The 72,089-nt window shown below is 42.2% G+C and overlaps 1 protein-coding gene across 2 annotated transcripts; it reads left to right on the forward strand.

Annotated features, from left to right (window-relative positions):
• The first annotated feature begins 10,986 nt into the window (after positions 1-10,986).
• LOC126295496 (mucin-7-like) lies at positions 10,987-54,903 on the forward strand. Of its 2 annotated transcripts, none has more exons than XM_049988058.1 (3): positions 10,987-11,143; positions 24,856-25,254; positions 52,836-54,903. In XM_049988058.1, exons 1-3 carry the CDS (start codon positions 11,071-11,073, stop codon positions 52,922-52,924), a joined length of 561 nt encoding a protein of 186 aa, XP_049844015.1. In that variant the 5' UTR covers positions 10,987-11,070; the 3' UTR covers positions 52,925-54,903. The 2 variants fall into 2 exon arrangements, with proteins under 2 accessions (XP_049844015.1, XP_049844016.1); XM_049988059.1 differs by having other exon boundaries at positions 11,038-11,143; positions 24,856-25,234.
• Positions 54,904-72,089: the final 17,186 nt, after the last annotated feature.

Raw genomic sequence — 72,089 nt, forward strand, 5'->3', positions numbered from 1 at the left:
CGTCAGTTTGATAAGTACGTTTTGAGGCTGCCAGCGGTATGAGTCATTGCCTATTGTGTCTTTGTTGGCGCGCGTCGTTATTGGGATTTGGAGACCTAACTTCTACAAATTCACCTTGTCGAGAGGGCCCTGCTCTGTTTGATTCCCGCCAGTTCTGCTGCAATTCAGGTCTGTCGTTACGATCAGATCGTCTGTTGTCATGTCGGTAATTTGAGTAATTAATTTGTTGTCGGTCACGTGGTGGAGAATTTCTCCCTGAATCGTAACTGCGCGCTGGACCGTTGCGTCTTAAGTTATTCCGTCTCCCTTGATAATAATTATTTTGGTTCCCATATTGTCTGTTTCTCTGATTGTCTCTGTGATAGTCATTACCGCGGAGAGGTGACCTTTCCCTGTAATTATTACTACTCTGCCAACTGTTGTCATGTGGGTGGTGTTTGTTTTGGTCACGATTTGTATTGTGAGAATAGCCTTGTCGTGTCCAGTTATTATTTCTTTCATCGCGGAATTGCGATGGATGTGACCTGTAATTGTTGTGTTCCTGTTTTCGCGTTCCGCGATTGTCAGTGTCAATTTCCAATTCTTGCAACAGTCCATGAAAAGATTCAATGTCATCTTTGCAACGTCCTGCCAAAATAATATGCCGTAAATGTTCAGTTAATTTGATTAAGCAAATGCGGATGAGTTCTGAGGGGCTGTATGGGTTTGACAGGTAATGATTCTTGTGCAACATGTCTTCAAAATATTTCACAAGACTGGAAAATTCAGATTGTTCGAAATGTTTCATCATTATGATGCTATGTTTTACTCGGTCTTGTGTAGCTTGAGATCAATATGCTGAGAGGAAGGCATGATAAAATTCTCCTTCACTGTGACAATCGTGAATGACCGATCGCATTCTTTCAGCTGGTTCATTCTCTAAGTAGCCACACATAAATTCTAATCTGTGCTCTAATGACCACTTGGGAGGAAAACTATGAGAGAATTGATGGAGCCACGCTTGTGGATGAATGTCGTTGACAGAATTCTTAAATGTTTTGAATTTACGTGCAGTAATGAACAGCTTATAGTCAAAATCATCGTGTCGGCGAGTATCATATCGGTCATTGTTACGTCGTGTCGGCGGTTCCATCTCAAAATTCGGTGCACCTTGCCAATTTCTTTTATGATTTCCGAAATGCGCTGTGTTATTATTTTGTGGCTTTTCCGTATTTCTAAGTCCCTTTTCCCGTGTTGGAGCGCGAGTGTCCTCTGAAATTTGTTATTTTTGTATTACTTGTGCCAACTGATCCTGTACTTCCCGGTTTTCTCTTTTGTATTGCGTATTAATTTGATTCTGATTTTGTTTGAATTTCTTAATTTGTTCATACTCTTCTGTGTCAGTGGTGGCTACAGGTCTTGTGTCATTCAGATCACCATCTACTTTTGCAGATAAATTAGTGAAGTGATTCGAAAGTTCGGCTACTTTCTTCGATAGTGTACTTATCTCCTCAGTGTGTTTTTCTGAACCAAGTTTCAGAGTGTCCATTTGTGTTGAAATCGTATTTACTGTGTTCTTTAAGTTTTCCTGAGTTTTTGAAACTAGCTTAACCGAATCGGTAGATGCAACTGTGTCAATTTTAGTCCACAAGGTCTCATGATTTTCATGAAGAATGGTTCGCAGTTCTTTTATGGCTGCTTCATGATTCTGTAATGCATTTTTATGCCGCAAAAAAATTTGTTGAAAATGTTCACAAATTTGTGTTTTTACGTCATTACTGATTCTTGACATTTCGATTCAATGTTATGTAACTCAGTAGTTAAATCTTCACGTGTCTGTTCCAGTGTGGTGTCTAACTTTTGAAGCTTTTGCTGTGTTTGTCTCTGATTTTCTTCCATTGTGTCTAACGTTTGAAGCTTTTGTCCCATTTGTTGCGTTAATTGTAATAACAATGCACTGGTGTCTGAAACATGTTCCTCAGTGCTTTTCGGCAGTGGATTTGCACCGGCAACATTCACATTTTGACAAGCAGAAAATGTGTCTTGACTCATTTGAGAAAACGTTGAGAACCCAGAACCTGATTGTACAGTATTTGCAATATTGTGTTCTGTCATTCCCGATTCCTGAGGCGAGCTGTTGCCGACCGATAGATGGATAATGGTTCTTTGTTCACAACTTGTTTCATTGTCTACGCCATTGTTTGCCGCCCGCTCCATTCCCCTATGTACAATTACCAGATTACTGCTTCGAATGTCTTTTAATCCATCACACAGTGGTGCTGGTAAGCTACGCTCGTCGTCGCGGTTATTTCTCAGTTTACTTTGGAGCCTAGTGTTACGTTTTTCACACGCCATTATTGTCACAATATTTCACACGACAACACAGAAAATCACAATTTGAAGAGCAAAACAAGAAAACAAATTAACATAACATTGAAAATAATATCTCGTTAATTGCAATCGCAGCTGCCAAATACTTGGTGCAAATCTACACGCATGCCCCAACTGTTTTACTGTACAACAATGAAAGAGTGCAACTACAAAGGAAATTCTCTCTATGGCGCTAGCAATAAACAATAGCTACACTAATTACACAAACTACAAGAACAAAATCAGAAGATTCCAGTGCGGTATCCTGGGCTAAGGATCGACATATGAAACGTCCCCTTAGAACAATTTTTGGAAGACTGTGCTTAAACTGACTCACAATATTTTTAGCGCAATGCAATCTGACTTTCAAAAATCCCTACAAAAGAGTGGCCCTGATTAATATTAACCTATACCTTTCACAAATCACTTACCTCACAAACAATCTTCGTTACTCGAACTACTGCAATACAGCGAGCGCCACTACTGCCAGCTAAATAAAAGATTCAAACTACTGAAGGCACTAACTACTGATAGGCATAGTTAGCAAATGAAAGATTTTAATAGAGAACAAACAATGTATTTACCTTAATAGTCATAATATATATAGCAGTTCATGACATCTATTCTTACAAATGTACTGTTTCTGATGGACACACCTCCAGATTATCCATTCTCAAAAATCCGCCATCTCACTTCCCCACATCCACCACTGCTGGCGGCTCACCTCCAACTGTACAACGCTACGCGCTGCCCAACACCACAATGGCAGACAACGATGCAAACTAGCCACAGACGGCACACAGCACAGCCAGTGATTTTCATACAGAGCGCTACGTGGCTTCACCAATAAGAAAACCTAAACAGCCTACTCACACATACTTAACAATCATGTACTGTCGTTCGCTAGACAAAAGATCCGTACCCAAACAGTGGAAAGATGCACAGGTCACACCACAAAGGTAGTAGGAGTAACCCACTAAATTACAGGCCCATATCGTTAACGTCGATATGCAGCAGGATTTTAGAACATATATTGTGTTCGAACATTATGGATTACCTCGAAGGAAACGGTCTATTGACACACAGTCCACATGGGTTTACAAAACATCGTTCCTGTGAAACACAACCGGCTCTTTATTCGCATGAAGTGCTGAGTGCTATTGACAAGGGATTTCGCATCGATTCCTTACTGGCCCTCCGGTGTGGCCGTGCGGTTCTAGGCGCTTCAGTCTGGAAACGCGTGACCGCTACGGTCTCAGGTTCGAATCCTGCCTCGGGCATAGATGTGTGTGATATCCTTAGGTTAGTTAGGTTTAAGTAGTTCTAAGTTCTAGGGGAATGATGACCACAGATGTTAAGTCCCATTGTGCTCAGAGCCATTTCTGGATTTCTGGAAGCTTTTGACACTGTACCGCACAAGCGCCTTGTAAAGAAATTGCCTGCTTATGGCATATCGTCTCAGTTATGTGATTGGATTTCCTGAAAGAGAAGTCAGAGCTTGAAGTAACTGACGGAAAGTCATCCCCAAGCTAGTGTTATAGGCCCTCTGCTGTTTCTTACCTATGTCAACGATTTGGGAGACAATCTGAGCAGGTCTTAGGTTGTTTAGAGACTACTAAATTTATCAGAAGATCAAAACAAATTGCAAAATGATTTAGAAAAGATATCCGTATGGTGTAAAAATTCGCAGTTGACCCTGAATAACGAACAGTGTGAGATCATCCACATGAGTTGTAAAAGAAATCCCTTAAACTTTGGTTACACGATAAATCAGTCAAATGTAAAGGCCGTAAAATCAAGTAAATACCTAGGAGTTACAATTACGAACAACTTAAATGGGAAGGAACACATGGAAAATGTTGTGGGGAAGACTAACTAGTGACTGCGTTTTATTGGCGGGACACTTAGAAAATGTAACAGATCTACTAAGGAGATTGCCTACACTACGCTTGTCCGCCCTTTTTTATAATACTGCTGCACGGTGTGGGATCCTTACCACATAGGACTGACGGTGTACATCAAAAAAGTTAAAAGGAAGGTAGCATGTTTTGTATTATCGCGAAATAGGGGAGGAAGATGTAGATGAAATGAAACGGGATTTGGCACCGACATTATGGCGTTTTTCGTTGCGACGGAATCTTCTCACGAAATTCCAGTCACCAGCCTTCTCCTCCGAATGCGTAAATATTTTTTGAGACCGACCTACATAGGGAGAAACGATCAGCACTATAAAATAAGGGAAATAAAAGCTCGCACGGAAAGATATAGGTGATCGTTCTTTCCGTGCGCTTTTGGAGACTGAACAATAGAGAATTGTGAAGGTATGTCGATGAACCCTCTGCCAGGCATTTAAATGTGATTTGCAGAGCATGCATGTAGATGTAGCCTATTAAGTGGCTAAGTGTATAAATTGGCCCGAGCTCTTTGGCTGGATTTGAGCAAGTTAGCAGATATTTCAAGGTTGCTTCAAACACTCAGCTTACGGCCTTTAATATACCAGCAGCAGGCTAATTCTTTGACTTGTTAGGTAGTGTTGTCGATGGGTGCAAACTCACTGGGGTGACAATATTTTGTACCAGTGAGAGAGGAATTTCAGTGAACACTAAAGGCCACGCGAGAATTTGTGTTCGGGGAGCGCGTATGCAAAAACCGCCTTGAATTATTCCAGTGTCCAGGAAAACTCTGAAGTAAGCGAAAACATAAAGCTTCAACAGGATCGAAAGTAGCTTAGAGGAGCAGAGGTTGAAAACACCGCTTCAGTTGTAAATTGCTTTACTTCCACACTGCCGGTTTCGGACTGTTATAAGTACATCCTCAGGTATCGTAGCTGTGCTGTGCTGTGAACCACAGCACGGTTACGACACCTGAGGATGTGCTTATAACAGTTCGAAACCGTGGACTACAGCACAGCTACGACACCTGAAGATGGACTTACAACAGTCCGAAACCGGTCGTGTGAAAATAAAGTAATTTACGACTGAAGCGGTATTTTCAACTTCTGCTATAATCATCTTGGTACTGAAGCTCTTTTTTCCGTGTTTGCTTTAACAATACATATGTTTTTGGATAGGGTCCGCCTTTAGCAAAACACAGTTGCGGATGTTCTGCCAACAGAATTGTTTCTACCTAAGAGGAGGTTATCCGTGTATTCAGTTCATGAGAAACACAAGGACCGTTTAGGGTATATGTCAGCCACTTACGACTAACATCTTTATAACTACTTGTTGTCCTGTCTCTCTCAGTTGCGTGTAAAATCATGTTAACACTTATTACGTTGTACTCATCTACACACAAAAATGACCGAAACAATTTTTTTTGCCATGCGATTTTTGCGTTTATTATTTGCAAGGCATCCTCAGTGTCCTGTAATAGATACATATTTGCGTTTACACTATTTTGCTTTACATTTCGAATGTACTGATGTTATAAAGGAGTCTGGTATTTCTGCTTATCTATGATGTGCTCAAAACACGAAATTCTACTTACAGACGCATGTCTAGATGAGTTCTTTTTCCTGTTTTACTCCCAGTCTTTCTCTGATTTTGCCATACGAAATTCCCTTTTCACAGCACTACGGTGTGAACATTTGTTTACTTGATGTTATGTCCTGGATGGTGTAAACTATGGATGGTGCTGCCAACTGTTGAATGTTGTTACCAACAGTTAAACGTGCGTTTGTGATATCAGTGATCTGTTCCTCTGTGTGTGTGTGTGTGTGTGTGTGTTTGTGTGTGTGTGTGTGTGTGTGTGTGAGAGAGAGAGAGAGAGAGAGAGAGAGAGAGAGAGAGTGACTTGTTGAAACTTCCTGACAGATTAAAATTGTGTGCCGGACCGAGGCTCGAACTTCGGTAGAGCACTTGCCCGCGAAAGGCAAGGTCCCGAGTTCGAGTCTCGGTCCGGCACACAGTTTTAATCTGCCAGGAAGTTTCATATCAGCACACACTCCGCTGCAGAGTGAAAATCTCATTCTGCAGATTGACTTGCTATTTGTTCGAGTACGATCAGATTTGTGTTTGCAATCTATATCATGTGCGTGTGCGACTGCGAATGATACAGTAGTAAATATTTATGTACTATATCATGTCTTTGTCTTCCGCAGTGCGTTTCTGGATACGACAGTCTTCCTGCACTGGTGTGAGGGATTTGTTGTGCTTCTTTGTCTTAATGATTTTCATATCTTGTTTTAAGTTGTTGGGACGGTGGTTGTGCTGTTTGCTTTACAAACGTGGAGTGATGTAATTCAACACGTGCTGTGTCCTTTGTATCATGTCACAAGGTTCCTGTTTGTCTTGCCTATGTACGACTTTGACAGTCCTGATCCCTGAAATTTATGCCCCTGGATTGTTGGTTGGCTTAACTGCGTCTGGATGGTTTCCACAGCGTTAGCGGTTACATGGAGGCCCTGTTTGTTTATCATGTTTGCCGCTCTGTGATTTAATTTTTGCGTGTATGTCACAGTATACAGTGTAAGTTGTTGCTATGTAGATTTGCTATTGTGTATCTGTGTTGCGCCTGTTTGTGGGCTTGGGGTTTCTGAGTTATCACGCGTTCTGGATCTGTTGGTTGTGTTGTGCTCATTTCGCATTTGTGTCTTTTTACGACTAATTTTTGTGAGTGAAATATTATTCCCCGTTTCGTTTCAGCAGTATTGTGCTCCTTTCCCCATAACGTCGCAGTGCTGGACTTCGTGCGTCCCAAAAACCCATAAGCATCAGTTTTCCTGCGGACGGTCGGGTCTTGAATTTTCTCTTGCACGGCGAATTTGGACGTTTCCATTCCTTACTCTGCCGTTTACTCTCCGGCTCGTAATGGTGGATCCGTGTTTCGTCACCAGTATTGATCCTGTCTAAGACGTTGCCCCCTTCGTTACCACAGCGATCCAAATGTTTTGTGCACATGTACGAGCGAGTTTGTTTATGCAAGTGTGTGCGTTGTTTTGGGACCTATCTTGCACAAACTTTATGAAACCCAAGCCTGTTGTGGATCATTTCGTAGGCAGAACCGTGACTAATTCGCAGACGATGTGCCACTTCGTCAGTAGTTAATCGTCTGTGTAAGAGAATCATTTCGCGTGAACGCCCAATGATTTGTTCATTTGTGGCGGTAGGCGGTCGTCCGGCTCCTTCATCGTTCGTAACACTTGTGCGACCATTTCGGAATTTTTAAATCCATTCGTAGGCACTCCGTTGTGGCAAAACAGTATTCCCGTACTGTACATAATGTTTTCGTTGAATTTCGGCACGTGATACGCCTTCCGACCACAATAAACGGATCACTGAATGTTGCTCTTCTTTGGTGCAAATAGACAGCGGAGCCGCCACGATTAACAGCACGACAGCGAGAAAGAAACTAACCTAGCAGGTTGAAAATTGCAAAGGGATAACAACAAATAAATAAAGCGCGTGTCATCAACCTAAAACGAAAGTACTACCGAAAGATACAAAAATATAACTAAACTGCGCATAACAATTGACTTACGCTCGTATTTTTATGGCTCAAAGAAACTCTCGAAAACTAGGCATTTCGTTCTGCCGCAGGCTCGACAGCATGTTGGGGTACTACCCGTCTTCCGTATAGCTTTCGAATGCTTTGCAATGCCAAACGGTTTTTCCGGCTCGACAAATCCCACGGATCTCTTTCGATTTTCCCTGAGCCGCGCACCTGCTATCACTCGCAACGCCGGAGCTGCGAGACGGGCGTTTCCCCAAAGATTTTACGTACTACGGAGCGGTGTAGTGTACCCCTTCCGTTCTATTTGCTCGTGAGACAGTGAGACGAAAGGCACACAGATTAAGGCAATTGGAAATGAGCGTTTGGCGTCATTGGCCAGGAGGTCCGGCCGCCTTGGTGCTGGTCTTATTACATTCGACGCCTCATCGGGCGACATGCGCGCCGGAAGCGGATGAAATGATGATGGAGGCAACAAGACACCCAGTCCCTGAGGGGAGAAAGTCCTCGACCCAGCCGGGAATCGAACCCGGGCCCGTAGGACGGCAATCCGTAACGCTGACCACTCAGCTATCGCGACGGACACAGCTTAAGGTGATGTGTAGAGTGTACTGCTGGATGCATCTACATCTACATCTACATTTATACTCCGCAAGCCACCCACGGAGTGCGGCGGAGGGCACTTTAGGTGTCACTGTCATTATCTCGCTTTTCTGTTCCAGTAGCGTACGGTTCACGGGAAGAACGATTGCCGGAAAGTCTCCGTGCGCGCTCGAATCTCTCTAATTTTACATTCGTGATCTCCTCGGATATAAGTACGGGGAAGCGATATATTCGATATCTCACCCAGAAACGCACCCTCTCGAAACCCGGACATCAAGCTACACCGCGATGCAGAGCGCCTCTCTTGCAGAGTCTGCAACTCGAGTTTGCTAAACATCTCCGTAACGCTACCACGCTTACCAAATAACCATGTGACGAAATGCGCCTCTCTTCTTTGGATCTTCTCTATCTCCTTCGTCAACCCGACCTGGTACGGATCCCACACTGATGAGCAATACTCAAGTATAAGTCGAACGAGTGTTTTGTAAGCCACCTCCTTTGTTGATGGACTACATTTTCTAAGGACTCTCCCAATGAATGTCAACCTGATGCCCGCCTTACCAACAATTAATTTAATATGATCATCCCACTTCAAATCGTTCCGTACGCATACTCCCAGATATTTTACAGAAGTAACTGCTACCAGTGTTTGTTCCGCTATCACATAATAATACAATAAAGGATCCTTCTTTGTATGTATTCGCAATGCATTACATTTGTCTGTGTTAAGGGTCAGTTGCTACTCCCTGCACCGAGTGCCTATCCGCTGCAGATCTTCCTGCATTTCGCTGCAATTTTCTAATGCTGCAACTTCTCTGTATACTACAGCATCATCCGCGAAGAGCCGCACGGAACTTCCGACACTATCTACTAGGACATTTATATATATTGTGAAAAGTAATGGTCCCATAACATTCCCCTGTGGCACGCCAGAGGCTACTTTAACGTCTGTAGACGTCTCTCCATTGAGAACAACATGCTGTGTTCTGTTTGCTAAAAACTCTTCAATCCAGCCACACAGCTGGTCTGATATTCCGTAGGCTCTTACTTTATCAGGCGACAGTGCGGAACTGTATCGAACGTCTTCCGGAAGTCAAGGAAAATGGCATCTACCTCGGAGCCTGTATCTAATATTTTCTGCGTCTCACGAAGAAATAAAGGGAGTTGGGTCTCACACGATCGATGTTTCCGGAATCCATGTTGATTCCTACAGAGTAGGTTCTGGGTTTCCAGAAATGACATGATACGCGAGCAAGAAAACATGTTCTAAAATTCTACAACAGATCGACGTCAGAGATATAGGTCTATAGTTTTGCGCTTCTGCCCTACGACCCTTCTTGAAGACTGGGACTACCTGTGCTCTTTTCCAATCATTTGGAACCTTCCGTTCCTCTAGAGACTTGCGGTACACTGCTGTTAGAAGGGGGGCAAGTTCTTTCGCGTACTCTGTGTAGAATCGAATTGCTATCCCGCCAGGTCCAGTGGACTTTCCTCTGTTGAGTGATTCCAGTTGCTTTTCTATTCTTTGGACACTTATTTCAATGTCCGCCATTTTTTCGTTTGTGCGAGAATTTAGAGAAGGAACTGCAGTACGGTCTGCCTCTGTGAAACAGCTTTGGGAAAAGGTGTTTAGTATTTCAGCTTTACGAGTGTCATCCTCTGTTTCAATGCCATCATCATCCCAGAGTGACTGGATATGCTGTTTCGATCCCCTTACTGATTTAACCTGAGACCAGAACTTCCTAGAATTTACTGTCAAGTCGGTATATAGAACTTGACTTTCGAATTCACTGAACGCTTCACGCATAGCCGTCCATACGCTAACTTCGACATTGTTTACCTTCTGTTTGTCTGAGAGGTTTTGGCTGCGTTTAAATTTGCAGTGAAGCTCTCTTTGCTTTCGCAGTAGTTTCCTAACCTTGTTGTTGAACCATGTGACAAATTCTACCGTCGAAACGAAAATCAGTAAACGGGTTTTTTAGTGCTGTACTTCTTCTTCTTTAACTATAAGGTAATCGAAAGAAAGAACAAAAGTAAACATGAATTGCACGCTTGGTATCGCCACCAGCACGGCGTCCTTCTGACACTGGATCGCAGGAATGCTGTCATTCCTGACGGCGACTGGCAGGCGTTCTGCACGAACTGTCACTCCTCGTGGAGCTGCAGCACTGCTGGAAGCGTTTCCACTGTCACTTGTCAGTGGCGGCCCAGGTAGTTGAAACAGTGACTCACAAACTGGGGCCGCTGGAAGTGTGTGCAGTAAGCCTCCAAAGTGGGAGGTATTTTTAGCTACAGGCCGTGCCGTACACAAAGGAACGCGTGAAACAATCGGTTTGGTGCCCCTTTGCGAAGTGCACCGTACAAAGCCGTTCTAGAGAGGAAACACATACGAGCAGTTAAATATGCACATTGTTCGTGAATACAGCGTACCTCGTTTACGACTCGTACAAACTTGGAGAATTTGTGGCAGTCATTTTAATGCGATTTTGTGGCAGGAAGCTGGAGGGCAGTTGCAAGTGTAAGCACAGGGGATGTGAAGCACAATACACGATAAAAGGCGGAAAACCGTGAGTAGTAAAAGCCGCTTACGGCGTGGCTGAGTATAAAGGGGCGACGACGCGCTGTGCAGCTGAGAGCGGACGCAGTCCGTCAGGTCGAGCTAAATCCGACATGGCGGCGGCGGGGGCGGCGGCGAGGGCGGCGCACGGGGGCGGCGCGTTGCGGCGACTTCTGCTGGCGGCGGGTGAGTCTGAACTCCACCCGCACCGCCTCCGGCAGCGGCTGTCGCAGGCGGTGCTGGCGACTTCCCGAGGGACCAAACTGCTGACGCCGTCGCTCCCCGGACTTCGACACTACTTACTTACTTACTTACTTACTCTTACTTACTCACTCACTGGTCATACCGGACTCGAGAGTCCATTACCGCAGCAGCGTATTTTCGCCGTCTGTCCCTGTCTTGGGCTATTTCCTTCCATTTGCCCTAATATCTTAATATTTCCATTTAACGCCACACCCTCTGACTTATCTGCTGCCATTCGTACAATATATTCTAGAACTAGATTAAAAAGTAGCGGAGACAGGGCGTCTCCCTGCTCAAGTCCGTTCTTTATTACAAATTCTTCTGACTCCAATTTCACCACGCGTGCTCTACCTTTTGCGTTTTTCAAACTCGCTTCTATAAGTCTAACATACTGGGTTCTGTCAGTATTCCCCCGGCACCCCCTCCAAATGCACTTGTCCTAGCCTTGAAGCCCTTCCTATACCCATTTATGTCTAGGTAAAGTTCGCAAATGTTTTTTGTTTTACTGTTTGCTTCCATTTTTGTACTTTGATTGTTCAAATAATCCCTCTTCTTTGCCCGTAGCTTACGACCAACTTCCCTTCTCAAGTTCAAGAACTCCTCTCGTTTTCTGTCTCCCATTCTATCCCAATCTAATCGCGCTTTTCTCCTTTCCTCTATCAATTTCTTGCATTCCTCATCAATCCACGGTTTTCTCCTGTTCTTCTTAATTGTACCTATTGTGGCCTTTGCTGCCTCTTTGATATTATTCCTCACAGCGATCCACTGTTTATTTACATCCTCGTCTTGATCTTCGTGTGTCCTGAGAGCGTCAAACCTATTTGAAATTTTTATCATGTACCTTCTAAAGTTTTCATCATTTAGCTTGTCAGTGTCGAACCTAAAAAGTTCTGCATTGTGACACCTTGATGTTGCTGTAGATAGCTGTTGGTGAACTTTGGCAACTACAAGAAAATGATCAGAATCGCAGTCTGCTCCCCTGAAAGTCCTAACATTTTCTATACTAGTGTGCCATCGCCGATCTATAAGAACACGATCAATTTGGTTTCGGGTGTGTCCATCCCGACAAGTTGCTTTATGAATGTCCTTCCTTTTGAAATATGTGCTCACAACAATCACTTCTTCTGAAACAGCAAAATTAACCACCCTTGTGCCATTATCATTCGAAATGTTATTCAAACTTTCTTTCCCATTTGTAGGCCGGAACGCTGCCTCCTTCCCTATCTTCGCTTTGAAATCACCTACGATTAATTTTGTATCGTACGAGGAGAACTCATCGCACAGTTGATCTAGTTCTTCATAAAAGCCGTCTTTAACATCCTCTCCAGTGTCCTAGTTGGCGTGTGTACATTAATTATTACTAGTCTATTCCACCTGCCGGACAACACTATAACTGATAGTCGGTCACTAATAAACCATATATCTCTGATTGCGTGAAGCACTTTTCTCTGTACTGCGAAACCTGTTCCGAAGCTGTGAGCTTCCTCACCTCCACAGAAAAATGTATAGTTACCCCTATTTATGCTACTCTCCCTCTGCCACCGAGGTTCCTGAATATCTGTAATGTCTACATTGTATCCATCTAATTTGTCTAATAATGTCTGAAACGTTCCTGGCCTGTACAAACTTTTAACGTTCCATGTTCCCAACCTGAAAGTTCCTTTCGGCCTGAATCTCTTCGAAGTAAGTTCCGCCCGGAGATCCGAATGGGAACCTACGGAATATTTTACTTCAAAATGACCCTTGCCCATTACTGTTACTGATTCTTGATGAATAGACTTGATAGTAAGAGAAGAAGAAGCAGGGATGGCTCATCACGCCATCGTCAGCTCCCCACCAGCCGTTTGCGACCGCTCATTTTCTGAAGGCCGTATCCCCTAACCACAACCTGGGGTCGCGCTGTGCCGTGGTGGTAGGGGCCACGAGACAGTGCACACTACTTAATCTAATATGATTGCGCGGGCTTCCGCGGCCACAGTCGGTGGACATAAAGGTTTTCTGGGTGTAGTACCGCGTCATAATGTATGAACTACTGCTGCTGGAGGAAAACCACGGCTACAGCGGCCTTCTTCTAACCTAACTTAAGGGAGGACTCGAGCCACCGGCGGGTGGCGGGGGGGGAGACGAGGGGAGCCGTCGAACCGCGGCAAGGTGGCCAGACCGCGCGGTTACCCCGCTCGGCACGTGTTCAGCCGGCGAGGAGAGGGAGCCAGCGGTGACGCGGGCTTTCTAAAACTGTGTGTACGGTGGGTGATGCGGTTTACGGTCCCAGCAACCACACCGTTTCCGAGTAACTGACGGAAAAAATACGAATTTTCTGTCATACTTAATAGCGCTAAGTAAGTTGCATTACGTAACATGTTTGCCTGGGGTAATGGAGAGGGTAACAGCTTCCCATGCATCTGGTTGTGGGTTCGAATCTCATAACGGTTAGTAAGTATTTCTTTATTTTTAAATCTTTGTCGACATGACACTGGTCATCATTTTTATTCAATTCATTCATTTAAATGTTTCTATATTCTGACATGACTGTGACTAAAATATAATTTAAAAGTTTACTTGACAGTGCAATGGTGAAACGGTAGTCACACTGCATACAGTTTTTCCTTTAAAGAGAACGGTTTACATTACCACTTTCATCAAACTACATCGCCATTTTCAAATGTAAAAACATCAGTTGGAGAATATATAATGGGAATTATGACCATACATCTGGCAAAAATTGCGAGAAATAATGCCGCCAGGCAATTGCGGCGACCGTCCAACAACCGAGTCACTACAAGTTGTGCCTACGGTTGCCCAGACGTTCGCTGCATGTCCTAATGTAGGGCAGACAAAAACTACACCGTGGTGAAATTTGCCAAGAATTCCTGCTATGTGTCCTGCTGTGACTCAACGATCGTATGGCTGATATAAATTCACAAGTCGCAAGTGTATCGAGCACAGCAAGTTTCCGTAAGCAATACAGCACACCATTTTACTATGTTCCGAGAAAAGAACCTCAGAACACAGCGTACTTTCATGTAGGACTGGCGCACATCTCGTCCATACCATCGATGCGTCACAGCACGACAAATCGCAAGAATTCTTGGCAAATTTCACCACGGTCCAGTTTTTATCTGTTCTACATTGCGACATGCAATGAACGTTTGGGCAACCGTAGGCTCAACTTGTAGTGACTCGGTTGTGCCATGGTTGCCTCAGTTACCTGGCGTCATTATTTCTCGTAATTTTTCTCAGATATGCGATCATAATTCCTATTATATATTCTCCAACTGACGTTTCAACATTTGAAAATGACGACGTAGTTCGTTGAAACCGGTAATGTAACACTTTAATTTTTTTAAAATATATGTACTGTGACTATGGCTTCAGCGTTGCAGCGGCAAAAAAGCATTTTGATTTAAGTGTAATTTTTAGTTCCATTCCTTTGTCACAAAATTTTTATCGTAATATCGACTTCTCCATTTGCTGTCACTTTTCCTCATTCTTTCCCCACCTGGAATCTTTGTTCACCAGATTTCAGTTAATTTTGTGTGTTAATTACGATTTAATTTGTTTTATTTTATCAGTGTCCACATTGTTACGTTCGTCATATCTATTTCCCATTTCGTTTTACTTTTAAACCCATCTTTGACTTAAATTTATTTTGTACATAATGTAACAGGTATTTAGTCTGTGTTTCAAATGTTTGTATATCGATTATCGTGTAAAAAAAAAGAAAGAAAGAAAAAAGAAAAAAAGAAAATTGCAGATCTGGTAACAAGAAACCGTTTTCTACATCATTACACAAACAGAAACAGATTATTTCGTCTTCTGTTTTTTAACTGATTTTAAGTAACTGAATATTATAATGAATAAATATAATCAAATTCATATTCACAAAATTTCCGGTTGGGAAAAGAATGATACGAAGAAAAAATGAAACAAATCGAAAACTTCGTGCGGTGATTCAAATGTGACAAAGGAATAGAAATAAAAAATTACATTTAAACGAATTAAGTGAATAAAACTAATGATCAGAGTCATTTGGAAATAAAATAAAACACGATACTCTGGTACGGCGCGCCGCCGAATTTGAGTCCTCGCCAGACGTCGCGGGCGCCGAAGACCCCTGGAGGCGTCTCGCGCCATCGCGCCGTTAAGCCCGCCTTTAGCGTGCTGGCGCCACGCCGGAACACGAGGTTCCAGCGGCCAACAGCGGCGCCCCCAGACGTGTATTGAGGCGCCTGCCTCTCGCCCTGCCACAGTAAATGTCTCTGGAGTGAGCACTGCGTTCTGCGCATGTTGTCAACATTAAACCAGGATCGTCACGTGTTTTCAGGACTTCGCTGTGCGTGTGTGCTTTCCGCAGAGTTTGAACTTTGTAATATCAAGAGTTTTTGTTGTCTTTTCACCGTTTGTTGATAGTGTAGTAGCGATGGTGAATTACTGTTGTTGCTACGGATACAAAGAAAAATATGTGAAAGGAGGGATAGTAAAAAAATTTCGAGACGCATTATAACTAAGGCTTGAATCTGTACACCTATTATTCTACGATTTTATGACTATATAATAGATATTACCGGTTGTACAAAAGCTTACAAACAATCGCTTCCTCTCGTAAAGTTGCTAGTGGAACAGGAAAGGGAATGGTTAGTTGTTTCAGCAGATACTATCCTCCATGCATTTATCAGTGACTTCTCGATTATGTATATAGATTTGAAAGACGGGAGACAGATTAATTCAATAGAGAGGGAGTCTGTAATTGTCTTCGTATAATATGTGTGTCCAAACCTTTTTGTTTACAATAAAGTTACAGTAGGAGACCATGTTCAGTGTGTCCTCTTCAAAGTATGTTCAAAACACTTTGAAGAGGAATGTTTAGACAGAGAAAAATTTGGACGTGTGTGGCTGAAGGTAGATGCTATGCCAACTATTTTTAATTTTCCACAGCACCTACTACCAATTTCTGCATTCAGATTAAATACATTTTCTGCGCAAATCAAATAAAAAACACTATAGTGTAGCTAACGTTTAGCACCTAATTTAACCATGTTGTTGTGGTCATCAGTCCTGAGACTGGTTTGATGCAGCTCTCCATGCTACTCTATCCTGTGCGAGCTTCTTCATCTCCCAGTACCTACTACAACCTACATCGCTATGAATCTGCTTAGTGTATTCATCTCTTGGTCTCCCTCTACGATTTTTACCCTCCACGCTCCCCTCCAGTACTGAATTGGCGATCCCTTGATGCCTCAGAACATGTCCTACCAACCGATCCCTTCTTCTAGTCAAGTTGTGCCACAAACTCCTCTTCTGCCCAATTCTATTCTATACCTCCTCATTAGTTATGTGATCTACCCATATAATCTTCAGCATTCTTTTGTAACACCACATTTCGAAAGCTTCTATTCTCTTCTTGTCCTTTACTACTTTAAGTGCCTCATTTCCTAACCTAATTCCCTCAGCATCACCCGACTTAATTCGACTACATTCCATTATCCTCGTTTTGCTTTTGTTGATGTTCATCTTACATCCTCCTTTCAAGACACTGTCCATTCCGTTCACCTGCTCTCCCAAGTCCTTTGCTGTCTCTGACAGAATTACAATGTCATTGGCGAACCTCAAAGTTCTTATTTCTTCTCCATGGATTTTAATACCTACTCCGAATTTTTCTTTTGTTTCCTTTACTGCTTGCTCAATATACAGATTGAATAACATCGGGGAGAGGCTACAACCCTGTGTCACTCCCTTTCCAACCACTGCTTCCCTTTCGTGTCTCTCGACTCTTATAATTGCCATCTGGTTTCTGTACGAAGCATATATTTTATTTTGTAAGCACATTCGACAGAGTGCAGGTAAAATGAATGAACTGCGCAGAGGCCGTCACGAATTTGGCCGTGCAAAGCTGGTCTGATGCTTTGCTAGATGAGCCCAAAGATGTGGTCAAAGTCCACAAGTCGCCAGTGGAACCGTTAAGGCACTCGGCTTGTTGGGCGATGCTGGCTCTATGCATGTGTTCCAAACTAAACTGAGCTCTATTTTTTTATGGTCATCAGTCTACTGACTGGTTTGATGCGGCCCGCCACGAATTCCTTTCCTGTGATAACCTCTTCACGTCAGAGTAGCACTTGCTGCTACGTCCTCAATTATTTGCTTGACGTATTCCAATCTGTCTTCCTCTACAGTTTTTGCCCTCTACAGTTCCCTCCAGTACCATGGAAGTCATTCCCTCACGTCGTATCAGATGTTCTATCATACTGTCCCTTCTCCTTATCAGTGTTTTCCACATATTCCTTTCCTCTCCGATTCTGCGTAGAACCTCCTCATTCCTTATCTTATCAGTCCACCTAATTTTCAACATTCGTCTATAGCACCACATCTCAAATGCTTCGATTCTCTTCTGTTCCGGTTTTCCCACAGTCCACGTTTCACTACCATACAATGCTGTACTCCAGACGTACATCCTCAGAAATTTCTTCGTCAAATTAAGGCCGGTATTTGATATTAGTAGACTTCTCTTGGTCAGAAATGCCTTTTTTGCCATAGTGTGTCTGCTTTTGATGTCCTCCTTGCTCCGTCCGTCATTGGTTATTTTACTGCCTAGGTGGCAGGATTCCTTAACTTCATTGACTTCGTAACCATCAATCCTTATGTTAAGTTTCTCGCTGTCCTCATTTCTACTACTTCTCATTACCTTCATCTTTCTCCGATTTACTCTCAAACCATACTGTGTACTCATTAGACTGTTCATTCCGTTCAGCAGATCATTTAATTCTTCTTCACTTTCACTCAGGATAGCAATGTCATCAGCGAATCCTATCATTGATATCCTTTCATCTTGTATTTTAATTCCACTCCTGAACCTTTCTTTTATTTCCATCATTGCTTCCTCGATGTACAGATTGAAGAGTAGGGGCGAAAGGCTACAGCCTTGTCTTACACCCTTCTTAATACGAGCACTTCGTTTTTGATCGTCCACTCTTATTATTCCCTCTTGGTTGTTGTTCATATTGTATATGACCCGTCTCTCCCTATAGCTTACCCCTACTTTCTTCAGAATCTCGAACAGCTTCCACCATTTTATATTGTCGAACGCTTTTTCCAGATCGACAAATCCTATAAACGGGTCTTGATTTTTCTTTAGCCTTGCTTCCATTATTAGCCGTAACGTCAGAATTGCCTCTCTCGTGCCTTTACTTTTCCTAAAGCCAAACTGATCGTCACCTACTACATTCTCAAATTTCTTTTCCGTTCTTCTGTATATTATTCTCGTAAGCAGCTTCGATGCTTGAGCTGTTAAGCTGATTGTGCGATAATTCTCGCACTTGTCAGCTCTTGCCGTCTTCGGAATTGTGTGGATGATGCTTTTCCGAAAGTCAGATGGTATGTCGCCAGACTCATATATTCTACACACCAACTTGAATAGTCGTTTTGTTGCCACTTCCCCTAATGATTTTAGAAATTCTGATGGAATGTTATCTATCCCTTCTGCCTTATTTGACCGTAAGTCATCCAAATCTCTTTTAAATTCCGATTCTAATACTGGATCCCCTATCTCTTCTAAATCGACTCCTGTTTCTTCTTCTATCACATCAGACAAATCTTCACCTTCATAGAGGCTTTCAATGTATTCTTTCCACCTATCTGCTCTCTCCTCTGCATTTAACAGTGGAATTCCCGTTGCACTCTTAATATGACCACTGTAGCTTTTAATGTCACCAAAGGTTGTTTTGACTTTCCTGTATGCTGAGTCTGTCCTTCCGACAATCATATCTTTTTCGATGTCTTCACATTTTTCCTGCAGCCATTTCGTCTTAGCTTCCCTGCACTTGCTATTTATTTCATTCCTCAGCGACTTGTATTTCTGTATTCCTGATTTTCCCAGAATATGAATGAGATTTTCACTCTGCAGTGGAGTGTGAGCTGATATGAAACTTCCTGGCAGATTAAAACTGTGTGCCCGACCGAGACTCGAACTCGGGACCTTTGCCTTTCGCAGGCAGGTGCTCTACCGAAGCACGACTCACGCCCGTTACTCACAGCTTTACTTCTGCCAGTATCCGTCTCCTACCTTCCAAACTTTACAGAAGCTCTCCTGCGAAACATGCAGAACTAGCACTCCTGAAAGAAAGGATATTGCGGAGACATGGCTTAGCCACAGCCTGGTGGATGTTTCCAGAATGAGATTTTCACTCTGCAGCGGAGTGTGCGCTGATATGAAACTTCCTGACAGATTAAAACTGTTTGCCCGACCGAGACTCGAACTCGGGACCTTTGCTTCGGTAGCTCAGATGGTAGAGCACCTGCATGCGAAAGGCAAAGGTCCCGAGTTCGATTCTCGGTCGGGCACACAGTTTTAATTTTCCCAGAACATGTTTGTACTTCCTCCTTTCATCAATCAACTGAAGTATTTCTTCTGTTATCCATGGTTTCTTCGCAGCTACCTTCTCTGTACCTATGTTTTCCTTCCCAACTTCTGTGATGGCCCTTTTTAGAGACGTCCATTCATCTTCAACTGTGTTGCCTACTGCGCTATTCCTTTTTGCTGTATCTATAGCGTTAGAGAACTTCAAACGTATGTCGTCATTCCTTAGAACTTCCGTATCCCACTTCTTAACGTATTGATTCTGCCTTTATATTAACCTACAAACTTGATAATTTCGTGCTTAAACTTGATAATTTCCTGCTTCAAGTTTTAGCACGTTACACCCACTGCCACGTAATATGAGCGCCGAACATCTTCGGGGGAGACGTGGGCGACCTGTGGATCAAAATGAAAGTCTTGGCCTCCTCGTCATTCTGCGACTTTCACAATTCCACGTGTGGATCTGCGATCTCCCACCTCAAACACCGAGCTGCTCGGGGACTCGCATTCTTCTTCTTCTTGCGTTACGGTCTCTGTAGGACCACAGGTAGCGCCTTCGAGGACTGTAATTTTCTCTTCTTCTCCCAGAACCTGCTCATTCTTTTTCTTCTCTCCCGCACTTCTCCGGAGATATTCAGTGTCCTTTTCTCCTGTCCGCTCCACTGGTGACACTCTAATCTTTTCCTGTATTCTTCTCTGTCGTTGATCTCCTGCATATTGGTCGGTGTATATTTGTTCTTCCAACTTTCCTTTCCTTCGACCTCGATCCCCAATTCCATCCAGTCCTTCTGAAGTTCAATAACCCACTCGGTTCCTGTCTTTCCCCTTGTCCTTCCTGTTGTTTGCCACACTCTCTTCCTCACTCTGTCCGTACTCCCCTAACTACATGTCCGGCAAAACCTTGCCCTTTTTAGTCTGACTTCCCCGGATATTGTTCTCATGTTCCGGTACAGCTGTTCCCTAGGTCTTCGCATCCACCTCTCTCCACCACTTTTGGGAGCTGGTATTTTTCTCTGTAGTTTTCTCTCTTCTTTCTCTAGTTGTTCTGCAGAGCACGCAGTTGGCGGGCTCTGCCGAGGGTTGTTGGCCGTCGTACTAATTCCACGACAGCCTTTTACATTCTGAGACGCTTTCAGTTCTGTTTCTGTTATTTGTTTCACTCTTCATGACGTGACATCTCAAAGTCTGAGCATTTTGTGGAAATCACAATTATAGGAAATGCTAATTTACAGCTTCTTTCGAACACATCTGCTGCTATATTTTTCTTTTGTGCGTCATTGTTGTCACGTTTACATTACAAGCAGACTTATTGGAGTCTTTCCATAGATTAATGGCCAGTCCTAAGATTAATTTTGTACTCGCAGCTCATACTGAACTAACCAATGATTTGTTGTGATCTTCAGTCCAGAGACTGGTTTGATGCAGCTCTCCATGCTTCTCTATCCTGTGCAAGCTTCTTCATCTCCCAGTACCTACTGCGACCTACATCCTTCTGAATCTGCTCAATTATTCATGTTTTGGTCTCCCTCTACGATCTTCACCCTCCACGCTGCCCTCCAATTGGTAATCCCTATCAACTCTTCTCACCAGTTCTATTCAATACCTCCCCATTAGTTATTTGATCTACCCATCTAATCTTCAGCACTCTCGTGTAGCACCACATTTCGAAAGCTTCTATTCTCTTCTTGTCTAAACTATTTATCGCCCACGTTTCACTTCCATACATGTCTACACTCAATACAAATACTTTCAGAAAGGACCTCCTGGTACTTAAATCTACACTCGATGTTACCAAACCACATTTCTTTTCGTGAGAAATGCTTTCCTTGCCATAGCCAGCATACATTTTATATCCTCTTTAGTTCGACCATCATCAGTTATTTTGCTTCCCAAATATCAAAACTCCTTTACTACTTTAAGTGTGTCATTTCCTAATCTAATTCCTTCAGTCTCATCTGATTTAATTCGACGACATTCCATTATCCTCGTTTTGCTTTTGTTGGTTTCCGTCTTATATCCTCTTTTCAAGACACTGTCCATTCCGTTCAACTGCTCTTCTAGGTCCTTTGCTGCCTCTGACAGAATTACAATGTCGTTTGTAAACCTCAAAGTTTTTGTTTCTCTTTCATGCATTTCTGGCGCTACTCCAGATTTTTCTTTTGTTTCCTTTACTGCCTGTTCAGTATGCAGACTGAATAACATTGCGGATAGGCTAGTACTCTGTCTCACTCCCTTCTCAACCCTTGCTTCCCTTTCATGTCCCTCCACTCATAACTGTCTTCTGGTTTCTCTACAAATTGTAATCAGCCTTTCGGTCCCTGCATTTTATCCCTGTGCCTCTAACCTGGTCGTAGGTCGTGTTCCAAAAATGAACAACATAGAGACAGAATTTTCTGCAGGACCTGACCATCATTTTGCAGGACAATGCTGAAGCACGTACAGTTGGATTGACCGGTGGGGCTGCCAAGTGCTGCACCACCTACTGCACTCCCCTGACTCGAGCCCTCGAGAGTTCAACTCGATTTCTGAAGTGTAGGGAAGCACTGCACGGCATTCGCTTCAGAACTGCTACAAATTCGTCGGGAAACTGACCACGCCTTTCGAATTGTCAACACAACTGGCACTGCTAACAGTATCCTACTACTTGCACATCGCTGGCAACGGGCTATACACAACGCTGGTGACTACTTTGAAGCTCACTAAAACTTTGAAACACGTATCTATTTTGTACGAGCTGTAAAATGCCACTATTAAAGTTCCAAACCCCGTATCTTCACGCACTTACATCGTCAAGGCAAAAAAATTCAATTCCGGCAGACGAGCCTGCAGCTTCGCTGCCTTCACGTACGGCCCCGCCGTCTTCTGCACCACAAAGTCACGTGCGTTACTTCCACCTCCACTACTACAGTTGTCGGTACCGACCGGCGCCTCATGAGAATTCATTTATTTATTTGTTGTTCCGTGGGACCAAATGAAGGAGATGTCTCCATGATCATGGAACGAGTCACTACATGAAATTATAACACGAAGTTAGAATCAGATAAAATGAAATATAATAAACGTATTCAGGCGACAGTTTGTAAGTTTAAATAAAGAAAATCAACAATGTAACACTGGAATTTGCTTAATTTTTCAGCTTTTCCAGAAGCTCCTCGACAGAATAGAAGGAGTGAACCATGAGGAAACTCATCAGTTTAGAAATCTTTAACATAATGCAGCGCGTCAGCAGCCGTGCAATGTACAGAAAATAAACAATTTTTTCAGCCTTCAGTTGCAAGGTAATTTTTACTCGTTTACCTAGGTTTCGATTCCAGTAATGGAATCTTCCTCAGAACAAAAAATTAAATTATTTTGAGAACCAAACACTGGCCATGTCACAAATTAAAAATTAAAACAATAAAGACGCATAATCATAAGATTATGCCTGTCAAAATTAAAACCATTAAGGCGAACGTAGACGGAGCTACGCCGGCCAGAAATAACGACCACCTTACTCCATAATGGTCCAACATGTGCAGTAATATTTTGTGGTCAACACAGTCAAAAGCCTTCGTTAAATCAAAGAAAACACCTAGCGTTCACAACCTTTTATTTAATCCGCCCAAAACGTCTTTTTGTTTTAATTTTTAATCTGTGAGATGGCCAGTGTTTGGCTCCCAAAATAATTTAATTTTTTGTTCTGAAGAAGATTCCATTATTGGAATCGAAACCTAGGTAAACGAGTAAAAATTACCTTCCAACTGAAGGCTGAAAAATTGTTTATTTTCTTCAGTTTAGACTTAAAAGCGTTTGGGCTAGTGCTAAGATTTTTGTGTTCTTGTGGTGGCTTATTGAAAATGGATGCAGCAGAATAGTGCACTCCTTTCTGCACAAGAGTCAAGGAAGTGCATTCCACATGCAGATTTGATTTTTTCCTAGTATTATCTGAGTGAAAGCTGCTAACTTTTGGGAATAAGCTAATATTGCTAACAACAAACGACATTAAAGAAAATACTTACTGTGAGGGCAATGTCAGAATTCCCAGACTAATGAATAGGGGTCGACAAAAGGTTCTCGAACTTACACCACATATAGCTCGAACAGACCGTTTTTGAGCCAAAAATACCGTTTTTGAATCAGAAGAATTACCGCCAAAAATAATACCATACGACATAAGCGTATGAAAATATGGGAAGTAGACTACTCTTCGTGTTGAACTGTCACTTATTTCAGATACTGTTCTAATGGTAAATAAAGCAGCGTTTAGTTTCTGAACAAGATCCTGAACACGGGCTTTCTGCGACAGCTTACTATCTGACCAAACGCGTAGGAACTTTAACTGTTCCGTCTCGCTTACAATATGGCTATTCTGTCTGATAAAAATATAGGTTGTTGTTGAACTGTGAGTTAGAAACTGTCAAATCTGAGTGTTACTCTGATTTAGCATCAAATTATTTTGCACAAGCCACGAACTTATTTCGTGAACTACATTATTTGATAATGTTTCAATATTACACACAAGATCCTTCACTACCAAGCAGGTGTCATCAGCAAACAGAAATATTTTTAAATCACCTGTAATACTAGAAGGCATATCATTTATATAAATAAGAAACAGCAGTGGCCCCAGCACCGACCCTTGCGGAACGCCCCACTTAACAGTGCCCCATTGGGACTGAACACAACTACCACTCTCAATATTGCGGAGAATTACCTTCTGCTTTCTGTTCTTAAAGTAAGAGGCGAACCAATTGTAAGCTACTCCCCTTACTTCATAATGGTCCAACTTGTGCAGTAATATTGTGTGGTCGCGACGGTCAAAAGCCTTCGTTAAATCAAAGAAAACACCCAGCGTTCGCAACATTTAATTTAATCCCTCCAAAACCTCACAGTGAAAAGAGAATATAGCATTTTCAGTTGTTAAACCATTTCTAAAACAAAACGTTCCACCTCCAGCAAGTTCGGAACCACCTCAGCCTGTCTTCTGGTCGGACAACTTTGCACCAAAGATACATTCGTCCTACCATTCTGGAGCCGCAGCTCGTCCTTATCAAATTTCTCTACTCGTTTTAGAATATCTGTTACGCCCTCTTTACGGGCGCGCTGCTTAAAATTGCCTTACAACATGTGTGGCTTCTTTGGCGGATTTCCGACAGCACAGAACTTTCGGAACAACCCGTCCCACTGACCGCCGGTTTGTTCCGCCGCCACTTGCGTCCCCGATCTGCCGACCTCGCCTCTGAATTCCCGCCTCCGCTCTCTCCCGCCCCCCGCCTCTCTACGCCGGCGACGCTTCACGGGGGACGGACGCCGCTGTCGGTTCCAGCTCTGCTGTCGGCGGTGCTCCGCGTTCCAGAGGCGGCGGCGGCGCCGCAGGAGCCGCCTCCAGGCGAGGCTCCAGCAGACGACGCGCCGGCGGACGAGAGGGCGGCGGCGCCTCCAGAGCCGCAGAACGCCACTCCAGCGGATTCGGCGGATGCGACGACGGAGGCGGTGACGGCGACGGCGGAGGTGACGTCGGAGGCGGCGACGGCGGAGGTGACGTCGGAGGCGGCGACGGCGGGGAACAGCACGGTGGGCAACGACACGTCGCCCGTGCCGCCGGATTGCGAGAGCGACTGCGACGACTGGAAGTTCGAGATCCTGGCCAAGTGCGACGGCGAACTGATCGGCTTCGACAGCCTCTGCCACTACCACAACCACAAGTGCGTCAATTACGAGTCCGGTGAGTGGCCACTGCCGCCGGCCGTCGCCGCCCTTCGCTCTGCCGCTTCACATCTCCTTTGCGCACTATTACATCTCTTTAAAAAAATGTGCGACTAACACATCTTTAGAGGAAACACCCCCATAGTAAATTTGTTTGTCCTTTGATTTATTGTGATCTGTTACTAATTTTTAGTGAAGTTAGTTTTTACGTTTAATACAAAATAGATGTAATACGCAAAGTAATGAGTTTCGTAGGTTGCCAACTACGTATTATATCTGGATTTATCGAGCGCCAGCCTCCCTACAAATTACTGTGATGCAATAGCGTAGTATTACTCAGCTCCAGTTCACTGATCTGAAATTATTACCGTCACAGAAAATAGACGAGTTTTAATAATTTCACAGGATTCCTTCAATTAATCTCACTGAATATTTTCACATAATTTCTTCCTCTCCGGCTATCAGACATTGTGCTGTGAAAAAATATTTTTAAAAGTACAGCGTAATAGCGGCTAATTGTTAACAGTCAGAGATCACTGTTACGCGCTCCGGAGCAGCTGGAAACGTGCTAAATAATTTTCGTTATATATTCTTTTCGTAAGATAAATGTGGCGTAGGTTCTCGAAATAGCACACGGAGACCACTTTATACTAATATATTCTTACTAGGACGCAGTTTACACCATTAAATATTTGCAGTTACGTTACGACAGAAACAAATGCTAGCGCAGCACAATAGCTTGCGTACCTTATTCCAGGTAACACCAGAACGAACAGAACAAAACAGACTAGACAGAAGAATGAGCATTGCATTGTGTTTTATACTCTTACAAATATAATAATACTTCTTTTAATTACTTACACATTATAATCTCATACAGCAAAAATAGTGTCTTTCCTGCATCTATCGATCTATATTGTACATCTTTATAGTTAGTGTTATTACCTTTCGCAGATAAATCGATGTTTGCAGTTCATTTTGAGTCACATACAGTCATTTTTATTTATGTTTCACCTCGATAATGGTGAATATTGAAAAAGGGACACTACAGCACATTACTAATATTCTATTCGTTCAGTTCTACTGAGCATTACTAGCTTTGCAACGTGTGTTTTAATGTTCCGAAACGAGACGTTATACGAGGGTACGTCAATTATTATCCGCAGTTTAGTGATATTTTTGTTTATTTTGCTGCTACTGCCATTTTACGTTGATGACACGCGCTTTATTTATTTGTTGTTATCCCTTTGCAATTTTCAACCTGCTAGGTTAGTTTCTTTCTCGCTGTCGTGCTGTTAATCGTGGCGGCTCCGCTGTCTATTTGCACCAAAGAAGAGCAACATTCAGTGATCCGTTTATTGTGGTCGGAAGGCGTATCACGTGCCGAAATTCAACGAAAACATTATGTACAGTACGGGAATACTGTTTTGCCACAACGGAGTGCCTACGAATGGATTTAAAAATTCCGAAATGGTCGCACAAGTGTTACGAACGATGAAGGAGCCGGACGACCGCCTACCGCCACAAATGAACAAATCATTGGGCGTTCACGCGAAATGATTCTCTCACACAGACGATTAACTACTGACGAAGTGGCACATCGTCTGGAAATTAGTCACGGTTCTGCCTACGAAATGATCCACAACAGGCTTGGATGTCATAAAGTTTGTGCAAGATGGGTCCCAAAACAACGCACACACTTGCGCAAACAAACATGCTGGAACACCTGCAAAAAACATTTGGATCGCTGTAGTAACAAAGGGGACAACTTCCTAGACAGGATTAATACTCGTGACCAAACATGGGTCCATCATTATGAGCCGGAGAGTAAACGGCAGTGTATGGAATGCAAACATCCAAATTCGCCGAGCCAGAAAAAGTTCAAGATCCAACCGTCCGCAGGAAAACTGATGCTTATGGTATTTTGGGACGCACTAGGTCCAGCACTGCGACGTTATGGGGAAAGAGGCACGACAATAAACATTGTACGCTGAAGTGAGGTGCTTACTGCCGGGCTAAAGCCTACAATTCGAAGCAAACGCCGAGGATTGCTGTCAGGTGGTGTTCCGTTGTTGCACTACAATGCCCGTCCGCATACTGCTGCCCACACTGCTGGAACGCCCCAGAAACCCAAATTTGAAGTACTGGATCATCCTACGTATAGTCCAGATCTTGCCCCCTCTGACTTATCGCTTGTTTGGTCCACACAAACAGGCATAATGGGCCACCGATTTGCCTCGGACGAAGCAGTGGAAGAAGCGGTCCATTCCAGGCTCGCAGCTCAACCGAGAAGCTTCCTTTATGAGGGCATCAGGAAGCTTGTACAACGGTGGACCAAGTGCGTTGAAACGCAAGGACACTATGTAGAAAAATTAAAATCGTGTAACTTTCCTATTTGATTACAATAAAATTTTATAACTCCTTTGCGGATAAAAATTGACTTACTCTCGTACGAATAGAGCATCACCATCTAGGGGTTTGTAAAGTACATACGATTGTATTTCAAAAAATAATGCCCCACATTTTTGTTGTCAGAACATATTTACTGCTAACAGTCAGAATTTGTTGACAATGTACATCAACATGTCTTGTCGACGTCTTGTTTTTCTACGTGGCCTCCATTACGTTCTATGGCCGTGAGCCAACATTGTGGAAGACCATGTTTTAATCCCTGCTGGTGAAAGCTCTCGCCCTGTAGGCGAAGCCATGTTGTCCCCGCAGCCTCGTCATCTTCAGACTGTGTTCCCCGCACAGAATCCTTAAGCGGCCCAAAGAGGTGCAAGTCCGAGGCTGCCAGTAGAGTGGATGGGGCAGCGATGTCCAGCCCAATTTGGCGACTTGTTTCCGTGTGTGTGAGCGTGCAGTGTAGTGTCGGAGCAAGATTTCTGATGGATTCTCTCCCGATCGGACCCTTCGGGAACGGTTCTTGAGTCTATTCAGAGTCTTTAGGTATGTCTCTGACCCTCTCGACGTCACATCTACGAGAATGACGCCACCACAATCCCAGAAGACTGTCACCGTGACTTTTCCGGCAGAGGGCGTTGTCTCGAATTTCTTCTTTTATGCTGAATGATGATGATGCCACTCCGTGGACTGCCTTTCCGTTTCCGGCCAAAGTGCTGGTCCCAGCTTTCGACCCCCGTAACGACTCGTGACAGAAAGGTCTCTCCGTCGGTCTCAAAACGCTCCGACAATTCAGACGAAATGGTCTGCCTCAGAATCTTGTGGTCCGATGTGAGCAATCGTGGAACCCATCGTGACCACCTCTTTGAACACGCGAGAGTCTCTATCACTGCAAACGCACTTCCAATGTTGACCCACAACTGTAGAGCCAGTTGTCGAGTTGTGATGCGCCGGTCGGCACGGATAATGGCGTCCGCAGGACTCAGCACGTCTGGAGCAGTGGCTGTGGCAGGACGTCCCGGGCGTGATTGAGCGTGGAGCTGTGTTTCTGCATTTCCCGAAGCTGTGACTGTCTTTACCCATCGATCAACTGAACTCCTATCAACTGCAGCATCGCCATACACTGAACACAGACGTTTATGCATGTTCGCCGCGGTTTCTTTCTCTGCACACAAGAATTCAATAAGAGCACGCTGCTCGAAACGTGAGTAGTAAGTAGACGCCATTTTGACGCTGTGCTGCGGCTCTGCCATCTGTCAGAGCGGTTCGAAACTTCACCGGCGGACAGAACAAACACCAGATGTGAAGCATCAACAAGGACGTTTGTCTACGTATATTGCTGGCTCTTTACAAAAAAATGTGGGGCATTGCTAATAGAACGGTCCTCGTATTAACCGGTCTACTGGTTTCGACTTTAAAAAGTCCAATCTGATTGCTATTGTCACCTTAGAACTCTTTCAATTCTGACTTCCGAGTTTAATTTGTCATTATTAACTGTAACCCTGAAAAGGGAAATGCAAAGGCTCACTCTAGATATAATAGGGGTCAGTGAAGTGAAGTAGAAATAAGACAAGAATTTCTGGTCAGATGAGTATAGCAGCAGCAGAAAATGGTATAACGCGAGTAGGATTCGTTACGAATAGGGAGGTAAGGCAGAAAGTGTGTCTCTGTGAACAGTTCAGTGACAGGGTCGTTCTTATGAGAATCGACAGCAAACCAAAACCGACAACGATAGTCCAGGTATACATGCCGGCGTCGTAAGCTGAAGATGAACAGAGAGAGAAAGTGTGTGAGGATATTGAAAGGATGGTGCAGTACACAACGAGAGATGAAAATATAGTAGTCATGGGGGACTGGAATGCAGTTGTAGGGGAAGGAGCAGAAGTAAAAGTTACAGGAGAATATGGGACTGGGACAAGGAATGAGAGAGGACAAACAGTAATTGAGTTCTGTAATAAATTTCAGCTGGTAATAGCCAATATTTATTTATTTATTTATTTATGCATTTATTCCTCCCCCCATGAACCATGGACCTTGCCGTTGGTGGGGAGGCTTGCATGCCTCAGCGATACAGATGGCCGTACCATAGGTGCAACCACAACGGAGGGGTATCTGTTGAGAGGCCAGACAAACGTGTGGTTCCTGAAGAGGGGCAGCAGCCTTTTCAGTAGTTGCAGGGGCAACAGTCTGGATGATTGACTGATCTGGCCTTGCAACATTAACCAAAACGGCCTTGCTGTGCTGGTACTGCGAACGGCTGAAAGCAAGGGGAAACTACAGCCGTAATTTTTCCCGAGGACATGCAGCTCTACTGTATGATTAAATGATGATGGCATCCTCTTGGGTAAAATATTCCGGAGGTAAAATAGTCCCCCATTCGGATCTCCGGGCGGGGACTACTCAGGAGGATGTCGTTATCAGGAGAAAGAAAACTGGCATTCTACGGATCGGAGTGTGGAATGTCAGATCCCTTAATCGGGCAGGTAGGTTAGAAAATTTAAAAAGGGAAATGGATAGGTTAAGGTTAGATATAGTGGGAATTAGTGAGGTTCGGTGGCAGGAGGAACAAGACTTCTGGTCAGGTGACTACAGGGTTATAAACACACAATCAAATAGGGGTAATGCAGGAGTAGGTTTAATAATGAATAGGAAAATAGGAATGCGGGTAAGCTACTACAAACAGCATAGTGAACGCATTATTGTGGCCAAGATAGATACGAAGCCCACACCTACTACAGTAGTACAAGTTTATATGCCAACTAGCTCTGCAGATGATGAAGAAATTGAAGAAATGTACGATGAAATAAAAGAAATTATTCAGATAGTGAAGGGAGACGAAAATTTAATAATAATGGGTGACTGGAATTCGAGTGTAGGAAAAGGGAGAGAAGGAAACATAGTAGGTGAATATGGATTGGGGCTAAGAAATGAAAGAGAAAGCCGCCTAGTCGAATTTTGCACAGAGCACAACTTAATCATAGCTAACACTTGGTTTAAGAATCATGAAAGAAGGTTGTATACGATGAAGAATCCTGGAGATACTAAAAGGTATCAGGTAGATTATATAATGGTAAGACAGAGATTTAGGAACCAGGTTTTAAGTTGTAAGACATTTCCAGGGGCAGATGTGGACTCTGACCACAATCTATTGGTTATGACCTGTAGATTAAAACTGAAGAAACTGCAAAAATGTGAGAAATTAAGGAGATGGGACCTGGATAAACTGAAAGAACCAGAGGTTGTAGAGTGTTTCAGAGAGAGCATAAGGGAACAATTGACAGGAATAGGGGAAAGAAATACAGTAGAAGAAGAATGGGTAGCTCTGAGGGATGTAGTAGTGAAGGCAGCAGAGGATAAAGTAGGTAAAAAGACGAGGGCTGCTAGAAATCCTTGGGTAACAGAAGAAATATTGAATTTAATTGATGAAAGGAGAAAATATAAAAATGCAGTAAATGAAGCAGGCAAAAAGGAATACAAACGTCTCAAAAATGAGATCGACAGGAAGTGCAAAATGGCTAAACAGGGATGGCTAGAGGACAAATGTAAGGATGTAGAAGCTTATCTCACTAGGGGTAAGATAGATACTGCCTACAGGAAAATTAAAGAGACCTTTGGAGAGAAGAGAACCACGTGTATGAATATCAAGAGCTCAGATGGCAGCCCAGTTCTAAGCAAAGAAGGGAAGGCAGAAAGGTGGAAGGAGTATATAGAAGGCTTATACAAGGGCGATGTACTTGAGGACAATATTATGGAAATAGAAGAGGATGTAGATGAAGACGAAATGGGAGATACGATACTGCGTGAAGAGTTTGACAGAGCACTGAAAGACCTGAGTCGAAACAAGGCCCCCGGAGTAGACAACATTCCATTAGAACTACTGACGGCCTTGGGAGAGCCAGTCATGACAAAACTCTACCAGCTGGTGAGCAAGATGTATGAGACAGGCGAAATACCCTCAGACTTCAAGAAGAATATAATAATTCCAATCCCAAAGAAAGCAGGTGCTGACAGATGTGAAAATTACCGAACTATCAGTCTAATAAGTCACAGCTGCAAAATACTAACGCGAATTCTTTACAGACGAATGGAAAAACTGGTAGATGCAGACCTCGGGGAGGATCAGTTTGGATTCCGTCGAAATGTTGGAACACGTGAGGCAATACTGACCTTACGACTTATCTTAGAAGAAAGATTAAGAAAAGGCAAACCTATGTTTCTAGCATTTGTAGACTTAGAGAAAGCTTTTGACAATGTTGACTGGAATACTCTTTTTCATATTCTAAAGGTGGCAGGGGTAAAATACAGGGAGCGAAAGGCTATTTATAAGTTGTACAGAAACCAGATGGCAGTTATTAGAGTCGAGGGGCATGAAAGGGAAGCAGTGGTTGGGAAAGGAGTGAGACAGGGTTGTAGCCTCTCCCCGATGTTATTCAATCTGTATATTGAGCAAGCAGTAAAGGAAACAAAAGAAAAATTTGGAGTAGGTATTAAAATTCATGGAGTCGAAGTAAAAACTTTGAGGTTCGCCGATGACATTGTAATTCTGTCAGAGACGGCAAAGGACTTGGAAGAGCAGTTGAACGGAATGGACAGTGTCTTGAAAGGAGGATATAAGATGAACATTAACAAAAGCAAAACGAGGATAATGGAATGTAGTCAAATTAAATCGGGTGATGCTGAGGGAATTAGATTAGGAAATGAGACACTTAAAGTAGTAAAGGAGTTTTGCTATTTAGGAAGTAAAATAACTGATGATGGTCGAAGTAGAGAGGATATAAAATGTAGACTGGCAATGGCAAGGAAAGCGTTTCTGAAGAAGAGAAATTTGTTAACATCGAATATAGATTTATGTATCAGGAAGTCGTTTCTGAAAGTATTTGTTTGGAGTGTAGCCATGTATGGAAGTGAAACATGGACGATAACTAGTTTGGACAAGAAGAGAATAGAAGCTTTCGAAATGTGGTGCTACAGAAGAATACTGAAGATAAGGTGGATAGATCACGTAACTAATGAGGAGGTATTGAATAGGATTGGGGAGAAGAGAAGTTTGTGGCACAACTTGACTAGAAGAAGGGATCGGTTGGTAGGACATGTTTTGAGGCATCAAGGGATCACAAATTTAGCATTGGAGGGCAGCGTGGAGGGTAAAAATCGTAGAGGGAGACCGAGAGATGAGTACACTAAGCAAATTCAGAAGGATGTAGGTTGCAGTAGGTACTGGGAGATGAAGCAGCTTGCACAGGATAGAGTAGCATGGAGAGCAGCATCAAACCAGTCTCAGGACTGAAGACAACAACAACAACAACATGCATTTATTTTACCTGAGAAGATTAGGGCCTTCAGGCCCTCTCTTACACCTAACCAGGCATACTCAGATTGAACGAGTTACAGTTTCTACTTAACATTAAGGACATATAGCCTATTATGCAGTATTGATGTTAAAGAAAAAAATAGATATTATAACCGTAGTACAATGATAATTATAACAATAAAAAATAATTATAACAATCAATAATAATAATAATAATAGTAATAATGATAATAATAATAGTAATAATAATAATAATAATGTCTATGTATATGAAAGTAAACATACTTTTCTTTTCTGAATGTCAGTCACATATTTAGTTGGGAATTTTCTCGTTATGTTCTTGCAGCTTGTGAGTTATTCTCATCGAGCACAGACATAAGACGATAGAATGGGGTGAAAGAGATATATAAGAGTTAGATAGGTTAGAGGAAGAGAAATAGAACGGTAAAATTCGAAGCTGTGATGGAGAGGAGAAAGAAAGAGATGGGAGGGGCACAAGAATGGTGGCTATACCGTCCCTAATATGTATGTTATGAGTTCCCTCTTGAATGTTGAGTAGTTCTGGATAAGACGCAGATCACAGGGGAGCGCGTTCCATAGTCGTATGGCTGAGATGGAGAATGACACGGAGAAAGATTTTGTGTTATGTAAAGGTACAGCCAAGATGATAGACTATCCGATCTGGTGTTGCGATTGTGGAATGATGATAGGTGTTTAATGTGAGAAGATAAGTATTGGGGGCACCAGTGGCTAAGAAATCGATGAAGTAAGCACATCGTGTGGAGATCGCGTGCCGTATGTGGGCGTATCCAACCTAGCTGGGAGTATGAAGGACTGATATGATCATACAACCGAATATTGCACACGTATCTAACGCAAGCATTCATCACTAGCTCGAGGCATCTAGAATTTTCACTATTTGTGCCGTGTTGAACTACATTGCAGTAGTAAAGATTAGGCAAGACTAGTGTTTGGACTAATTTTTGTTTAACATGGGTTGGAAATATTTTTCTAAATTTTTGAATTGCATGTAGGGAGGAGAGCGATTTCCGGCAAGCTGTGACTGTTTGTTCTTCCCAGTTTAGGTGTTCATCCAAGATTATTCCAAGGTCTTTTACTGTTTTTTGGTATGGTAGTTGGGTACCATTGAGGAGTATTTTAGGGACTGTTTCGCGAAAGTACCGGCTGATTAACTTTGGATGAGATATAAGTATGACCTGGGATTTCTTGGGGTTTAGTTTCAGACCTAGGTTCTGTGCCCATCGAGAAACAGAGCAAAGATCTGCGTTCATACTCGCTACTGCGCCAGCAATGTTCTTGGGGCTTGCACTTATGTACAGTTGGATGTCATCGGCATAAAGATGGTACTTGCAGGAGTGAATCACTGAAGAAATATCATTAATGTACAGTGAGAAAAGTAGTGGACCAAGGACGGAGCCTTGGGGAACTCCAGAGCGAACGCTTTTCCATGATGACTTTTCCGACCCACAAATGACTTGTTGACTTCTGTTTCTGAGGTAGCTGTCGAACCATTGTATTGCGCTGTTTGAGAAATTCAGCTGTTTCATTTTAATTAGTAATATATCGAAGTCAACTGTGTCAAAAGCCTTGTTAAAGTCAAGCAGTGTTAGGATAGTAGCTTCACGTCTGTCCATAGCATGTTTAATGTCATCAGTTACTTTGATTAATGCGGTTGCTGTACTATGGTGCTTTCGAAAGCCTGACTGATATTCGTCATGGATGTTATGAGTTTTGAAGTAATCCGTCAGTTGTTCATGGACGATGTGCTCTAGGGCTTTAGAAATTGCAGGTAGTATGCTGATCGGCCTGTAGTCACCTGGCGACTTAGGGTTGTCAGTCTTGGGTATAGGCTTAATTAAACTTTGCTTCCACTCCGTAGGATATGTACTACTGACAAGAGACAGGTTGAAGATGTCTGTGATAACTGGAATAATAGCGTCTACGACGTTCTTAATCATGCCAATGCTCACTCCATCATTTCCTACTGCCTCGGAAGAGATTCTCATAATTGCCTTGTGTACTGTGCCGGTAGTGACATGTCTTAGGAAAAACTTGTCTCTCGAGAGATTGATATCTTGGGGCTGGTAATTTGTCGCTGCGTGGCAGTTTGCAGCTGTTGAGAAGAAATCGTTTAATTCTTCTGCAGACGCTTGATAAACAGCGTCAGATCTTCGCTTTCCTATACCGAAACTGCGCAGCTTTTTCCACAGTGCAGCAGGTTTTGATATGCCGCATACGACAGAGCGGGCATGTCTGATTTTGGCATTCCTCACGCTTTGCTTCGTTCTGTTTCGGAGTTTCCTATAAGCTTCGTACGCCTCGGGAGTTGGGTTACGCTTGAAGGCCCTATGTGCAGCATCACGTTTATTCATTAACTGACGTAACGCAGTGGTGAGCCACGGAGCGGGAGCTCTCTTTACATTAACAGTGCGTTCAGGAGCATGTTTATCATACAGTGCAATAATTTTGCGACATAATTGCCGAATTTTTTCGTCTAAAGTCGGTTCATCGCTTATATCATGCCAAGGGATGTCTGAGAAATTCTTTTGAAGAGCGTCATGGTTAACATTTTTTAAGTTTCTGTAGGTTACCAGGTGAGATTTTTCTTTGGTAGTATGCACTGAGTAATTTAAAAATATCACGTCATGAGCAGAGAGTCCCGGAGCGGATGTCTGATTGGCGCGGATTATTTTATCTGGTCGCTTTGTTGCTATTATATCTATGATTGTGTGGCTGTGTGGCGTGTGATGAGTTGGGTCCAGCGGTGTTAAACTCATATCATTGGAGTGGAACAGTCGCCTTAGTTTTTCGGCAGAGGGAGATTTTAACTGTAAGTCGATGTTTGTGTCGCCCATAATGATTATGTGTTCATACTGTGACACGAGTGAGGACAGGGCAGACTGAAAGGAGGACATGGCACCGACGTTTGGAGGTTTATAGATTACTCCAATTAGCAGTTTCTGATTTGATGTATTTATTTCGAAAAACAAGAAGTCTGCTTCTCCTTCGCCCTTTGCATCCGATGTGCATAGCACAGTAGGTGTCAGATCAGAGCGAACATAGGCACCAACACCACCCCCGCGTCGTATTTCACGATCTGCCCTTAGGAGAGAGTAACCAGCGATTCGGATAGCGTCGGAAGAAATGTTTGGTTTCAACCAAGTTTCAGAGACGAGGATAATGTGGAACAGCGATTGGCAGAACAGGTCACAGAACTCGTCGAAGTGAGCCGTTAGCGACTGCGCGTTCGCGTGGGCCACAAAGAGCCCGCCGCCGGAACCGGTCCGTCCCATTGTGGCCGCCTGTAGGACCGAGCGCGCTCCGTTTACCTGCTGGCCGGAAGAGGGACAAAAGCTGGATTTCGCTGGGCAAGACATGTTTACAGGTGTGTCCAAGGTCGTGACTGACTCAAGCGTCTGTGGACTAAAGGTGAAAAACACGCTGGAAGTATCGAAGAAGGGAGTGAAAAGAAAGATGGAAAGTGGCAGTAGTAGTTACGAAAAAGATAGTAGTAGTAGTAGTGGTAGTGGCGAAGATGGAAATAACAGATATAGAAAGGCGGTTGTAAGGAGATTCCTGTTAATGGAGAATGTTAATTCCCATTTGACTGACAATATGAATATACATGAGCACTTATAATAGACAAATAAAGAAACAATATTTTTGTGAAACAATTGACTGATTTTAAATAGAGTACTTATGGTACTTATAGAAATAACGGAGCAGTATTTAAGCTAAAAAAATGAAAAGAAAGAATAAAAAAAATTAACTTATATTAGACAGATTACAATATGAGACTTTGTGTCTCGCGAGATTTCGCTCAGTCTTTCAGTTCGAACATGTTTGTCACCGTTTTCCTCCCTCCTTCCGTCTTGATTACGATCCTGCCATCCTGGGTCCATACATTTTGAAGGCCAAACTGTGTGATCGCAGCGTTCAAAACTTTTAGTCTTTCGCGCGTCAGATCTTCCCTCAGGGTAACCCCACTCTTGGCGAGTTTTCTTTTCTGAGCAAACACTTCAGCTCTTTTCCGGTAAGACACAAATTTAATTATTATGGGCCTGGGTTTCATGGCACCTGGTATCCTGCGTCCAACACGGTGGCTTCTGTCAATATCGCCCACGTCGATCTGCACGCCAAGTTTCTCACGCACGAGGCAAATGGCCAGGTCGTCGGTGTTTTCGCGATCGTTTTCAGCTACCCCGAACAAGCGCAAGCTGTTCCTTCGCTGATACTGCTCAATTTCGTCGGTGGCAGCAGACAGTTTAGCCTCTAGGTCGGCGGCTTTTTTCTCTTGTGCGGCCAGGGACTTTCTAAGAGACTGGATTTCGGTGCTGTTGCGCCCGACAGACTCTTGTAGTTTGTCCATGACCGCGGCCGTCACGGAGTCCGTGATGGACTGGACGATTACGTCTAGCGTGTCTTTGCTGTGCAGCGCCGCACTCACCTGGGACCGGACGAGCTCCCCGATGTCGGGAAGCGGGGCCTCACCTGCCGCCGGAGACCGGGCGCCCGCGCTGCCTGCGCCCCTGTAGCCTCGCCTGCTGCCGCTTACTCGTGCTCTTCCCATTTTTCACTCACTTATCACTTATCACTTGTGGTAATCAACGGAGAACAATACACCACGGCAACTAACACTTGTTTAGTCAGATGCACACGTTGTGGACTGCCGCACTTCTCTGTAACACCTTCAATGAGCGGAAAAACTCGCGAGCCGAAGAAACGCGCGTCACTCAGTCGCCATGTTTAGCATACTCTGTTCAAGAATCACAAGAGGAGGAGGTATACTTGGAAAAGGCCGGATGATACAAGAAGATTTCAATTAGATTACATCATGGTCAGACAGAGATTCCAAAATCAGATACTGGATTGTAAGGCGTACCTGGGAGCAGATTTAGACTCAGATCACAATATAGTAGCGATTCAGAGTAGGTTGAAGCTTAAAAGGTTAGTCAAGAAGAATCGATACGCAAAGAAGTGGGATACGGAAGTACTAAGCAATGACGAGATTCGCTTGAAGTTCTCTAAGGCTATAGATACAAGGAACAGCTCAGTAGGCAGTACAGTTGAACAGAAATTGACATATCTGGAAAGGACCATCACAGAAGTTGGGAAGGAAAAAGTAGGTACAACGAAGGTAACTGCGAAGAAACTATGGATGACAGAAGAAATACTTCAGTTGATTGATGAAAGGAAGAAGTACAAACATGTTCCGGGAAAATCAGGAATACAGAAATACAAGTCGCTGAGGAATGAAATAAATAGGAAGTGCAGGGAAGCTAAGACGAAATGGCTGCAGCAAAAAGAAATTATTGTCAGAAGGACAGACTGAGCATACAGGAAAGTGAGATTAAAAGCGAGGGTGGTAACATTAAGAGTGCAGCGGGAATTCCAGAGGAGAGAGCGGGCTGGTGGAAAGAATACATTGAAAGCCTCTATGAGGGGCAAGATTTGTCTGTTGCGATAGAAGAAGAAACAGGAGTCTATTTAGAAGAGGCAGGGGATCCAACATTAGGATCAGAATTTAAAAGAGCTTTGGAGGACTTACGGTCAAATAGGGCAGAATGGATAGATAACGTTCCATCAAGAATTTCTAAAATCACTGGGGGGGGGGGGGGGGGGGGTGGCAACAAAACGACTATTCACGCTGATGTGTAGAATGTAGGAGACTGGCGAGATGCCATCTGACTTTCGGAAGAGCATCATTCACACGACTCGTAATACGGCTAGAGCTGACAAGCGAGAGAATTATCGCACAGTCAGCTTAACAGCTCGTGCGTCCAAGTTACTTACAAGGATAATATACAGAAGAAAGGAAAACAAATGAGGATCTGTTGGACGACGATCAATGTGGCTTTACGAATAGTAAAGGCACGAGAGTAGCAATTCTGATGTTGCGGGTAATAACGGAAGCTACACTAAAGAAAAATAGAGACACATTCATGGGATTGTCGACCTGGGAAAAGCGTTCGACAGTGAAAAATGGTGCAAAACGTTCGAAATTCTAGAAAAAAGTAGGGGTAAGTTATAGGGAGAGACGGGTCATATACAATAGCCAAGAGGGAATAATAAGAGTGGACGACCAAGAACGAAGTGCTCGTATTTAAAAGGGTGTAAGACAAGGATGTAGCCTTCCGGCCCTACTGTTCAATCTGTACATCGAGGAAGCAATGGTGGAAATAAGAGAAAGGTTTAGGAGTGGAATTGAAATTCGAGGTGAAAGGAATTCAAGGTGATAGGATATCAATAATACGATTTACTGATGATATTGCTATCCTGAGTGAAAGTGAAGAAGAACTACATGATCTGCTGAACGGAATGAACAGTCTAATGAGTACACAGTACGGAGTGAGAGTAAATCGAAGCAAGACGAAGGAAATGAGAAGTAGTGGAAATGAGGACAGCGAGAAACTTAACAGCAGGATTGATGGCCACGATGTAGATGAAGTTAAGGAATTCTGCTGCCTAGGCAGCGAAATAACCCATAATCGGCGGAGCAAGGACATGAAAAGCAGACCAGCACTGGCAAAAAGGGTGCTTCTGGCCAAGGGAAGTCTACTGGTATCAAACGTAAGCCGTAATTTGAGGAAGACATTTCTGAGAATGTACGTATGGAGCATAGCAGTGTATGGTAGTGAAACAACGGACTGTGGGAAAACCGGAACAGAAGAGAATCGAAGCACTTGAGATGTGGTGCTATAGACGAATGTTGAAAATTAGGTGGACTGATAAGGTAAGCAACAAGGAGAATCTGCGCAGAATCGGAAATGAATATATGGAAAACGTTGACAAGGAGAAGGAAGAGGATGATAGGACATTTATTAAGACGTGAGAGAATGACTTCCATGTTACTAGAGGAAGCTGTAGAGGGCAAAAACTGTAGAGGAAGGCGGAGGCTGGAACACGTCCAGCAGACAACTGCGGACGTGGGCTGCAGGTCCTGCCCTGAGATGAAGGGGTTGCCACAGAGGGGGGGGGGGGGGGAGGGGAGGATTCGGGGCGGGCCACATGAAAGCACTCAGAAGGCTGATGACCTCCACAAGAAAAACCTTCGCGTTTTTGAAAATAAGTCTATTTCAGTGAAGTTACCAAGTTTGGGATCCCGCAATGTGTCCGTAATTGCCGGCCGGGTTGGCCGAGCGGTTCTAGGCCCTGCAGTCTGGAACCGCCCGACCGCCACGGTTGCAGGTTCGAATCCTGCCTCGGGCACGGATGTGTGTGATGTCCTTAGGTTAGTTAGGTTTAAGTAGTTCTAAGTTGTAGAGGACCGATGAGCTCAGAAGTTAAGTCCCATAGTGCTCAGAGCCATTTTTTGTCCTTAATTTGTCTCACACCTCACCTACCTGCTTATCTAACTAAATCGTGGCTTTCTGCTTATCTCCGCTTTTGTTCCAGATTTCAGCGCCGAGAATTTCTGTCTACTTTTTCATTTTCAATTAAGAGTAATATTTCTGAGAAAATTTCATCAACTAAAATATTTTTCCTCCAAAATTGTTTGCAGTATCTTACTTTCGTCCATGGTCCTGGTCGAAAAGTATTGTTATGTACTAGTATGCTGCTGAAAAATACAGTCAGTAGTACTCCGCTCTTTTATTTCTTAGAGCCTGGTTAAGGATCCGCAGCTATAACGTGTTTCTAAGATATGCTGTTAATACTCCAGTCAAGCATTTCTAATGAATGGCACCATTTTTGCTACGTGTATTCTGAGGTTATAATAGACGATATTATACACGTACTTGTCTTGTATATGGTATCAGTGTCTAGGGTTCGGTCTCTAACAAAAATCTTGATTAAGATTCGTATCATCCGGGTTTTCAGCTCAGTGATACTGAGAGCTGAAGTATCACTTTGATGTCTTTGATTTTTAAGTTTTCTCATCACAAAGTAGCTAACGAGCGTCGTAGCTCACGTCAGAAAACATACGCAATTTTAACACAAACGAGTAAAACGTAAAAATTTACACAATACGATTTCTCGCGGTAGCAGGAAACGGCTTGTTTGCACAGTACAGTCAGTCTGACTGACACACACGCACACGCACATGCACACATACATACACACACACATACACACACACACACACACACACACACACACACACACACACACACACACCAAATGCTCACCAGGAAATTTCCAACTGCAGTGCGCGCCTTGGTGACAATCCTAAGGTATCTGTAACACAGCGTTACTTCCAGAAGCATCTCGAAGCTGTGAATCAAATTGGTAAATGATACTGTTTCCATCTTTAAGAACATAGACAAATTTAGATGAAATTATATTTCTTATAACTGAGAAGTTCTCAGTAATATGATGGAAACAAAAAATTATTTATATGCTTATGAAAATTATGATTGAATTATTTTTAAAATATGTCACGTCACATGGTTTGCTTGTATTTACTATTTACATCAAGTTATTTCTGAGGTAGTGAACTAAGACTTCGTAAAAAAAAAAATTCTTTGTTTAGTGATCAATAAAGTTTTGTTAGATATCACGTAATTTAACTTTGGAAATAATCATATACAAGTGGCATTCGTTGTGAGTGACGTCTAAAAAACATTATACTTTTTGCATAGGTATTTAAGCTATCTTGAATCTAGGAGATTATAAAGCGAAGTTTGTAGGATAAATAATTTTTATAGCACAACATTTTCACACGAAAATTGCAAAAATGTGATTACATTATGGACAAATTGGGAAAGATGTAAAATTTCGTAAATGCAGTAGTGTGTTGCGTAATTGTGTGAGAAACATGAATCTGACAGTTTGAAGCCGGAAATCTGATGAAACGTTACCAAAAAGAAGGCGGGATCGCAAACTTCAGTTACCCAGTGGGTTGGTTTGTTGTAACAGCAGTTGAATAAACGTGCACTGCATGGAAAAATATTTTCGCACGCACCCCTGAATTCGTTTCGCACGGTATCACTAGCTCTGTGTTATAATCATCTGACATCGACCGACACAGTTAGCAAATATGCTACACTCGTGCCCTGTCTGAAGAAGAACTAAAAGCCCTGTAAACTGAAATCGTACGATATGGACTCAGTATCCGAACCGAGAAGCCCCATACATAAAGCCTCTGATAAACTTAACATCCAGATTTTGGATGAAGTGGAAGAATTGTGGTGTCTAGGAACGATAATAACATACGACAACAAAGCGAGGAAGACGTACGGAGGGGAGTACAGCAAAAGAAGAGCGTTTGGTAAAAGGAGCCTGTTAGGCCTCGAGTTGAGGCAGGTGCTCTCTGAGAATGTGTGTGTGCAGCGTGTCATCGTACGGACCAGTGGCACGAACAAGAGTCGAAGAGGAAATGTGATCACACAGGTATGCGTGCCTTCCACAGATACACAAAGCAGTGATTTCGAAGGTGTGTACGACAATATTCGCGAGCTTGTAAAACATGTCTCATAGATCGGGAAGAATTTATTCATAAAGAGGGTCTGGACTGCAGCGATAGGAGATGGTTGAGAACAGAAGATAACAGCAGGTAGTTCGCTACTGGTCAACGGAACAAGTGAGGTGGCGGTGTAATTGTTGACAGATTTCCGTTCGAACAGCTTACGGGATACGCAAGCGGGTGGCAGTCGCTTTGTGGCCGCCCTACTGCATCCCCGTAAGTTATGTAAACATTGCACACACAGGAACAAAATATCTCTACAGATTTCTGTATTTAGCGCAAAGTCGCCTTTTCAATGACTGCTTGGAAAAGAAATTCAAGTGGAAGATGCCAGGGAGTCACAAATGTTATGAGATTCAGAATATCTTCATAGAACAAAGGTTTGGGGATCGAGTTAACAACTGACGGAGACATTCAGGTGTTGGCACCGCCATAAAGCGGTACTAATGAAGCGCCAGCTGAAGCTGAGGTGGCGCCGTGGTGGCACACTGGTTCCACAGAGCTTGGGGCCCCTTCTGGCCGCGCTGAAGGAGCCGAAAGCTCAGTCACCCTCCGGGGAACACTTTATAAAACATTCGAGAGGTTGTTGGCGTGGAAAATCGATAGAATGACGTCAAAGTTGTGGTAGTAAATGTGACAGAAAACGGATCTAGGATTGAAAAACGCAAAAGAGATGCAGTGGCGAATAGTGACATACTCATATTTACGAAAGAAGCAACATTAACTTTAAAAATATTTATAACGAAAAGAAAAAATACAGATCACTGATGTACGAAGTTAAACGCAAGTTTGGAAAGGATGACGAGGAATGAGTGGAGAATACCTGACATGGGTGAATATGGAACTGAAACAGGTGAATGACCTCAGGGGAAAACGGAAGAAGGAACACAGTCATTAAAGGTGGAATAGGTAATTGTGAAATGAATGTAAAACTAATTCGTGTAGGTAGAAAGGAGACGTGCAAAAACTTGAAAGTTGCTGATAAAAAATTAGACGAATTGAAAAAGCAGAAAGAGTGCAAGAAGATGATTAAGGAGATTCAACCCTTACCTTTCAATTACAAAATGTTTTCCTCGAATTCACGTACTGACGAAACTCCGGGGGAATCCTCGTATGTTTAGGGCCCAGAAGAGAAGCGAGAACTGTACAAGTTCCTATAAGAAATTTATAAATCTCACGAAGTTGCATTAAATTTAGGAAAGACTGAAATTATTATGCATTTGGAGAAAGCGAGATCAAGTAACCGTGAATATTATCACACAGTCAGTCCAATCTTACCTGCTTCAGTACTATTCGAGACAGCATTTCGTAGCGGAATGGGAAGGAAAATTCAAACAGAAGAGGACCGGCTTGATTTTAAGACAGGGAATGGGTCTCGAGGCGAGATTACGGAAGTGTGTGTCTAATAAACCAGGCCACATTAATGAGAAACAGGAAAGGGTGCGTAACATCATTAGATGTGGACGCGGTTTCCGGTTGTACGAAGTGCAGTGAAAAATTTTCCGTGTGTAGGCAGTGTGGTGCCCACTGCAGGGACAGAAGGCTGATAAATGTTGTCAGTTCTGCAGCCCTGCCTCTCACACCGCACCTGGTCGTTCGCTGCGGTCCCGTTTCGAAAGTTCTTCAACTCGACACACGATGATTGCAGCGTTTAGGACTCACAGGGGTCCGCACAGAGTAAAATATTCACTATCAGTTCCAAAAACATTTGAGTAAGCATCTTTCTCTTCTTCTTTTGCCAGTACCTTATCGCGCGGTTGCGTAGGGTCGGCGGGCTTAGAATCAGATTTGGCAGGGTCATTTCGAAGGGGTGCCGTGCCCTTCCTGCCGCTACCCCGTATCCCCCTGGGATGGAATCGGTGTACACCAGCTGTCTGCGTCTAGTGTAAATCGTGAAACAGTGTGAGGCGGAAGGTGGAGACCAGCCCAGTATTCACCTAGCGGGATATGGAAAACCGCCTAAAAACCACATCCAGGCTGGCCGGCACACCAACCGACGTCGGTATTCCTCTGGCGCATTCGATCTGGGGCCGGCGCGCATACCCGAGTCCAGGAAGCGGCGCATTAGCGCATTTGCCTATCCAGGCAGGTCATTTGAGTAAAGATATTGATTATAAATTTTCAGTTTAGAGTAATCATCATTATTTACAGAAGTTTAGTGCTTACACAATTAATGGTAAGAGCCATTTCTGAATCACAACTCACTTGCGCAAACTAACTCGCATATAGAGCGATAGCCATATAGGTTTCGATTGCTGTCCAGCAAAAGTAAAATGACTTGATTAATTTCTTTTTTGTTTGCAGTCCTGGCGCACACCGAAATCGACACACAGGAACTGCAGGAGCTAAAACGAAATGGCTCAGCCGATTTAGAGTTCACCAAACGGTAGTCAAAAGGGTCAGATGTACACTACGTGATCAAAAGTATCCGGACACCCCCAAAAAAAACATACGTTTTTCATATTAAGTGCATTGTGCTGCCACCTACTGCCAGGTACTCCAAATCAGCGATCTCAGTAGTCATTGTGAGAGAGCAGAATGGGGCGCTTTGCGGAACTCACGGAATCTGAACGTGGTCATGTGACTGGGTGTCACTTGCGTCATACGTCCAGTACGCGAGATTTCCACACTCCTAAACATCCCTAGGTCCACTGTTTCAGATGTGACAGGAAGTGGAAACGTGAAGCGAGGCGTACGGCACAAAGGCATACAGGCCGACCTCGTCTGTTCACTGACAGAGACCGCCGACAGTTGAAGAGGGTCGTAATGTGCAATAGGCAGACATCTATCCAGACCGTCATAGAGGAACTCCACACTGCATCGGCATCGACTGCAAGCACTATGAAAGTTAGGCGGGAGGTGAGAAAACGCGGCTTTCACGGTCGAGTGGGTGCTCATAAGGCCGGTAAATGTCAAACGTCGCCTCGCTCGGTGTAAGGGGCGTAAACGTTGGGCTATTGTGTGGAGTGGCGTGAGGAATCACGGTACACGCTGTGGCGATCCGATGGCAGGGTGTGGGTACGGCGAATGCACCGTGTACGTCATCTGCCAGCGTGTGTAGTGCCGACAGCGAAATTCGGAAGCGGTGGTGTTATGGTGTGGTCGTGTTCTACATGGAGGGGGTACAGCTGGTACAGCCAGCCTGCAGTTCGCACGTAAAAGGAGACGAGCAGAGGAGCAATACACGTCCGAATGCCATTTCATTTTTATGCAGAATTAAATAATACACTGGAAATCTCCCACAATACGCTACTTAGGCGACTAGACGATACCGAAACACGTTATCGTTTTTAGTTAACCCAGTAGTATAATTAAAAACAAGAATGATGAAACTTCCTGGCAGATTAAAACTGTGTGCCCGACCGAGACTCGAACTTGCCCGCGAAAGGCAAAGGTCCCGAGTTCGAGTCTCGGTCGGGCACACAGTTTTAATCTGCCAGGAAGTTTCATATCAGCGCACACTCCGCTGCAGAGTGAAAATCTCATTCAAGAATGATGAAATTTCCTGACTTAACCACAGGGTAATTCTTCTGTGTAAGCTGTATGTAACGTAAGAGAGTACTGAAGGATCTCGCTGTACAGTTAAATATTGAAGCCACTGAACGTATTACTTACAGTCAGTCGTCCGGTAATCTCTTAGTTCGTTCCTTATCCGAATCCGAGAAATACCTTTCAGTTCTGGTACGTCGCTAACGAGCCGGTCGACAGCAGAATCTACGAAGCCAGCCGGGCGCAGCATTCCGTCTCCTTTTATGGCGGGTCGTTCGTTCTATATCCCGCCAGAGTTGGGAGTGCTTTAGTTCCGGTACGTCTGACAGCTTAAACAGTCTCGTTACCTCTCGGGCCTAACCCCGCAGCTCGGCTACAGTTCAGTCCTGTTGGGTTCACATTGTAATGGTACAGTAGCAAATGCAAAAATGTAGCATTTGTGTGATGCGCTCGGTGTTGAGAAAATGATTATTTTTCATGTTTCTGTGATACTGTGGTATAAAATGATGGACATAGTCCAAATAAAGAGGATTTGGTTTTTCGTTTTTGCTTCAGAAAATTAAATTATGTTTTCTTAATTTAAACAACTTTTATGAACAGTCTTTTGTGAAACATCGATAATTAGGACTTTGTATTTGAAATGGAAACAAGAATATCGCGCCCAATATGTAATTAGAAACAAGAAGACGTATATTATTCATGAAAATTATGAAGAGTGTTATAACGAGATTAAGTATTTAGGTACTTGAATCTCAACGAGAAAAAAAACGTACACTGCGGAGATCTGAACTACCGCGCTTGGCCCACAATCTAACGCTGCCGCCTGCACTACACGTTCAGTGGGTATATGTGTATCAATTGTATTACATACAACACTGGGAAAACTTCAAGCTGATTACCTCCGTAAACTTATCAAAAACATTGAGAACAGCCTATTTCTCGGCACGGTGTTCTACGCGCGTGTTTCACTACAGAACAGGAAGCAGCCACAGCCATTTTTGTACTGCGCAACAATCAGAGCACAACAATGCACAGACTGTGACTGTGCACGATTTTTGAAATAAAAACTACGTAGCTAAAGCATCATTAAGAAAAGCGATGGTGGCCGTTAATACATTTGAATATCTTCAAGTTTCATTTAACGTAACTTAGTAACAATATATCGTGGGTCATGGTGTGGGTTCCTGCAGCCATGTCCTAGTTCATGAACCACGGACAATGTATGAGTGGCCAAGCAAGTGGTCCCGACAGTCGGGATACCAGTTACTTCAGAATAAGGCTGGGCATCTCGGACATATTCTGAGCCGTGGTCACCTCTGTGCTCATACGGCAAAGACTACCAAATCCACCGGTGAGTCCCTCAACCGTTAGGGGTAAAATTCAATGGGACTCGGGGCAAGTAAGGCTAGCAACCTGCTTTCCCGATACTTTAAATATCATGCTGGCAACAATCAGAGCAAAATGCCTCGGACCTTTGGAGGTGACGGAGTCCCACCTCTAACTGACAAACCAGGGACTCCTAAGGTACGACTTAGCAAACAAATGGTAATGAGATGGGGAGCTATTAATATCAATGGGGGCTACCCTGGGAAGAACGTAGAGCTGGCAGAGGCTGGAAGTAAGATGGGGCTGGACGTTTTAGCTGTTAGTGACATTCGGGTAAGGGGTGAGAAAGAAGAGGAAGTGGGAGAATACAAGGTCTACCTGTCAGGAGTCAAAGCAGGAATAGCACAGTGGGGTGTAGGGCTTTACATCAGGAAAGAAATGGAACCCAGCGTATTTACAGTAAGGTATGTAAACGAACGACTGATGTGGATAGATTTGGCAGTGTCTAGCAAGAAAATTAGGATTGTGTCAGTATATTCGCATTGTGAAGGGACAGATCAAGGTAAGATGGATAGTTTTTATTAGGCTCTCAGCGAAGTAGTTGTTAGAGTAAAGGGCAAGGACAGTGTTCTGCTCATGGGTGATTTTAACGCCAGGATTGGAAATCGAAAAGAAGGGTATGAAAAGGTTATGGGTAAATTTGGAGAGGATATGGAGGCCAACAGGAACGAGAAACAACTCTACATCTACATCTACATTCATACTCCGCAAGCCACCCAACGGTGTGTGGTGGGGGGCACTTTACGTGCCACTGTCATTACCTCCCTTTTCTGTTCTAGTCGCGTATGGTTCGCGGGAAGAACGACTGTCTGAAAGCCTCCGTGCGCGCTCTAATCTCTCTAATTTTACATTCGTGATCTCCACGGGAGGTATAAGTAGGGGGAAGCAGTATATTCGATACCTCATCCAGAAACGCACCCTCTCGAAACCTGGCGAGCAAGCTACACCGCGATGCAGAGCGCCTCTCTTGAACAGTCTGCCACTTGAGTTTGCAAGAACATCTCCGTAACGCTATCGCGGTTACCAAATAACCCTGTGACGAAACGCGCCGCTCTTCTTTGGATCTTCTCTATCTCCTCCGTCAACCCGATCTGGTACGGATCCCACACTGATGAGCAATATTCAAGTATAGGTCGAACGAGTGTTTTGTAAGCCACCTCTTTTGTTGATGGACTACATTTTCTAAGGAATCTCCCAATGAATCTCAACCTGGTACCCGCCTTACCAACAATTAATTTTATATGATCATTACATTTCAAATAGTTCCGTACGCATACTACCAGATATTTAACAGAAGTAACTGCTACCAGTGTTTGTTCCGCTATCATATAATCATACAATAAAGGATCCTTCTTTCTATGTATTCGCAATATATTACATTTGTCTATGTTAAGGGTCAGTTGCCACTCCCTGCACCAAGTGCCTATCCGCTGCAGATCTTCCTGCATTTCGCTACAACTTTCTAATGCTGCAACTTCTCTGTATACTACAGCATCATCCGCGAAAAGCCGCATGGAACTTCCGACACTATCTACTAGGTCATTTATATATATTGTGAAAAGCAATGGTCCCATAACACTCCCCTGTGGCATGCCAGAGGTTACTTTAACGTCTGTAGACGTCTCTCCATTGATAACAACATGCTGTGTTCTGTTTGCTAAAAACTCTTCAATCCAGCCACACAGCTGGTCTGATATTCCGTAGGCTCTTACTTTGTTTACCAGGCGACAGTGCGGAACTGTATCGAACGCCTTCCGGAAGTCAAGGAAAATAGTATTACCTTTGGATCCTGTATATTTCTGGGTCTCATGAACAAATAAAGCGAATTGGGTCTCACACGATCGCTGTTTCCGGATTCCATGTTGATTCCTACAGAGTAGATTCTGGGTTTACAAAAACGACATGATACTAGAGCAAAAAACATGTTCTAAAATTCTACAACAGATCGACGTCAGAGATATAGGTCTATAGTTTTGCGCATCTGCTCGACGACCCTTTTTGAAGACTGGGACTACCTTTGCTCTTTTCCATTCATTTGGAACCTTCCGTTCCTCTAGAGACTTGCGGTACACGGCTGTTAGAAGGGGGGCAAGTTCTTTCGCGTACTCTGTGTAGAATCGAATTGGTATTCCGTCAGGTCCAGTGGACTTTCCTCTGTTGAGTGATTTCAGTTGCTTTTCTCTTCCTTGGACACTTATTTCGATGTCAGCCATTTTTTCGTTTGTGCGAGGATTTAGAGAAGGAATTGCAGTGCGGTCTTCCTCTGTGAAACAGCTTTGGAAAAAGGTGTTTAGTATTTCAGCTTTACGCGTGTCATCCTCTGTTTCAAAGCCATCATCATCCCGGAGTGTCTGGATATGCTGTTTCGAGCCACTTACTGATTTAACGTAAGACCAAAACCTCCTAGGATTTTCTGTCAAGACGGTATACAGAATTTTACTTTCGAATTCACTGAACGCTTCACGCACAGCGCTCCTTACGCTAACTTTGACATCGTTTAGGTTCTGTTTGTCTGAGAGATTTTGGCTGCGTTTAAACTTGGAGTGAAGCTCTCTTTGCTTCCGCAATAGTTACCTAACTTTGTTGTTGAACCACGGTAGGTTTTTCCAGTCCCTCACAGTTTTACTCGGCACGTACCCGTCTAAAACGCATTTTACAATTGCCTTAAACTTTTTCCATAAACACTCAACATTGTCAGTGTCGGAACAGAAATTTTCGTTTTGATCTGTTAGGTAGTCTGAAATGTGCCTTCTATTACTCTTGCTAAACAGAGAAACCTTCCTCCCTTTTTTTATATTCCTATTAACTTCCATATTTAGGGATGCTGCAACGGCCTTATGATCACTGATTCCCTGTTCTGCACTTACAGAGTCGAAAAGTTCGGGTATGTTTGTTATGAGTAGGTCCAAGATGTTATCTCCACGAGTCGGTTCTCTGTTTAATTGCTCGAGGTAATTGGATTTCTGTGCCAGTATGGGCTTAGTAATTACAAACTCCTTTTTTAAACATAAGAACATTCACCGGTATACTTGGGAAGGCAGTGGAACCAGATCTGTCATTGACTATATAATAACAGATCAGGAATTCAGGAAGGCTGTGAGGGACACACGTGTATTCAGGGGATTCTTTTATGACACTGACCATTATTTAATCTGCAGTGAAATTGGAAATGTGAGGCCGAAAGTGGTCAGGTCCATATGTAGGAGGATAAGAGTGGAGAAACTTCAGGATAAGGAAATCAGGCACAAGTACATAACAGCGATCTCAGGAAGGTACCAGTTAGTGGAATGTAGTCAGTTACAGTCATTGGAAAAGGAATGGACAAGGTACAGGGACACAGTACTAGAAGTGGCTAAAGAATGTCTTGGAACAGTAGTGTGTAAAAGTAGGATGAAGCAAACATCTTGGTGGAATGACACAGTCAAGGCAGCCTGTAAAAGGAAAAAGAAGGCATATCATAAATGGCTACATACTAGAACTCAGGTAGACGGAGAAAGTTATGTTGATGAAAGAAACAAAGCCATACAGATAATTGCAGCATCCAAGAAGAAATTTTGGGAAGACTTTAGAAACAGGTTGGAGACTATGGGTCAAGCTGCTGGAAAACCATTCTGGAGTATGATTAGCAGTCTTCGAAAGGGAGGTAAGAAGGAAATGACAAGTATTTTGCACAGCTCAGGAAAAATGGTGGTGAATCCTGTGGTTGCCTTGGGCAGATGGAGGGAATATTTTGAAGAGTTGCTGAATGTAGGCGAAAATAAGATCAGCAATGTTTCAGATTTTGAGGTAGAATGGGATAGGAATGATGAAGGAAATAGGATCACATTTGAGGAAGTGGAGAAAATGGTCAGTCGATTGCAGTGCAATAAAGCAGCTGAGGTGGATGAAATTAAGTCGGAACTCATCAAATATAGTGGAATGTCAGATCTTAAATGGCTACACAGGATAATTGAAATGGCCTGGGAGTCCGGACAGGTTCCATCAGACTGGACAAAAGCAGTAATCACACCAATCTTTAAACATGGAAACAGAAAAGATTGTAACAACTACAGAGGTATCTCTTTAATCAGCGTTGTGGGTAAAATCTTCTCAGGTACTGTTGAAAGGAAAGTTCGAGTATTAGTTGAGGACCAATTGGATGAAAATCAGTGTGGGTTTAGGCCTCTTAGAGGTTGTCAGGACCAGATCTTTAGCTTACGACAAATAATGGAGAAGTGTTATGAGTGGAACAGGGAATTGTATATATGCTTTACAGATCTAGAAAAGGCATATGACCGGGTTCCTAGGAGGAAGTTATTGTCTGTTCTACGAGATTATGGAATAGGAGGCAAACTTTTGCAAGCAATTAAAGGTCTTTACATGGATAGTCAGGCAGCAGTTAGAGTTGACGGTAAATTGAGTTCATGGTTCAGAGTAGTTTCAGGGGTAAGACAAGGCTGCAACCTGTCTCCACTGTTGTTCATATTATTTATGGATCATATGTTGAAAACAATAGACTGGCTAGGTGAGATTAAGATATGTGAACACAAAACAAGCAGTCTTGAGTATGCGGATGACTTAGTTGTGATAGAAGATTCGACTGAAAGTTTGCAAAGTAATATTTGAGAGCTAGATCAGAAATGTAAGGACTATGGTATGAAAATTAGCATCTCCAAAACGAAAGTAATGTCAGTAGGAAAGAAATATAAACGGATTGAGTGCCAAATAGGAGGAACAAAGTTAGAACTGGTGGACGGTTTGAAGTACTTTGCATATTCTCACAGGATGGCAACATAGTGAAAGAACTGGAAGCGAGATGTAGCAAAACTAATGCAGTGAGCGCTCAGCTACGATCCACTCTCTTCTGCAAGAAGGAAGTCAGTACCAAGACTAAGTAGCTAGGATGATTGCAGGTACTAGTAGATGGGAACAATGGAAGGAGGGTGTCCACAATGAGGAAATCAGAGAAAAACTGGGAATGAACTCTATAGATGTAGCAGTCAGGGCGATCAGGCTTAGATGGTGGGGTCATGTTACATGCATGGGAGAAGCAAGGTTACCCAAGAGACTCATGGGTTCAGCAGTAGATGGTAGGAGGTGTTGGGGCAGACCAAGGAGAAGGTACCTAGATTCGGTTAAGAATGATTTTGAAGTAATAGGTTTAACATCAGAAGAGGCACCAATGTTAGCACTGAATAGGGGATCATGGAGGAATTTGATAAGGGGGCTGTGCTCCAGACTCAACGCTGAAAGGCATAATCAGTCTTAAATGATGATGATGATGATGATGATGATGATGATGATGAGTAATAATATATCTAATGCATACATAGGACCTACTTCCAAGAGCGTAACAACACCAGTGTACGTGTGATACGGCTTCTGACCAATCATCGCCTTTGTGTTTGTTTACAACAGGTTTAGTGTTATGATGAACGGATAACTGGTGCAAGGTGCCCTCCGCCATGCACAGTAGAATGGCTTGCCAAGTATGCATGTAGCTGTAGACTGCATATGCTAGCGAACAAGTGCCTGTATTGTGTACGACATTTCAGAGTATCTACGTTTGTCTCACTAATTACAACTAATTCACTTTATTCCTTTTCAGAATGCCGCTTTTTTTGCTGTCTCTACCCTGGCACCAACGTCACTACAGCTACAAATTTTGACTGTGACGACATGTGCGGATATACTTAGCCACAGGTCCAACGCACGAACCTCTTCGCACTGGATTTGCACTCAAACTAATACTGCTTCTGAGACTGCTGCCACGCGATATTTCACTGTGTGTATAGTGATGTCAGTAATGAAAAGTAGTTCCCTGCATTTGTTTCCAGATTGCAGTACAGTAATTCAGAATATTCAATCTATTGTTATCTTAAAAAATATATGTATCTGGGAAGACAAATGTAACATTCTGCGGGTTGAGTGAATTACTTTTTTAAGTTGCACGTTTTTGACTGCTCAAAATCGCAGTAAATAATAGTAGCACACTAATAAAATGTAGTTTAGTTAAAAAGTTTTTAAACCATGTAGGCAAAGAGGTATTACCAGTTAATTTTGTTTTCTTCGCTTTTCGTGCCACAAAGCAAACTTTGTAGCACGTGAGGAAGAAGGAAACAATCCGTGGCAGATGACGCTATTCCCATCTGGTGTGAATAATGAGAACCTGAAAGAAAGAAACAATGTACTGTCGACAAAACTGACATCTTTCAGTGAGTGAATATACTTAAACGGAACGAGCGGTTTTTTAACGTGAGCTGCATCAGTTTGGTAACTACAGTTAATGAAAGGGACGCATTTATTTACATACGTAACAATAGGATTATTGTTAATCTCTACGTTTTGAGAGTGGCTGACGAAGAACCGTCCTGGAGTTTCCTGGAATAATGATACAGACATTCTGTGGATGGACGTTAACAGGATTTTTCTTTTAGTGCTTGTATTGCAGAATACAGTGTAAGTTATGAGACGTTTGTATTTTCGCTATCCAGGTTGTAGCCAGCTGTTTGCAGAAGACGGTCAGTTCCAGCTTTCAGCGAGTAGAGTTTTTGGCATCTTGCTGTTGGTGCGACAGGGCAAAGCGTAGATCTCCGCACGGACCACTCCGACTTGCCGTGCCAGCGAGCTGTGCTTTTATTCTCCGACAGCCACATAGCTAGGCTTTTAATACTCGAGCAAGGAAAAATAAAAAAAAGTAAAAATAAAAAGAAAAATAAAAAGATGAGGAAGAGACACTTATCATTATGTAACAACTAACGTCATTAGTATCTTACTATAGTGATTCAGAAGCTTTTACATATTCATGTACATTATACATCACTTGAAATGTTGTTGCACATGTGAAGTATTGTCATAGTTATATCACAAAGGACATGTTTACCTCACGTCCTTCACGAGGAAAACCAAAAATAAAAGATTTAGAAGGGCAGTCACAAGAATAGTGAGTTTGCATAAAATCTCTGCATCATTATTCGAGAAGAAAAGTCTACAGATTAAAAGCAATCCTATTGTTATGTATCTGAACAAGGGAGCCTCTTTCATTAATTGTAGTGAAACTGATGCAGCTAATGTTGAAAAAATCGCTCTTCCTATTTAAGCATTTTCACTCACTCACAAATGTCACTCTTGTCGACAGTACATTGTTTCTCTCCTTCAGGTTTCCATTATTCTCGTCAGATGGCAGTAGCGCCATCTGTCACGGATCGTCTCTCTCTTCTTCACGTGTCAGAAACTTTGTTTCGTGGCATGAAAAACCATGAAAGCAAATTACTTTATTTTTTCCTATTTGAATTTATTGCTACGGATTTTGACTTGTTATCGGAAACATGCTGACATACAGCGACTTATATTTTGTTTTTATTAATACATTATGTTAATAGCAACTATTTGTAATATTAATGTAGAAATAAAACGGAAAACTGAAAATAAGAATGAGCTTGAGGAGACATTTTATGTCCCATGCTGCCAATGTTAAATTATCGAATTTTATGACCCATTATCTTGGAAATTTTTTAAGACACCAACTTACAATTGTCCATAATTATTGAATGCACCTTTCTGGATACACTGAACTAGAATTATTACTAAAATTGAATTGTGGGCCATGTTATATTTTTCTTCAAACACTCAATTTTTTGGCAGAGTTTTGTAAATAAATGAACACTAAAACAAAACTACTCAGGATAAGTATTCTAGTTCCATATGTGTTGAATATCACACAAGGCATGCTGTGAAAATTTCATGTCTCTACCATCAGTACTTTTACAGAGAACGGGCCATTTATTGCAGCCTTCCGCAGTTGTCGAGCGGTTCTAGGCACTTCAGTTCGGAACCACACAACTGTTACGGTCGCAGGATCGAAACCTGCCTCGGGCATGGATGTGTGTGATGTCCTATGGTTAGTTAGGTTTAAGTATTGCAAAACATGTAGTTCAGAGATACTGAGGTTTAAAACTTTTTTATCACAAACTCTTACACAGACTTACATTTGTGCATCTTTTATGCACTAGAATTGCCCTGGTCCATGGCCTGCGTCTTCTTCAGTGTGACAACAGCCCAGTGCTTGCCTCCCCCTTTCCTTTCTTGCTTCTTTTCTCATTTGCTGAGCAGCTGACTCTGCTTCACGTACACAAGCCTCACCCATTTCCCGCAGTCCCTTAGCTGTGTGCTGTCCAAATCTTACCCCTAACTTCTTCAGACCCTTAAGTCTTTCATAACATTACTGAAGGGCTCATTCACATTCTGGGTCTTCCAATGTAAACTTTAGTAGCTCAGGATTTGCCAAATCGCTATAAATGGGTTTGATTGCTTTCATTAATCCCAAAGTAAGAGATCGTTTATGTGTAAGTTCATGCAAGGTGAAAGAAAATTCATTTTGCCTCTACTTACACCAAGTACATGGGGGCTTAATTATAAAATGAAAATATAATTTTAGTAACTTAGTATCTGGTTACAAAGTCTCATAACCGGTTGGCCCTGAGTGGTATTAGTATGTAATCTGACTGCATAAAATAACAATTTTCCGTTACACAATTGATTAATTAAGTCCCCAGCAACTATAAAACCTACGAAACAACAAAGCACAAGTGTAACTGTTCTGTGTGTGGAAGTGTGATTCAACGTACAAGTATCTGGCACGGTTCTTCCTCAATACGGCGAGATATTTTAAACACCTTTTACAATGAACTAATTGAAAGACCAGAAATACTATAACTGCACATAGAAACCAGAATTACAAGTCTAATACATGAACGCGAGCCAGATGCTTTGTTCACTGAACCTGTGGCCAAGAGGAATTGTTATTTAGGAGATTTGAAATACAAATTTTTTGTTAACTCCATATATATAAACGAAAATTACACTGTGATCATTGCAACATCTTTCATATATACATTTCACCAACCGAACCATATCAACTCTCTCGGCCAGCAGAAAAACAACTGTACACAACATGCTCTCAACTAGTACAGCTCTCGACATCCTCTCAACAAGCACTGCTCACGACAACGTCTGAACTACAACTGCCCCAGTGGAGGTGGCGGAATAATAATCTTTGGCGCTGTGACTCAGTGTAGCCACCTTTCACAAGTGTTTGGTGAAGGTGGACACAAAGCATGATATGGCTTTTCATTGGTTGATATTCGATGAAAGAAAGTGCTCCACACAGCTCTTTTCATCTTCTTTTCAACTTCATATTCTCTATCCATTTAATTTATGTATAAAAATCAATAGAAGTTATCTTATTACAAAAATAGCTCATAGTCACAATACTTTCAACGAAAACTAGTATCAGAAACAAAGGACTGATTTGTTTATTCGTAATGCCAACTTCTGAGACGCTGCAATATGCACAAAACAAAGCAATTCACAGCCTTCTAGACTGTGTAGTTCCCAAGATATGACTGCTCAACTGTGGCCTGGCCGTATATCGGTAGCCGTGAAATTTGAAGATTTCACAATTGTCTGATTTCAATGTATTATATAGCAAAATGTTCAGAAAGTCCAAAGTACATTATGGAATAGAAAACAGAAAATGTAAAATTTCAACAAATGTCATGTACAATGTCTCCTTGAAAAAGTAAATAAAAGGAACTAACTTAAGTTCGAAGTGAATAATTTCCAGCTAATATTACTAAAATACATTGCTGGCATCGTAAGACTAACTCAAGGTCTGCCGATATACTATAGCTGTGACTGCTTCTAAACCTGTCCGAGATGCTACTCGAGGCAGGTGTAACAATAAACGTGAGCAACGGAAAATAATAAACGCTAAAATGAAGATTTGGCCCTGTGTGACTACCCTCTGAAGCAGACCTTACGATCTCTTAATGGACTTTAACATATAAATTACAACCTAAAAATAAATGAATGATTAGGGCAACTAATACAACTAAATCATAAACGTTGTTCCTGCTTATACACTCCTGGAAATGGAAAAAAGAACACATTGACACCTGTGAGTCGGACCCACCATACTTGCTCCGGACACTGCGAGAGGGCTGTACAAGCAATGATCACACGCACGGCACAGCGGACACACCAGGAACCGGGGTGTTGGCCGTCGAATGGCGCTAGCTGCGCAGCATTTGTGCACCGCCGCCGTCAGTGTCAGCCAGTTTGCCGTGACATACTGAGCTCCATCGCAGTGTTTAATACTGGTAGCATGCCGCGACAGCGTGGACGTGAACCGTATGTGCAGTTGACGGACTTTGAGCGAGGGCGTACAGTGGGCATGCGGGAGGCCGGCTGGACGTACCGCCGAATTGCTCAACACGTGGGGCGTGAGGTCTCCACAGTACATCGATGTTGTCGCCAGTGGTCGGCGGAAGGTGCACATGCCCGTCGACCTGGGACCGGACAGCAGCGACGCACGGATGCACGCCAAGACCGTAGGATCCTACGCAGTGCCGTAGGGGACCGCACCGCCACTTCCCAGCAAATTAGGGACACTGTTGCTCCTGGGGTATCGGCGAGGACCATTCGCAACCGTCTCCATGAAGCTGGGCTACGGTCCCGCACACCGTTAGGCCGTCTTCCGCTCACGCCCCAACATCGTGCAGCCCGCCTCCAATGGTGTCGCGACAGGCGTGAATGGAGGGACGAATGGAGACGTGTCGTCTTCAGCGATGAGAGTCGCTTCTGCCTTGGTGCCAATGATGGTCGTATGCGTGTTTGGCGCCGTGCAGGTGAGCACCACAATCAATCAGGACTGCATACGACCGAGGCACACAGGGCCAACACCCGGCATCACGGTGTGGGGAGCGGGCTCCTACACTGGCCGTACACCTCTGGTGATCGTCGAGGGGACATTGAATAGTGCATGGTACATCCAAACCGTCATCGAACCCATCGTTCTACCATTCCTAGACCGGCAAGAGAACTTGCTGTTCCAACAGGACAATGCACGTCCGCATGTATCCCGTGCCACCCAACGTGCTCTAGAAGGTGTAAGTCAACTACCCTGGCCAGCAAGATCTCCGGATCTGTCCCCCATTGAGCATGTTTGGGACTGGATGAAGCCTCGTCTGACGCGGTCTGCACGTCCAGCACGAACGCTGGTCCAACTGAGGCGCCAGGTGGAAATGGCATGGCAAGCCTTTCCACAGGACTACATCCAGCATCCTTACGATAGTCTCCATGGGAGAATAGCAGCCTGCATTGCTGCGAAAGGTGGATATACACTGTACTAGTGGCGACATTGTGCATGCTCTGTTGCCTGTGTCTATGTGCCTGTGGATCTGTCAGTGTGATCATTTGATGTATCTGACCCCAGGAATGTGTCAATAAAGTTTCCCCTTCCTGGGACAATGAATTCACGGTGTTCTTATTTCAATTTCCAGGAGTGTATATTTATTGCAGATTAAAAAAAAAACCTTTATGTTACAAAGTTCACATTTCCTAAGTGAAATTACTAAATAATTGCTAAACTCTGCCACAATCCCATTTTAGTAACACAGAATTACTGACATCATCTATGTACCAAACACTAGAAGACACTTCTTTCAAAGATGATGTACGGTGGTGTGGAAGCCCAGTAGAAGTAAACTAACGTGATCACAGATGTTTAGCTTTTATAGCCCTAATAAGCAGAAGCAACTTGCGATGTCACCGTATCTGCTGCATTCGGTATGTCAAAGTGACGGTTCTTGTACTCGTTTGTGGTGATGGAAGAACTCTAGCCACAAACAAACAATTTCAAACGCTAAGACGGCAGAAGGCGGTCCTCTGACTAATACACTCTAATACTATCTTCTCCTCTGTCTGTTCTGCAGACGAGAAACGCCAACTCCCAGCGAAAAGGACGGAGTTCAGATAACGTCTCAACGTATGTGTAGGCAGAGGAAGTGCTCTCAGTCACTGAATGCTGCGTACTCCACGACGATTTTCAACCCAGTGGTGAAGTCCAGAATCGTACAGGTTCGTAACCGTACAGTTCCTAACTGTTCTAACTATAAACTCTCCTGACAGCAAAGACAGCACGTCCGTCCGTACCAACAAAGCTGGTATTGAACGACCGTCACACACGGGTGCTCACAATGGAAGACGACATCTCTCCAGCGCTGGATTCTCAGCAACGCTCAGCTACCCACATGGGAATTCAGAAAACGAATCGTATTCCCTCAATCACGGAATATTCTCCCTCTGTATAGATTCTTCCAAATGCCAACAACCATATTTTAGTCTTTTGTTGTCCAGTGCGGAGAGTTTGCGAGGAAAAGCCTATACTCATACACCGTGTCAGTAGGCTGTTTAGGTTTTCTTATTGGTAACGCCACGTAGCGCTCTGTATAAAAATCACTGGCTGTGCTGTCTGCAGTCTGTGGCTGGTTGGCATTGTTATAATACTCGCCGTTGTAGTGTTGGGCAACTGAATGTTAACAGCCCGTAGCGTTGTGCAGTTGGTGGTGGATGTGGGGAGAGAGATGGCGGAGTTTTGAAATTTGTAAGACTGGATGTCATGAACTGCTATATATACTATGACTATTAAGGTAAATACATTGTTTGTTCTCTATTAAAATATTTCATTTGCTAACTATACCTATCAGTAGTTAGTGCCTTCCGTAGTTTGAATCTTTTATTTAGCTGGCAGTAGTGGTGCTCGCTATATTGCAGTAGTTCGAGTAACCAAGACTTTCGTGAGGTAAGCGATTTGTGAAACGTATAGGTTAATGTTAGTAAGGGCCATTATTTTGTGGGGATTTTTGAAAGTCAGATTGTGTGGCGCTAAAAATATTGTGTGTCAGTTTAAGCACAATCATGTACAATTTTTCTAAGGAGACGTTTCATATGGCGACCCTGCCAGGAAACCTCACTGGAATCTTCAGATTTTTTTCTTGTAGTTTGTGTAATTAGTGTAGATTTAGTTTATTGCTAGTGCGTAATTGTAGTTTTCTCAAATAAGTCAAGACACATTTTCTGCTTGTCAAAATGTGAATGTTGCTGGTGCAAATGCACTGCCGAAAAGCATAGAGGAACAGATTCCAGACACTAATACATTATTATTGCAATTAATGCAACAAATAAAACAAAATCAGAGAGAAACACAGCAAAAGCTTCAAAAGTTAGACACAATGGAACAAAAGCTTCAAAAGTTAGACTCAGTGGGACATACGCTTGAACAAACACGTGAAGATTTAACTACTGAGCTGCATAAAATCGAATCGAAATGTCAAAAGGTATGTAATGACGTAAAAACACAAATTTGTGAGCATTTCAAACCTATTTTTTCGCGGCATGAAAATACATTACAGAATCACAAATCAGCCATAAAAGAACTGCAAACTATTGTTCATGAAAATCATGAGACTTTGCAAGCTAAAATTGACTCAGTTGCATCTACTGATTCGGTTACGCAACTGGCAAAAACTCAGGAAAACTTAAAGGACACAGTAGATACGATTTCAACAAAAATGGGCACTCTGAAATGTAGTTCAGAAAAACACTGAGGAAATAAGTACACTATCGGAGAAAGTAGCCGACACAGGTAGTACAAGAATTACGTATTTCAGAGAACACTCGCGCTCCAACACCTGAAGACGGCCTTAGAAATACGGAAAAGCCACAAAATAATAACCCAGGGCATTTCAGAAATTATGAAAGAAATTGGCAAGGTGCACCGAATTTTGAGATGGAACAGCCGACACGATGTAACAATGACCGATAGGCTACCCGCCGACACGATGATTTTGACTATAAGCTGTTCATTACTACACGTAAATACAAAACATTTAAGAATTCCGGCGGCGACATTCATCCACAAGCGTGGCTCCATCAGTTCTCTCATTGTTTTCCTCCCAACTGGTCATTAGAGCACAGATTAGAATTTATGTGTGGCTACTTAGAGAATGAACCAGCTGTAAGAATGCGATCGGTCATTCACAATTGTCGCAGTGAAGGAGAATTTTATCATGCCTTCCTCTCAGCATATTGGCCTCACGCTACACAAGACCGAGTAAAACATGGCATCATTATGATGAAACATTTCGAACAATCTGAATTTTCCAGTCTTGTGAAATATTTTGAAGACATGTTGCACAAGAATCAGTACTTTTCAAACCCTTACAGCCCCTCAGGACTCATCCGCATTTGCTTAATTAAACTACCTGAACATTTGCGTCATATTATTTTGGCAGGACGTTGCAAAGACGACATTGAAGCCTTTCAGGGACTGTTACAAGAACTGGAAATTGACACTGACAATCGCGAAATGCGGAAACAGGAACACAACAATTACACGTCACATCCGTCGCAATTCCGCGATGAAAGAAATAATAACTGGACATGACAAGGCTATTCTCACAATACAAATCGTGACCAAAACAGACACCACCCGTATGAAAACCGTTGGCAGAGTAGTAATAATTGCAGCGAAAGATCACCTCTCCGCAGTAATGACTATTACAGAGACAATAAGAGAAACAGACAATATGAAAACCAAAATAAATATTATCAGGGGAGACAGAATAACTTTAGACTCAACAGTCCAGCTCGCTGTTAAGATTCAGGGAGAAACTCTCCACTACGTGACCGACAAGAAAGAAATTATGGAATCTACTGATATGATGACAGACGATATGATCGTAACGACAGACCTGAATTGTACCAGAACTGGCGAGATTCAAACAGAGCAGGGCCCTCTCGGCAAGGTGAATTTGTAGAAGTTAGGTCTCCTAATCCCAATAACGAAGCGCACCAACAAAGAAACAGACAATGACTGGCACCGCAGGCAGTCACGTGCTCCGGCTGGCTCACAGAAAAATAACATAGGCGCTAACCCTGAGATAAATTCCACTACTCTTTACCGACGTATACTGCATGATAATTGCGTTCAAGTTGATTTGCTGCATACTGAGGAAGAGTAAAGGTTTACACCACATTTCACATGTAAAACCGTTTATTGAAAGATAATCTGCTTTTTAACTTTGCTATAAAAATTTTCATTTCACGTTACTAGTATGCATTGTCACACTTTGAAACTGTTATCATGCAACAATGTTTTGAAGTTAACTATCCAGTCTAGAACCTAGGGAACATTTTTAAACAGAAATTACGAATGTATTGTTATAGTGAACAGACGACACAGTGTTGTTATTTGTACATTCTTGCTTGTTAGTTGCACGATTATGTAACGACTATAAGGCTTACATACTTAGAACATATACTGTTAATGAGATTTTAATGCAACATTTTGGTTTACTTGAAAAGACATTCTTTATTTTAAGTACTTTCTGTGAGATTAAAGATGACTTAGCATTTGGTTTCTTTGATAGCTACATGATTATATCATGACGCTACTAATGTGTGACACAATTTGCATTGTGCTTTTGCGGTGTATCTGTTTTATATCTGCACAGTTTTTCTGAATTATTCTGGAAAGGAAAACATGTTTCAGTAGTAACTTTTGTGGTATAGCTACAATGAAACAGCCTTTTCCGTAGCACAACAATACGTTACAGCACAGTACTTACTTCATCACGGCAATAAGCGTAGTAACTACGATATCTATACGCAAAGCGTTTCACTTTTGTTTATCATGAGGTAAGTACATTGACTTCTGCAGAACTTAGTTTTCGGAGGACGATAACTACGACACTTCCATAGAGATTGTCTAACAACAAGACGCACAGTTTAGCGCTACAGTACACGTATTTGAGTGATTAATTTTGTACTTAAAACATTTATTTTTAAAGATATTTGAAGTACAATGGTACAAAGGTTTTCCATGATACATTTCATTCAGTTGCTGTAATCTGTAACACCTGAGGGTATTATTCATTAATCCTCAGGGGGTTCACGCTTACTTTGTGTACCATGTGTTTGGCAAGCACAAGGAGCCCTAGCTAATATGGTATCTGCTTATACAACATTGGTACCATATTTCTCTAACACAGAATTACACAGCTATGTGATCATTTAACTGAGAGAGACAAATATTTGTTTTACTACGTCAGTGATAGATGTTTACGTAATTACACAGTTGGATAACTTCACACTTATGAAATTGTATTTTGTCTGTACTTTGTGAACTGTTCATATTTTTTCGGAACCATTGTGATATTATGAGAGCTTTGAATGATGTATTTGGTATGGGATCATGATTTTTAAAGTACGTTTGAGGTAGATGACACTATTTAAATGAGCAGAGAATTTTTCTTAGGTTTTCAAATTATTTGAGGAAGCTATGACGATTTTGAGATTTGGCTGAGGTTTTATGATGTTATGATGACGATGTGTATTACGCGATTGCGGTATGTTTATGATCAATAAGCCAATGGTATATGAGAAATTTGATTATGCTACGTATTTATTATGATGAAATATTGTAGAAGAGTCTACGAATATATATATATATATATATATATATATATATATATATATATATATATATATATATGTGTGTGTGTGTGTGTGTGTGTAATAAAGCAAGGAATAATGAGTAGTGCTTAGGAACTCTGGTTTGTGAAAAAGTTTGTTGGAAACGAAGAATCGTACTTTAAGAGCTATGAAATGTATGTAAATGCATGAATGTATTACAATGCCGACGAAAATTTTTTGCACACTGTTATATTTACAGGATTTTGTTTCTACAGATGTGTAACGCAAATTCTTTACCTGTGAAACTTTTTATATGAGACTGCCACTGTAGCAGAAACTGGTGTCGTAAATATTTCGGTAAGACAGTTAAGTGACCACGTGCACGTAATGCGTTGTGGGCACCCAGCTGCGCGATAGCCACCTGGAATTAGCCATTAGTGTCTGCCATTCAGAGACACAGGTGGAGAAAAAAAAAAGGAGGCCATTATCCTCGCTATTGACATTCCTTTGTAGAAATCACCGCAAATACTACACGCTCATTACTTGGAAACATTCTTACATCTGCACACCTGGTTATGAGAAGTGTCTTTCTACAAGAGTTGAGAGAACTTCTACTGTGTTATGAAATGCCACATAGCTATTGAATTATGTTTTTATTCTTTGCTTTGCATAATTGCTTATTTCATTTGATATCTGATTTCCAGCTGTGTTGCAGCATTGGTTTTATAAAATAAAATTAAATGCATTTGCTAATGTGAAAACTTTCTGTCAACAGATCTATTAAATAATCATTTTATGATCCACGTTCTTGGAAAAAGGAGCACTTGGAAAGGAAAGAACAATAAGAAAGGATTAATAACAGTTACAGCATACTTAATTTTCTTTTCAACTACTTGGTAATATTGCAAGTAGGCTGTTTAGGTTTTTTTTATTGGTAACGCCGCCGCCAAGTAGCGCTCTGTATAAAAGTCACTGGTTGTGCTGTGCGCAGTCTGTGACTAGTTTGCATTGTTGTCTGCCATTGTAGTGTCGGACAGCGGCAGCTGAATGCTAACAGCGCGTAGCGTTGCGCAGTTGGAGGTGAGCCGCCAGCAGTGGTGGACGTGGGGAGAGAGATGGCGGAGTTTTGAAATTTGTAAGAATTGGTGTCATGAACTGCTATATATATTATGACTAGTGAGGTAAATACATTGTTTGTTCTCTATTAAAATCTTTCATTTGCTAACTATGCCTATCAGTAGTTAGTGCCTTCAGTAGTTTGAATCTTTTATTTAGCTGGCAGTAGTGGCGCTCGTTGTATTGCAGTAGCTTGAGTAACGAAGATTTTTGTGAGGTAAGTGATTTTTGGAATGTATAGGTTAATGTTAGTCAGGGCCATTCTTTTGTAGGGATTTTTGAAAGTCAGATTGCGTTGCGCTAAAAACTATTGTGTGTCAGTTTAAGCACAGTCGTGTAAAATTTTTCAAAGCTGACGTTTCATATGTCGACCCTTAGCCAAGGATACCTACTGGAATCTTCTGATTTTTTCTTGTAGTTTGTGTAGTTAGTGTAGCCTTTGTTTATTGCTAACGCGTATTCATAGAGAGAATTTCCTTTGTAGTTGCAGTCTTTCATTGTTGTACAGTAAAATAGTTGTGGCATGCATGTAGTTTTGCACGAAGTATTTTGCAGCTGCGCTTGCAATTAACTAGATATTATTTTCAGTGCTATGTTAATGTGTTCTCTTATTTTTGTTCTTCAAATTGTGTTTTTCTGTGTTGTCGTGTGAAAAATTGTGACAATAATGGCGTGTGAAAAACGTAATACTAGGCTCCAAAGTAAACTGAGAAATGACAGTGAAGACGAAAGCAGTGTGTTAGCGCCACCATGTAATGAATTAACTAATGTTCAAAGTAGTAATTTGGTAATTGTGTATAGGGAAATGGAGCGGGTTGCAAATAATGGTGTAGACAGTGAAACAATTAGTGAACAGGGAAGCATTATCGATCGATCGGTCGGCAACAGCTCGCCTCAGGATTCCGAAATGACAGGACACAATCTTGCAAATACTGTAGATTCAGATTTTGCGTCCTCACCGTTTTCTCAAATAAATCAAGACACATTTTCTGCTTTTCAAAATGCGAATATTGCCGGTTCAAATGCACTGCCGAAAAGCGCTGAGGAACATGTTTCAGACACCAGTGCACTGTTATTACAGTTAATGCAACAAATGGGACAAAGGCTACAAAAGTTAGACACAACGCTTGAACAAAATCAGAAACAAATGGGACAAAATCTTCAAAAGTTAGACACAACGGAACAAAATCAGAGACAAACACAACAAAAGCTTCAAAAGTTAGACACAATGGAACAAAATCAGAGACAAACACACCAACAGTTGGACACAATGGAACATAATCTTCAAAAGTTAGACACAATGGAACAAAATCAGGGACAAACACAGCAACAGTTGGACACAATGGAACATAATCTTCGGAAGTTAGACACCACACTTGAACAAACACGTGAAGATTTAATTACTGAGTTACATAACATTGAATGGAAATGTCAAGAAATCTGTAATGACGTAAAAACACAAATTTGTGAGCATTTTCAACCTATTTTTTCGCGGCATGAAAACTCATTACAGAATCACGAAGCAGCCATAAAAGAATTGCAAACTAAAATGGACTCAGTTGCATCCACCGATTCGGTTACGCAACTTGCAAGAACTCAGGAAAACTTAAAGGACACAATAGATTCGATTTCAACACAAATGGACACTCTGAAACTTGGTTCAGAAAAACACACTGAGGAAATGTGTTCACTATCGGAGAAAGTAGCCGAACTTTCGGATCAGTTCACTAATTTATCTACGAAGGTAGATGATAATCTGAATGACGTAAAACCGGTAGTCTTTAATGACACAGAAGAGTTCGAACAAATTAAGAAATTCAAACAAAATCAGAATCAAATTAATACGCAATACAAAGGAGAAATCAGGAAAGTACAAGATCAGTTGACGCAGGTAATACAAAAATTACATATTTCAGAGGACACTTGCGCTCCAACACGGGAAGAGGAACTTAGAAATACGGAAAAGCCACAAAATAATAACACAGGGCATTTCGAAAATCATGAAAGAAATTGGCAAGGTGCACCGAATTTTGAGATGGAACAGCCGACACGACTTAACAATGACCGATATGCTACTCGGCGACACGATGATTTTGACTATAAGCTGTTCATTACTGCACGCAAATTCAGAACATTTAAGAATTCTGGCAACGACATTCATCCACAAGCGTGGCTCCATCAATTCGCTCATTGTTTTCCTCCCAACTGGTCATTAGAACACAGATTAGAATTTATGTGTGGCTACTTGGAGAATGAACCAGCTGTAAGAATGCGATCGGTCTTTCACGATTGCCACAGTGAAGGAGAACTTTACCATGCCTTCCTCTCAGCATATTGGTCCCAAGCCACACAAGACCGAGTAAAACATGGCATCATGATGATGAAACATTTCGAACAATCTGAATTTTCCAGTCTTGTGAAATATTTTGAAGACATGTTGCACAAGAATCATTACCTGTCAAACCCATACAGCCCCTCAGAACTCATCCGCATTTGCTTAATCAAATTGCCTGAACATTTACGGCATATTTTGGCAGGCCGTTGCAAAGACGACATTGAAGCTTTTCAGGGACTCTTACAAGAATTAGAAATTGACACTGACAATCACGGAACGCGAAAGCAGGAACACAACAATTACAGGTCACATCCCTCGCAATTCCGCGATGAAAGAAATAATAACTGGACACGACAAGGCTATTCTCACAATACAAATCGTGACCAAAACAGACACCACCCGTATGACAACAGTTGGCAGAGTAGTAATAATTACAGGGAAAGGTCACCTCCCCGCGGTAATGACTATCACAGAGACAATCAGAGAAACAGACAATATGGGAACCAAAATAATTATTATCAAGGGAGACGGAATAACTTAAGACGCAACGGTCCAGCGCGCAGTTACGATTCAGGGAGAAATTCTCCACCACGTGACCGACAACAAATTAATTACTGAAATTACCGACATGACAACAGACGATCTGATAGTAACAACAGACCTGAATTGCAGCAGAACTGGCTGGAATCAAACAGAGCAGGGCCCTCTCGACAAGGTGAATTTGTAGAAGTTAGGTCTCCAAATCCCAATAACGACGCGCGCCAACAAAGACACAATAGGCAATGACTCATACCGCTGGCAGCCTCAAAACGTACTTATGAAACTGACGACGCAGCTGCCGTAGCTAGTAATTACGTTAAAATGGAAAACATTAGGGACATATTACTCCAGGAACACGACGTAAAACATAACAACATTGCATATCCTGTAATTCACATTACTGTAAATGACGTAAAATTTACGGCAGTACTTGACTCAGTCAGTCCCATTTCAGTAATTAGTGAAACAGCTTTTAGCAAATGCAACAAAAAACGATTGCCCCACACTTCCGTCATGCAAGATTAAATTACAAGGTGCAGTCATTGGAAAAAGTGTAGATGTACGCCAACAAACCAACTTAGAATTCTTTTGTCAAAGCCACAGCTTCTCTATAAAGTTTCTTATTGTTCCATTATTGTCGACGGAAATTATACTGGGAGTAGACGTTTTGAACGAATACAAAGCAATCTTAAACTTTCACGATGCTGAAATAAGTTTAGAGAAAGAAGGTAAGTTAATAGCTTTGAAATTTGAAGATTGACTCTCAAATCATGACGAGGAAATTAATCGGCTATACCTTCTGTTAGACAACAGTTCGGAATTTTCTACGGAACTAGACACTAACAGTCGCTCTGCAAGTACTGACAGAGATGATATCGACGGCACATTTCAAACTAATGAGTTAATTCAGAATAAAATTCAAACAATTGAGAATTGTAATGACACTGATAGGCAAGACCTTTTTGAGATTTTAGAAGCACATTCCACAGTTTTTACTCACAAAACAGGAATAATCAAGGGATTTCAATACCAATTTCGTGTTCGTGAGCATACTAAATTTTGTGTTAGACCATACGTAATTCCAGCACATTATAGGGACCGTGTTAGAACAGGAATACAATCTATGCTTGACGACGGCATTATTGAGCCTGCAGTAAGCTCATACAACAATCCATTACATGATGTTGAGAAGAAAAATGGATCGATCAGGCTTGTCTTAGATTCGAGACAAATCAATACTATCATTATTCCTGAAACAGACAGGCCGCAAACGTTGGAAGAACTTCTTCAATATTTTAATGGTGTAAAAGTGTTGTCTTCCATTGATCTCAGATCCAGCTTTTATCAGATCGAACTTCATCCAGAATGTAGAAAATACACAGCTTTCCTTTGTTTCGGCGTTTGTTATCAGTTTCGGAAACTTCCTTTTGGTTTGAACATTTCCTCTGTAGCATTCATTCGCGGGCTAAATTCCATATTACCTGAGTTCTTAAAACGTCACATCACCTTATATGTGGACGATATTCTGATAGTAGAAGCCTCATGTGAATAACACAATCGCATCCTCAACAGCGTGTTACATATTTTTGAAGAATCTGGAATTACAGTTAACTTGGAAAAGTCTGAATTCGGTAGGACAAAAGTGAAGTTTTTGGGACATATTATTTCTTCTGAAGGCATCCAGCCTGATCCTGAAAAGTTAGAAGCAATCAGAGCCATTCCAGTTCCATCCACAAAAAAACAAGTCCGCATTTATCTATGTCTCGTAAATTTTTACCGTCGTTTTCTGAATATGCAAATTCTAGTTACACCAAAACTTTGTTCTCTCACTGGAAAAAATACTATTTGGAACTGGGACGAACAAGCACAGTTGGAATTCAATTCTTTGAAAGAATCGTTACTTAACGCGCCAATACTAGCTCATCCAGATCTCTCACAAGATTTTTGCCTTAGCACGGATTCTTCTAAAGCCGGTCTTGGTGCCCATTTATTTCAAGAAGCCACAGAAAATGACATTACTGTTCAGAAACCTTTGCTTTTGCTAGCCGAGTGCTAACAAAATCTGAAAAAAATTATTCCGTTACTGAATTAGAAGCTTTAGCTATCGTTTGGGCATTTAACAAATTCCGTTTCTTTCTTTATGGTAAGCACGTAAAAGTATACAGTGACCATCGTGCATTACAATTTCTTATGTCTTCAATATTAAATCGTGACAGGTTAAAACGTTGGCCATTGTCTCTACAAGAATTCCACTTCACAATAGTCTACATTCCCGGCAAGGAGAACATTGTTGCGGACGCACTGTCAAGCGCACCGGCTGGGCTTGAGAAAAGTAAAACAGAAGGCAACCTCGAGAAAAATTTCAGTATTCTTTACATTCAGAAAGTCGCCTTTGAAAACGTCATCACCACATCTTTAAAGGACATTGCTCATGTACAAGATAAAGATCCGATTTGGAAAGACATCAAAAGTAAATGGCATGAAAAGACACACACACAGATTCGGCATTATTATCTGGTTAGAAACAACATACTGTTCAAACGATGCACTGTTGATGACAAGCTATGGGTACTTTGCATTCCAGACGATTTTGTTAATAAGCTCATTTGGTACATTCATTTCAGCTGTGCACATTTTGGTCCACGAAAATGTTATCATATTCTTCGAACGACTTGTTATTTTAACAATATGGAAAAGAGAATTCGAAGAGTCTTGTCTATTTGTAAACTTTGTCAAAAGGCGAAACCATCTACTGTCTCTCATCATGCTCCATTGTTTCCTATCATTCCTTCTAAATTAAAAGAATTTGCTGCTGTTGATCTCTTGGGACCGCTAGTCAGAACATCTAATGGATTTTCGTACGTTCTAGTCGCTGTTGAACTTACTTCAAAATTTGTTTCTTTCACTCCGTTACGTAAAGCCACTGGACGGTCTGTATCCAATGCCTTTGTTAGAAATTTCTTACGTGAAGTTGGACACGTTAGTAAAGTAATTTCAGATAACGGACCGCAATTCACATCTGCTGTTTGGTCACGCATGCTTCGTAACAAAAAAATCAAATCTGTTTTTATTTCATTGTACTCACCACATTGTAACACGCCTGAACGGATTATGAAAGAAATCAATAAGCTTTGCAGACTTTATTGTCACAGAAAGCATCAGCATTGGGACAGATATTTACACTTATTTCAAAACGTGCTGAATGAAATGCCTCATGACGCCACTGCTTTACCACCTGTTCTTGTACTGAAGAATAAAGAACCACCAAACAGAATCAGAGAGCTTGTACCTTTTCCGAATACACGTAAACTTCGACACAAAGCCATAATTGATTTGGCTATAAAAATATAAATTCTGCTGCAGACAAAAGGAAAAAATTACACGGTAAAGCAAATGTAAAGAAATTATATATTGGTCAGAAAGTTCTCATTAAAGCTCATCCATTGTCACATAAGAAGAAACACTTGCGTCACAAATTCTTTCTAGTTTACAATGGACCTTACAGAATCCGACGTATACCACATGATAATTGCATTGAAGTTGAAACTCTGCGTACTAGGAAGAGTAAAGGTTTACACCACATTTCACATGTAAAACCGTTTATTGAAAGATAATCTGCTTTTTAACTTTGTCTTTGCCATAAAACATTTCACTTCACATATCTAATATGCTTTGTCACACTGAGAAACTGTTAACATGCTACAATGTTTTGAAGTTAAATATCCAGTCAAGAACCAAGAGAACTTATTTAAACAGAAATTGCGAATGCATTGTTATAGTGAACAGACGTCACAGTGTTATCGTGCATGTACATTCTTGCTTGTTAGTTGCACGATTACTTAACGACTATAAGGCTGACATATTTAGAATAGTTACCAGTACTGCTAATGAGATTTTAATGCAACATTTTGGTTATTTGAAAATACATTCTGGATTTAAAGTACTTTCTGTGAGATTAAAGATGACTTAGCGTTTGGTTTCTTTGATAGCTACACGATTATATTCCGACGCTACTAACGTGTGACACAGTTTACATTGTGCTTTTGCGGTGTATCTGTTTTATATCTGCACAGTTTTTCTGAATTATTCTGGGAAGTAAAACATGTTTTAGTGGTAATTTTTGTGGTATAGCTACAATTAGACAGCCTTTTCCATAGCACAGCAATACGTTACAGCATAGTACTGTCTTCATCACGGCAATAAGCGTAATAACTAAGATATTTATACGCAAAGCAATTCACTTCCTTTATTACGAGGTAAGTACATTGACTTCAGCAGAAGTTTGATTACAGAGGACGATAACTACGACACTTTATCTTACAACAAGACGCACAGTTTATCGCTACAGTACACGTATTTGAGTGATTAATTTTGTACTTAAAACATTTATTTTTAAAGATATTTGAAATACAATGATACAAAGATTTTCTGTGATACATTTCATTCCGTTGCTGTAATCTGTAACACCTGAGGGTATAATTACATTAATCCTCGGGGGGGTACACGCTTACTTTGTGTACCATGTGTACGGCAAGCACAAGGAGCCCTAGCTAA

This window comes from Schistocerca gregaria, chromosome 11, assembly GCF_023897955.1.
Source record: "Schistocerca gregaria isolate iqSchGreg1 chromosome 11, iqSchGreg1.2, whole genome shotgun sequence".
Lineage (NCBI taxonomy): Eukaryota > Metazoa > Arthropoda > Insecta > Orthoptera > Acrididae > Schistocerca > Schistocerca gregaria.

What these genes read in the sequence shown, in the direction of transcription:
- LOC126295496 (XM_049988058.1), top strand. Translation starts at nt 11,071, where the DNA reads ATGGCGGCGGCGGGGGCGGCGGCGAGGGCGGCGCACGGGGGCGGCGCG. An exon ending in GCGACTTCTGCTGGCGGCGG is followed by an intron (nt 11,144 to 24,855) that starts GTGAGTCTGAAC and finishes TGTCGGTTCCAG; the next exon opens with CTCTGCTGTCGGCGGTGCTC. An exon ending in GTGCGTCAATTACGAGTCCG is followed by an intron (nt 25,255 to 52,835) that starts GTGAGTGGCCAC and finishes ATTCCTTTTCAG; the next exon opens with AATGCCGCTTTTTTTGCTGT.